At 39.4% G+C, this 66,284-nt stretch overlaps 1 protein-coding gene across 5 annotated transcripts; it reads left to right on the top strand.

The window, feature by feature from the left end:
• Window positions 1-16,111: 16,111 nt before the first annotated feature.
• LOC18423699 (methionine aminopeptidase 2B) lies at window positions 16,112-58,499 on the top strand. Of its 5 annotated transcripts, none has more exons than XM_088873493.1 (13): window positions 16,112-16,396; window positions 22,761-22,841; window positions 23,110-23,287; window positions 24,153-24,186; window positions 24,254-24,361; window positions 30,864-30,963; window positions 33,589-33,734; window positions 33,823-33,914; window positions 34,117-34,211; window positions 53,445-53,541; window positions 54,000-54,143; window positions 54,396-54,613; window positions 57,999-58,499. In XM_088873493.1, exons 3-13 carry the CDS (start codon window positions 23,116-23,118, stop codon window positions 58,107-58,109), a joined length of 1,317 nt encoding a protein of 438 aa, XP_088729619.1. In that variant the 5' UTR covers window positions 16,112-16,396; window positions 22,761-22,841; window positions 23,110-23,115; the 3' UTR covers window positions 58,110-58,499. The 5 variants fall into 5 exon arrangements, with proteins under 5 accessions (XP_088729619.1, XP_011627482.1, XP_020530611.1 ...); XM_011629180.3 differs by having other exon boundaries at window positions 24,150-24,186; XM_020674952.2 differs by lacking the exon at window positions 22,761-22,841.
• Window positions 58,500-66,284: the final 7,785 nt, after the last annotated feature.

Here is a 66,284-nt window from a genome sequence, read left to right as displayed (position 1 = left end):
AGGCTGGCCCGAATAGGCTCTCTATTTTTCTTTCTTTTTCTCTTATATTCTTTCTTCATTTGTTTCCAGCCCAGGCCAGCCCTTCCCCGACCCAGGCCCTAATAGAGTCAAGCCGGTCACCTATGGGGATAAGAGCTAAGCCTGAGTAGGGCTAAGGCTAGCTTTAGTTTATTAGCATATCTACTTATGAATCAGCTACTCAAAAACACCATGTCCCTTTTTGAAACGCTTCTCAAAAGGAAAGCATCTTTATTTACCTTTTTATCTTTTTTTTGGGTGGGGGTAGGTAGCTGAATTAGGACCCCAAATTTCAAGGTTACTATAAAAACTCCATTTCAGAAGAACAAAGGACTGAAAACAAAATCAATAAGCTAAAGAAATACATATAAAAACTCCATTTCAGAAGAACAAAGGACTGAAAACAAAATCAATAAGCTAAAGAAATACTTGAACTGCTTACTCGATGGAGGAGACAATTGCTGCATCTTTTCTACACTCTCATCCTCATCTCCACCTTTACCTTCCTTGCATCCATAATAGTTATCCTCTGCATCCACCATACCCCTAAGCCTCATGCCACTCTTTCGAATGGCCGCAACCAAAACCCTAACTAGTTCAGTGAAGCTCGATCATTCTATACTTCTTCCTTCTAGCCAAGAATACCACAACGCTGACGGCATTCAATGCTGCACAAATGCCGTAGCCCTAACACCACCCTAATGCTGGTCACGCCAATCACAAAGCCATGTAGACTCCGAAAAAGTACCAATTGATAAAGATCTCACGATCCGTAGGGGGGCCTGGCCAGGGCCTGGTTTTCTTGGTGAAAGAAAACCCTCTCTCAAACAACCACGAGGGCTGCATGCGGGGGACGCATTTTAAGTGTACACGCACACTCTTCTTTATACGGATAGGAACCAACAACAAGTGAGATTTTTCGACAAGGGTGCATTTAGACACATACCTCGTCATTAGTAGGTTCAGAGATACGCTCAGACAGTCGCCGTTTTAGAACAGTTACGAAGCCCTCCGGTTGTCTGTCATCACGGTTTAGATACAAACTCTCCTCAAACTTTAATGCGTCATCTCATTCTTTTACTCTAGAGCCTGCAATGTGGACTTGAAAGTACCCCTATGTAACGGTTCACTCAAATAGGGACTGTCTGACAAATGAAGGATGAAAGAGAAGAGATGACAAAGGTCACTCTATTCATGCAAACACTTTAAAACTTGATGATCAGAGCGACTAAGGAGTCCAAACTCTCTCGACTACCAACTTAGGATGACTCCACCTGAGTGAGTAAGGGTAAGAGCGTGTATACCTCTCGCGACTCAACTCCACTGTACAGAGAGGAAATTAGAGCGGTGATCCGAGTGTTAAAACTCTTGAGGTTTATCTGGCAGGTATCAAATCGAGTGACGGATAGCGGGATGAAGGGAGAAAGGCGATGAGAAAGAGACGGGGTCGTAGGTATTGCAGCTCTGAAACTTATCACGCAGCAAAAGAGAGAAAGGCACAAAGAGAAAGACAATACCGCAGGTCTGCTGCGGTTCCGAGTTGCTACGCTCGACAAAGGAGAGAAAGGCATAGAGAGAGAGAGACAGGATCGTAGGTGTTGCAGCTCCGACTCTTATCATGCAGTGAAAGAGAGAAAGGCATAGAGAGAAATACAGGACCGTAGGTCTGTTGTGGTTCTGAGTTACTACGCGAGGCAAACGAGAGAAAGACACTAAGAGAGAAACAGGACCGCAGGTGCTGCGGCTTCAAAACTTATCACACGGTTAAAAAGAGAAAAGTGTAGAGAGAAAAACGAGACCACAGCTCTGCTGTGGTTCCGAGTTATTATGTGAGGCAAAAGAGAGAGAGGCACAAAGAGAGAAACGGGAGTGCAGGTGCTGCAATTCCGAAACTTATCACGCGGTGAAAGAGAGAAAGACGGGGCCGCAGGCCTATTGCGGTTCCGAGCTACGATACCAGGCAAAAGAGAGAGAGGCGAAAGGAGAGAAAAGGAACCGTAGGTGCTACAGCTTCGAAAGTTATCACGCAGTGAAAGAGAGAAAGGCGTAGAGAGAAAGATGGGACCGTAGGTCAGTAGTAGTTCCGAGTTACGACACAAGGCAAAAGAGAGAGAGGCACAGAGAGAAAGAAACGGGATTGTAGGCTTGCTATGAGTCAAGGTTGGTGTACATGAACCATGGGGTAGGCTAGGGTGCCTAGGCTAAAGGTAATTTTTCTCTCTCATTGCCACTGGATCCAATAATTAGAAGCAAAGCCAAGTAAACGCAAGCTAATGCCTCAATTTCATTAACGAATAATCCAACTGTTTTACAATTGGCCTAAGCTTCTTTATATAGAACAACCCCCAAACATGGGTGGAACGTGCAAAACTAAGCTAAAGTGCTTAAAATTACACATTAAATGAATTAAAATAAAATCTCATTTTTTGACAAAATGACCAAAATATTCCTTAAAATATTTTGGGCTAATGACGAAACCATCCCTGCTGGAGGGGCCTCTCGCCATTGTTAGACTTCGAGACCTTTTTCAAATTTCTTTTTGTATTGGTTGGGACGATCCATTGTCGTAGAATTGATGCTTGATCCGTTCTCAACATTTTGATGTCCTTTGATAGCCTTGAAACAAACTTTTCCTGCGGGGTAAAAATTTGGCCAAGTTCATAGCCTTTGATTTCCAATGTACTGCGATCCGTGACATTCTGAATCATCCTTTTTATCTTGATTTGAAGATGACATTAACTTGATAATTCTGCACTAAGTTTTATTCGATTTGATCTTCATTTGAGTACATTCCAAATCTGGGAAGTCGTCAGAAAATAGGATTTCGGCAACCTAGAAACTCTTGTCACCTTCAACCTTGAAATTCACGCTATCCAGCCTTCATTTGAATGCAAACCATATACCAAATTGTACCCCTTCACGATGCAGTCATAACCGACCCATATTTGCATCGATCTGATACCCGGATATCAGGTTATGTCCTCTTGGAGTATGAGATGTCCTCTTTCAAAAATTTTGATTTTCATGCTTTTGGGCCCACCTTCTCTCTAGAAGTTATCTTGTCTCGGGTCACGCCATGACGCGTGTCATATGTCTAAATGACCATGTCTTCGAGGTCTAGCTCGTGATTGATTTTGAGCTTGTTCTGATTCCAAATGACTGAGCTAAGAGCACTTGAAAATCGTCCCGAGCGGTAAAAATACAGTTTTCAAATATGGCAACTGGTTCACTGATGTCATAGTGCAATGGTATGAAATCTACTCGTTTATGGTAATTTGGGCTTAAAATGGTCTTGGAAGGTCCGATTGAGCTCAAAATTGGTCCTTCGGGGTTTTAAGATGCTCTGGATCTGATAACAGAGGTCTAGTATTGTTTTGAAGCCTAGAAAATAGGATTGTAGTTATAAGGTATCTTTTCAACAAATAGTAGCTGGGTTTGATAATTGAGTTTCTTCATGATCATGTCAAATCTCATCGGAATATAACGAAACTTTGTGAACATCCTTCGTGCATTCCAAACTACCATTTTCATCTTTTTTTGAGGCCATTATAGTGTTCTTTTCAAGGTTGCCTACTTTTAGGTTTATTTTATAATGTTCCCTTGGTCTGGCGGTGTCTTGGGTACCAGTAGAACCAGGTTGTTACTGGCTCTCTCTTTATGTGACTCAGTAACATAAGTGTGTCAAAAATGACGTATGACAACTTGCCCCACCGAATGCTGCTCTTCAAGAGAAATGAGAAGTGCAGCATTTAGAACAAAATTTGATGTCAAAGTTCATCTTTCGAGTCCTTACTAAGACGCTTTTATTGCCTCTCAACAATCTTTTTCTTCTCAATCATCAGCATCAACATGATCCTTGAGGGGGAGACCATGCTAAGATTCTTCCCTGAGGGATGACTGAAGTGGATTCTACTGATTGGGGGCCTTGCTTAAGGGCTTCCTTCCCAATGCCATTGAAATCCTTTTTTTTTTTGGGAGAGGGTGCTGATAGGGTGCCTTATGGAAGGGCTTACCATTTCGTCTCAACAACACCTCCTAATGGACCAACAGTGGCTTCCCTTGTTGGGCGTTTTGCCCTAATCTAGTTGTTTTATTTGTAACAACTGAGGGTTCTTAGCGGACTTGATCTCATTGTTGTAGGAAATTCATTTTGGCTCTGAGGCCACCTAGTGGGTGCCCTTGGTGGGTGTTTTTCCCCAATCTAGTTACTTTATTTGTAATAGCTGAGAGTCCTCGACAGACCTGATCTTAGTGTTGTAGGAACTTCATTTTGGCTCTGGGGCTGGCTAGTGAGTGCCCTTGGTGGGCGTTTTGTCCAGATTTAGTTGGTTTATTTGTAACAGCTGAGGGTCCTTGGTGGACTTGATCTTAGTGTTATAGGAACTTCATTTTGGCTTTGGGACCGACTAGTGGGTGCCCTTGGTGGGTGTTTTGTCCCAATCTAGTTCCCTCCAATTTTCTTTCTATAAATGGCTGAAGTCATCTATGGTTAAGAAGCTGCATCAACATGTTCATTAGTCCAAGCTCCCTTTTGGGTTTTCAACTGAACTAGGTAGGAATGGTGCCACAAGAATGGTTTTTACTAACTCCTTTTATTGAGGCTCTTTTATCCGTAACCCTGAAGTCGCGTCTACCTTTGATTTCTGTCTTTACCCATGGGGCCCTTTTGAGTTTTCACCATGCCTAGTTTTCATTTTCAGGACTCTCTTACTCATGACTTCATGGTCATGCCCGCCTGTCAATTTTAGTCATGGCGCCCTTGTGCGTTTTCACCATTCTTAATTTTTTTTATATTTATTTGGCAATTTTACCCATAGTCTCATGACTATGCCCGCCTAAAAGCTCTTTCTTACTCATGATGATCCTTATCGAGTGGTCATCATGCCTAGCTCGGGGATCTATTTTCCTTGATGATGTATAGGTTAGTAAGATCTTGTTTGCATAAGGCTCCCTGGGTTAACAGGTACCCTAGGTGAGCTATAAAGGGATGGAGGTGTGATGTAGCTATGTGTTTGTGTGGGAAGACACACCAGCGCCACGACATGTGTGTGTGAGCAAAGAGCCGGATAAAAGCTCTCTTGGATGGAGTCGTGTCTGATGTGAAAGACCCATGAGTAGATGAAGCGTTGTCAGGAGGCGAAACGTTTTTGTGAAGGAACCGCAAGCAGATGAAGTGTTGTCAGGAAGGCAAAACGTTTCTGTGACGGAACCGCGAGTAGATGAAGCATTGCCAAGAAAGTGAAACGTTTTTGTGACATAACCACAAGCAGATGAAGCGTTGCGAGGAAGGCGACATGTTTCTGTGACAGACCCACATGTAGGAACGACTTATAATAGTAGTGGCAGAGGTAAAGAGAAGGGCATTCCTTTCTTTGCCCTTTGAGAAATTTCGTTCCTCTTTAGCTTTCCCCCTTTCCTTCTAGAGAGAGAAAAGAGATTTTCCCCCCTTTTCGGAGTGTTCCCCTGTGATGTCATGGCTCCTACTAATACCAGGGTTCGAGCTTCAAAAGGTACTTTTTCAACTCAACTTTGTTTGTTCTTTCGGTAAAAATCTTTCACAATTTCCCTTTTGTCTCCTTGGCTCTCTTTTGCTCATGGGCTTTAGATTTAGGTGTGATGAACACCTTATCATCTTTTTTTTAGTCATCCCTTTCCTCTATTTTCGATGTCTTGGATATCTTTGGATTTATTTCGCATTCTTTTGCATCATTTTCTGCAACGCATCCAAGTATCGCCTTTGTGGGTGAAGACGTTGATCCTTACGAAGGTGATGCTGATGATCCTACGATTAATGGTGAGCTAGTGCCTCCAGATTTTCAAGGTTGGTTTGAGATTCTGGAAACAAAGTTTAAGGCTGTGCATAAGATTTTAAAGGTCATCAGACCTGAATCCAAGGTCGTCCATCCAAAGATGATAACGAGTGATGGTGATTCTTGCTGGTCTGTATTCCTTTTCATGGTGGTTGCCTGCCTGAATGATTTGGGCAACTTCAATGTTCAGTGCTTGAGCAGATTGCCAATATGTCCAGCAGGTGGCCATCTGCTTGGATCTTTGCTCATTGTTGCTCCCTTAACTACCATCTGGTTCTTTGACTTGAACCAATGGTAAGAAGAAGAGAGTGGTCTTTTTTCCATATTCCAAGTTGTCTTTGGAAAGAAGAATACCGATCTCTTGAAGAGATCATAGTTTTAGAAGGAGGCAGCGTATTTGGGGGCCATATCCCTAGATGGGAGCCTTTTTTTAGAACAAATCCGTATCTTTGTAACTACTGATAATTGTAACCACGGTTTTGTAATGAAATGAATCTTCCTTTATCTTGAATGTTCTTTCTTGGCTTGTGGCTTGTATTTCTTCTTTTTCATGGTTTGTCTTCTCTTCTATCTCCCAACGATCAGTCCTTATCTTCTTTAAAGATGGGGGTAAGGAATGGATCAGGGATTTGCTTTGCTTGGGAGGTATACTGGATTTTTGGATTTTGTGGCTTGAATGCCCTGTCAAGTTTTCACCCCAGCCCTTGAGGTGTGTGCCATTTGTGATTTTCACAGACCCTTTTTTTTTTTTCTAAATGCATTGCGGGTCCAGTATGTGTAGATAGTATAAGGGGCATGATTCCCTTGCCTACCAAGTTTAATTGTGCATGAGTGTATTAAGCCCCTAGCCAATCCAAGGGTTTGTGTGGGTCTGCGAATGGACCCATATGTTTGCACGCCCAAGAGATGCAGTGGCAATGGACTCAAGAGGGGGGAATTGAAGGCATTTGGCAGGGGTTATATATGTGTGCGTACCAGAAATTGGTGGTTTCCTATCAAAGACGCGTGCAATGTTAAGAGAATAGAATTATGTGTGCAGAGTGGCAGAGCCACGTGAACTTTGCACTTTCTTATGCGGAATGGTAAAGCCGCGTGTCCTTTATACTTCTTTTTGTGGTGAAGTCGCAAACCATTGCATTTCTTTGGGACGAGACCGTGCGACTTTTCGTGTGCACATTGTCCATGTTTCCCTTTGACGGGGTTGCGTGAAATTCCATTTGCTTGCGCGACACGTCATTTCCTTGTCAGTATAAAAGATGAGTAGAAGTACATTTTCCTCATTTTTACCCAAGGTAAAAAGCCCTAATTGTACTACGCCCCTTTTCACCACCATTCTCGAGTGGAATTTCTCACCATCAAGTGTCATTTGCAGCAATGGCCAATACGAGCTTTGCCCCACCTCAAGGTATGGCTCTTTCTCTTCGATTTGGTTTTTATTTTTTCTACGTCTTCTCCTTAGTCGCAAATCTCCATCTTGCCCTATTCTTTCTTTGCATACCAAGTATTTGGTCGATTGTGCCATTGCTTCTTTCAAGGCCATTCTCACTGTCTGCTGAGCTTTGTGAGCATGCGTCCCTTCGCCCAAGGCTCTTCACTGCCTCCTGCTGTGGCCATTCGATTTGGTTATCGGTATCATGCGTGTTCACATTGATAGTGCTCGGGCATGGTTATGCCTGTATTTGTGTGTTGTGGGCTTTCCGGCCAAGTCTTGTCCCAATTCAGTGAGATTAGCCGTGACTGAACCTTGTTCCTGGCCGCGAATGCCTATATGAGGAATCTTGCGCGATCCCGAGTCTCGGCGTGTACGCATTGAGTCAGGCTCGGTCTTGCAGATGCGTGTTCTGACATGTGTTTGTGATCTATGTACGTGCATCTGGTTGGTCCTATTTTTACGCGTGTCTAAACATGCGCATGTTCGATTTTGTGCGTGCTCAAGACCGAGTCAAGGTACTTCTAGAGTTTGCCCTCGAAGTTTATGCAGGTATGCACTTGGGTGTGCCTGCATCTGTGTACACATTTTTACGTCTACATGCGTCTGCTCGAGTGTATGTCCTGATGAGGTGTCACTTAAGTTGGCCTCTAGAGTTACGCACGTGTGTACAACAAATGCACAGTTGTGTGTGCACGTATTGAGAGTGTTGTTTTGTGCTTTCACGTGTGCATGCCCCGATGGGTTACAAGTTGTAAGCCTCTTTTGTCGCTCACTTTTTCTTTTGTCCTTTGTTTGGCAATGAAAATCCTTGACATAAATCAACTACCCCGTGAAGGGAACTGGGAACCAATTCATACACAGATGCCTCTTTCATCAGAGGAACTTCACTTGGTGTCCTTGAGCCTACCCAAGAGCTAGAGTGGCCTTTGAGCATCACCTATGTGGGAAATGATGTTCGGCTCTGTAGATATGGGGACGCTAACCGGGAGCCTCTTATTCAAAGGAACAGTGTCCCTCTTTATCATGCTCTTCACAGGAACTTTGATTCCAACAAGGACTTGCCTATGCTGGGGAAGAGGATGCTTGCGAAGACGGACCTTCACTGGGCCGCTGGTGCACTTCGTTTTGAGGGAGTGCACCAATACATGCCTGGGTACAGTACTTGGACATTTGATGTCCTAAATTCTCACGTAGAAACTCTGAAGGCATGTGGATTAGCCGCGGCGTGCCAGTGTTCAGCTGGCTATTACGATCGATGCTCCAACACCATCAAAGCTTTACTAGAGACATGGTGCTTAAAAAACCAACAGCTGGCATTTTGAAAGAGGTGAAGCAGATATCACTCTCTTGGGTATGTACTTTGTAGGGGGCTTGCCCATATTGGGGGATATGTATGAAGAGTTTGTACCCAGGCATGTATTGGTGCACTCCTCAAACTTTGATGCGTCGTCTCGTTCTTTTACTCTAGAGCTTGCAATGTAGACTCGAAAGTACTCCTCTATAATGGTTCATTCGAATAAGGATTGACTGGCAAATGAAGGATGAAGGAGAAGGGATGATAGAGGTCCCTTTATTCGTGCAAATGCTGCGAAACATGACGATCAGAGTGACTAAAGAGTCCAAACTCTTTCGACTACCAACTCATGATGACTCCAACCGAGTGCGTGAGGGCAAGAGTGTGTATATCTCTCGCGATGCAACTCCATTGTATAGAGAGGGAGTTAGAGTGGTGATCCGAGTGTTAAGACTCTTGAGGTTACTCTGGGAGTTATCAAATCGAGCATATGACAGATAACAAGATGAAAGGAGAAAGGCGCTGCGAGAGAGATGGGGTCGCAGGCACTGCGGCTCCGAAACTTATCACGCATCAAAAGAGAGAAAGGCACTGAGAGAAAAATGAGACCACAGGTTTGTTGCGGTTTCGAATTGCTACGCGAGGCAAAGGAGAGAAAGGCGCAGAGAGAGAGAGAGAGTGACGGGGTCGTAGGTGCTACAGCTCCAAATCTTATCACGCAGTGAAAGAGAGAAAGGCATAGAGAGAAAGACAGGACCACAGGTCTGCTGTGGTTCTGAGTTACTACGTGAGGTGAAAGAGAGAAAGGTGTAGAGAGAGAAACGGGACCACAGGTGCTGCGGCTCCGAAACTTATCACATGGTGGAAGATAGAATGGCATTGAGAGAAAGACGGGGTCGCAGGTCTGCTGCGGATTCGAGTTACTACACGAGGTAAAAGAGAGAGAGGCGCAGAGAGAGAAACGAGACTGCAGGTGATGTGGTTTTGAAACTTATCATGCGGTGAAAGAGAGAGAGATCGGACCGCAGGTTTATTGCGGTTCCGAGTTACTACGCAAGGCAAAAGAGAGAGAGGCGCATAGAGAGACAAATGGGAACACAGGTTTGCTGCGAGTCAAGGTTGGTGCACGTGGACTACGGGGTAGGCTAGGGTGCCTAGGCTAAGGGTAATTTCTCTCTCCTCACCATTGGATCCAAGAATTAGAAGCAAAGCCGAGTAAACGCAAGCTAATGCCTCAATTTCATTAACAAATAATCCAACTCTTTTACAGTTGACCTAAGCTTGTTTATATAGAGCAACCCCCAAACATGGGTTGAATGCTCAAAACTAAGTTAAATTGCTAAAAATTACATATTAAATGAATTAAAATAAAATACCATTTGTGGACAAAATGACCAAAATACCCCTTAAATCTTTTAAGCTAATGACGAAACCATCCCTGCTTGAGTGGCCTCTTGCCATTGCTAGACTTCGGGAGCTTTTTCAGACTCTTGTGGCAGTGGTTGAACAATCCATTGTTGTAGAATTGATGCTTGATTCGTTCTGAACATTTTGATGTCCTTTAATCATCTTGAAACAAACTTTTCTCAAAGGGTAAAAATCCAGCCAAGTTCATAGCCTTTGATCATCAATGTAGTACAATCCGTGATGTTCCAAATCCTCTTTTTGATCTTCATTTGAAGAGGATATTTGTCGTGATTATTATGCACTAAGTTTTTTAAGATTTGATCTTTATTTGAGTACATTCCAAATCTAGGAAGTCGTCGAAAAATGGGATCCGATGACTGGGAAACTCTTGCCATCTTCAACCTTGAAATTCACGCTATCCGACCTTCGGTTGAATGCAAACCTTATATCAAATTGTACCCAATCGCAATGTAGTCTCAACAGACCCATATTTGTATCGTTCTGATACCCGAATATAAGGTATGTCCTCTCGAAGTACGAAATGTCTTCTTTCAAAAATTATGATTTTTACGCTTTTGGGCCCACCTTCTCTCTAGAAGTTCTCTTGTCTCGAGCCACGCCATGATGCGTGTCATATGTCAAAATGACCGAGCTGTCGAGGTTTAACTCGTGACCAATTTTGAGCTTGTTTCATGTCTAAATAAGCGATCTATGAGCACTTGAAAATTATCCCGAGGGTGAAAACACAGTTTTTAGAAATGGCAACTGGTTCACTGAGGCCACACTGCAATAGTATGAAACCTACCCGTTTGTGGTTAATTTGGGCCTAGAATAGTCTTGAAAGGTTCGAGTGAGCCCAAATTTGATCCTTGGGGGTTTTTCGACACTGTCGTCTGATGGCAGCGGTTTGGTATTGTTTTGAATCTCAAAAAATGGGGTTGTAGTTATAAGATCTCTTTTCAGTAAAACAAGAGGTGGGTTTGAGAATTGAGTTTCGCCCTAATCATGTAAAATATCATCGAAATGTAATGAAACTTTATGAGCGTCCTTCAGGCATCCCAAAATACCTTTTTCATGCTTTTTGAAGCCATTCCAATGTTCTTTTTAAGGTTGCACACTTTAGGCTTATTTTGCAGTGTTCCCGTGGTTTGGTGGTGTCTTGGATACTAGCAGAACTAGATTGTTACTGGCTCTCTCTTTATGTGACCCAGAATGTAAAAAATGATGTATAACAGTGTCGAATTGGCATTGCCACCATGTTTAAGAGAGTGCACGCTCCGGCCATGCCTAGTAGCTCAAATGTTGAGTAGAGGGCTGCAAATTGGCCACTTGATGGCCTTGGGCATGCATGGCTCTAATTGGTGCTGCATAGTTGTGGCCTTAGAGACGGAATGGTCGCCTTAAGAGTTATTAAGATCATTCCCTAAAGAAATAACAAATTCTTGGAACCATCTCAAACATTTGGAATCATCACAAAAATAAGGACAAACATTTGGATTCGTTGCCTAAATGGACAGGAAACGTGTCGAATAATTCCCTAAGCAATGAGCAAACAATTGGTGTCATCCTCTAACAATGAAAAAATCATTTGTAGCATCCATTAAACATGGAGATAAATCTTTTTGGACTTCACAGCTAAAATAAGAACAATCATGACATTTCATACATGTGGAACCGGTCTATAATTCACCTAAGTTTCTTAAACACTACCTGGGCTCGAGAAGGAATGAATAAAAAAAGTATGCATTTTGATCCTTAGATCTTTACGATCATGGTTTTGAAAACAATTTTGATTTGGAGCCCTTTCATCTCAAACAAATCTTTTTGGGGCATACTGTTGGGTGGGTGTGGCCTTAAAGGCCTTATGTGTGCTTGTAATAAACATTTTGATATAATGGAACATGAATTTAGTGGGATTGTGGTCCCTCGTGGACCATACTTAACATTTACTGATACTGAGCTGAGCTTTACGAACTAGGTCAGTCGGTTAAAAAAACCTACATTACCTGGGTATAGAAAACTATTTGATAAGGGTTTTAATAGGTCATCCCTTGTTGAGGTCGGAGTATGCTCAGATGAGTGAGCTAAGGGACTGTGTGGCCCTTGTGTGTGATTGTGGCCTTTAGAGAGGGGGGCCAAAGCCTCATCCGTGTGTCATTACACAACATGCATATATGATAGTCATTTTGAAAAAGCGAACCACCTTTCAGGGTGAAGCTTATGCTTGTGCGAGAGATACCCCTATGCGCCATATGAGCAGTGGTTGCATCAGGTCTGGGTGACATTGGTACGTCTCTAGAGGGAACCTGAAATCCACAAATTGGGATTACAACCCCTTGCACATTGGCTAGACTTTGGTGACCCACTAATGAGCCCCTGCGTGGACTGTGGGTCATGGGCAACACTAGGTCGGTTTGAAAAAGTAAGTGTGGGTCGTAGTCCACAGTTGAAGGTGGAGTGCTATAGTGTTTATTTATTTAATTTCTATACCATATGGACCTTTTTTCCATCTAATGAATTTAATTATATTTGTTTTAATGATATATGATTTTTAGAATTTATTTGAGTTTTTCTAGATCTATGGATATTTTATTTATCAAATTTGGATTTATAAAAATAAATATATTGATTTTAGGTTGATTTAACTATTTAAATTGAATTTTATGGATTTTTAAAAATCATATAATATTTTAATGAATTTGATTATTGCATGGGGGGCCCAATAAGCTGCACCCACTATTGCAATATGGGTAGGGCCCATTAGGGTGGCATGCCCCACTCCAAGGAGCTTTCCAATTTTGTTGGATCAAGCTTTGGCTTGAAGAAAAAACTTTTGCGATGTTTTAGAAAGCCTTTGCTTTGAGGAAGTTTTGAATGAATTTTTGAAAAGCATGAGGAGACTTGTGCATATTTTTTATAAGCACAATATTATGATTGAATTAATTTGTTTAATTTCTATTGATAGGAAAATGGTTTAGAGAATGGGGGGTAAATGTTCTAGCACCTTCCATATGAGGTTGATGGCCTATCTATAGAATAGAGGGCTCAAATCTCTTTCTCTCCCCACAAGTCACCCAAGATCAATGATGTATATTCAATCTCACAAAAAGATACATACCATGGAAAATCTTAAGAAACCGTAATCCTATTTTAGCAGTATAAATAGAGGAACCCATGGCCATAAATCTCTGCACCAAATATCTCTCTTCTCTGTCTAAATATTTATCTCTCTCTTATTGGTAAGAATAGGGGGCATGCCCCAACCCTAGGAGCTCTCTCTCTCTAGAATTTAGCAAGGGGCACGCCCCACCTCTTAGATCATCTCTCTCTCTAAGTAGATCTAAGGGGCATGCCCCACTTAGATCACCTATCTCTCTCTTTTTTATGGTATGTCATCTTGATCATAGGGGTTGGGTAGTAGTAAGTAGATGCTATCTATCTTAAGCTAGGTTTTATGGGTTATATCTAAATTTGAGATTTGTGATCAAGAGGAGTTCAAAGTTCCATTAGAGGATTTGTCCTAAATTTGCTTTCCTGGTTGAGATTGAAGGTTGATCATTGATCCTGTGCCATCGGATGGTGATGACTCGGTGTGAGGTGTAATAAACCCGGTTTAGGTAATCTCCATCATTCTCTTTTTGTTTCTTGCCATATTTAATTACAGGGTGCAATTTGTATAGAGCCTAAGCTGTAAACTATCAAATTAGAGCCTACCTTCAAATAGTGGCGAGAAATATAGTTTCAATACTGAAAATACTTGCGATAGCCTTAAAATATATTTTCATCTTTATTTATAAAGTTTAAAACTTCAAAAATAGTGTAGATGGATAGATCTATGAAAACTTGAAAATCTTGAAAATTGACGGTCCAAAAATACGTTACAAAATTTACTATATCCAAAACTTGAAATCCATTTTTTTTCTCATGTCCATACATCTTGATGTTGAGATGATCAATTTGAGGATATTTGGGCATCAAAACAACCTCTTATAGTGAAATGTTTGAGGTAGGCTCAAATTTGATTGTTTAAAGCCTCGGCTCTATATAAACTTTTCCCTTAATTATATTGTGTTTAAATTACAAGCATAAGAATTGCTGTTATTTTTTTTGTTTAAAGAAAATTGGTTTAGTGGCATCAAGGTTTTCAAGATATTAGATTTGCTAGTTTTATTTCTTTGAAGCAAGAGTTTATTGTAATAATACTACTTGTAAGTGATCTTTGTCAAAAGAAAATGAAAAAAAAAAGAGGTGAAAAAAAAGAATCCCCAACATGATCATATAAGTCTTTCTTTCACATACAGTTGAAGATATCCAAGATCCATCAGATTTTTACTGTCTTAGGTGCTCCAAATAGAGTTTTTGTGGGAGGAAATGGATTGAGAGGTATGTACATGCTGTTTTAGGTCTTCAATTCGTGGAAAACCAGATGGGCCTTACATAACCAACTCTTATCAAATCCATCAATTATGGCTATCTATTAAGTTTTTTCTTGTTCAAATCATATTTTGACCATAGATGCAGCCCTTGAGTTGACCAAGTTGCTAAAATTCATTTTTTTCCTTTTTTTTTTTTTCAATTCTACTTTTGATTCATTGTAGGTGCAATTGTAACATAGGATGATGTGGTGCCCTAATCGTCAACACCCTAGCTGTTTGAGACCATAGCCATTTCCAAGAATCGATATTCTCTGTTATACTGTGTTCCGAGACTCGGCCAAATCGGATTGGATGGCCGAGTAACTCGGCCTAGGCAAGGTGCCAAGGCAGGTACACATTTACATACTTAGAGTTATAGAAATTCAATTATTTCCATAGAATTGATGTTGTGAAATGTATTTCTATAGAATTTGTATGTTTTCCATCATATTTGTGAAATTTTCTTATTATAAGCTCTATTTTCTTAAATTTTTTTTGAATGCTTCTTAATTTTTTAAATCAAATTGGTCCATATTCATCTTTTATCTAAGTTGTTCCATCGTCTTTTGTAGACTTATGGTGCTTTTTGTAACTTATTTCAGTTTTGAGTGATTTACATATGGATTCTAAATATTTAGGTAAAATACGAAATGCTCAACTTATGTGTGAAAATTACAAAAAAGGTCGGTCAACCCATTTTTATCAAAATTGACCATCGGTCAACCTGAATTTCGATTTTCTTTTTAGTCTTTTTATTAGTAGGACTGTGCCCCAAGAATCAAGGCACTACTCTACTAACAAAAAAACTAAAAATAAAATACAAGACAAATCAAAATTTAGATTGAGCAGGGGGAATTTTTTTAAAAATAAAAACAAATGGGTTGACGGACTTTCTTTGTAATTTCTGCATATAAGTGGAGTATTTCGTATTTTATTTAAAATTTTAGGGTCCATATGAAATCACTCTTCGTTTTTTACTCTTTTTTATTAAAATCTTATACTTTATGAGAAATGTTTCTATACTTCCCCTATAGCGTAGAAGATCTATGCTTCCCCTACCATCCAATCGTTTAATTTTGATTAAGAGAGCCACTCACCATTTGATCCTAAATTCGACTTTGCAAAGTATTTTATTTTTAGTTTTTTATACAAATTATGAAATTTGGTACGTCCGATCTTCTCATTGGGGCGCACTTATAAAAAGTATTAAAAATAATTTTTCGATAAAATATAATGACCAAAATATCCCTTGAAACTTTAAAGGTATTTTGGTCATTTTATTTTATTGAAAATATTTTTTTAATATTTTTTGCTAGTGCAAGTTTAATAGAGGATTAGATATACAAAATTTGTGTCAAAATAGCTTATCTAAATAAAATTAAAAATATAATAATATAGAGACGTGGCATTATGATTGGGGCAATCTTAAGCCTCCATTCAGAATGAAAGGTTGGATAAAGGAAAGTATATAAGTTTTATGTTGTAGAGCGAGCATAAAAAGCTTGTCACAATTATGAGAGAGTAATGCTGGCACACAATCGAAGTCTGATTGGTTCTATGTAAGACCCTTTCCATTTTGGTCCGATCCGACCCACTAATACCACGCACACTTTGCTCCCGCGGGAGCATATAACATTTTAGCCAGAGTAAATTTGCAAACAGGGTTTTCTTCAAGTGCACAGCAAAGGGAGGTTCCGTATTTCCCCATCTCGTCTCCATGTGGGGACTAATTTGCATTCGAATGGTCATTTGCTTACCCTATAAACGTAGGACTGGTTTTCTCTTTATGCTTTGCTTAACCGGTCCGTTGTAAACGCCCACGCCCTAGACACAGTTCCTGTAATATTTTTGTTCCTGAGCTAGTTTGCCGTAGAAAAGTACATTGAGGGAACAATATCTGTGGACTGTTAATTGAAACTAAAGCATGGTGGGAAGTGTAAACGGGGAGGTGGAAGATGCTGCCTTAGAATTGAAGGAATTGCAACTTGATCAGAAATCCGTTTCTCCATCGAATGGGGTGGTATGAATTATTACTGAATTTTTGTCTTGAAACTTAGGCGTTTTCTTCTTTCTCTGATAAGGTCTTTGATGTCTTTGATTTCTGGTTTGTTGATGAATGGAAATAATTTTTATCACCGTCTTGCTGTTAGCTGTTGCCTTTTCATTTAATTAGGAACTTTGGAATATCTCGTTTCTTCGGAATTTACTCATAGATGGATACAATCTATGGATTTAGTGTTCATTTGGTGCTTGTTAGTCTTTTGTGGTATTGACCATATAAAGAAATTCTATTGAATATGTAAAGGAATTTTATTTACTCTGTCTAATTTTTTGCTTGTTAATCTTTTGTGGGAGTCATCATTCTGGTACCTACAAATGTCTGATTTTTCTTTCCTTGAAATACTTAACGTTTTATTGCTAGAATTGTTGAAGAAATCATCAAAGAACCTAGAGTATGCATCTAGATTTAAGGAATAGTAGAAGTCCTAGAAGTAAGCATCTATTTCTCTAGATTTAAGGAATAGTAGGAGTTTGTCGTTTTACTCGATGTTTTCTTAATGAGCTATGAGTTATTGATGTAAACTTATGTTCAATGCTTGTAATATTTAAGCAATTGGTTTTGGTTGAAGCTAAAGTTTGAAGTCCAGGCACAACAGGGCACTCTTTCTACCACTGCATTAGTAGAGATGGTTTCAAAACAAAGAGTTGGTAATTTATCCGATATAGAACACTCATATCAATAAAATAATTGTAAACCATTCACTGAAAAAAAATGGCCATTCCATCTTTTTTTATCCAATGCTGAATTGACGACGTTCAATCCTTGTAATATTTAAACAATCGGTTCTAGTTGTAGCTTTTTTTGTTGACATATAAGTACATGAGGTTGTGAATTTTTTTCTTGGATACATAACTCTTGAAGTTATACAATTCTCTTAGGAACATTGTTTCAAAAAGCGCTAGGCGGCACCTAGGCGAGTCGGGGGGTCCAGGCAGCCTAGCGCCTAGGCGGGTGCCCAGAACCTAGGCGGCCCAGTAGAAATTTTTTTTTTTGGGTTTTTCTCTCTCTAAAATAGGTTCTATAGGTTTTAGGTTTCAAATGAACGTAAAACCTACAATCTTGCACCTTTAGTATTAAAAAAATGACAAAATAATATCCTCAACGAGGGGCATTTCCGCCCCTGGGCAGCCGCCCGGCGGGCGCCTAGGTAGGTTTAGGCGGGTGCCTAGGCGGGTTCCCAGGAGCCCAGGCGGGCACCTAGGGATATCCACCTAATTTGGCCACCTAGGCCTCAGCGATGCGCCCAGACCTTTTGGATTGCCTAGGTTCTAGGCCGTCCGCTTTTTAAAACACTGCTTAGGAAATTATCCAATTGCTATGATCATCCTTGCATGCTCCAATGTTCACTAAGTTGTTGGATAGCTGTTTGAGTCCAAATGTCCAGAGAGAAGAAGAAACAATTTCTTGATCCTCTGTTGGGAGTTCAATTGTAATGTGGTATATACCATATATTCTGGTTGTTTGTAAGTTGAGGGTGGTTTGGTTATATCTTTTATGTATTAGAGGCTGTATACGTGATCACTTGGCTCATATTCAGTCATGAGCACATATTGTGATTTTAAGTTCTCACACATACACGTAATCTTCTTTGTTTGATAGGATATTGTGGATAAATAGATTGTTAAGAATATTTCAATTCTTAACAGCATGATGAACTGAACCATTGACACATCATGTGATGCACTAGGTGTATGTTTTATGCATCCAATACATGTGATAGAATTCCTAGTCTAGTATTTTGAAAACATATTTGATATTTTAAGTGGAATGTTGTATTATTGTGACCTAATAGTGTTGGATTTTAAGTATTTGGAAGCCGTTTAGTTTTAATAAATGTCATAGAATTCCTAGTCTAGTTTTTTGAAAACATATTTGACATTTTAAGTGGAATGTTGTATTATTGTGACCAAATAATATTACATTTCATGTATTTGGATTCCGTTTAGGTTTTTTTGCATCCTCATTTTGTAAGAGGTGAACTGATGCTAAGATCTGTTAATATGTGTTTTTGACTTATGGTTAACAAAAAATCGGATATGTGGTTTGATCGGAAGACGGAGATGTGTAGGTTATGATCCAGAAACTTATGAGATGCCAAATACTTAATGCTGTTTGTCTTTTTGGTTGACATGCATGTTTATGAAGTCCTATAATAAGCGATCCTTTTCTTCTATGATCTCTAGTAGCAGATGTTTCGAAATGCCAATGGGTGGTAGGCTCATTGGCTACGATCTAGTGGTACTCCTTATGTCCCACTAACAGTTGTAGTCCTTGATCTTTCATCTTCTATGGTAGGTATAACATACTTCTCATTGATCCACATGTTATGAATTCTTCTTATGTACCCATGGAGTGCTTTAATGTTACCTTGTAACTTGAAACCTACAGTAATACACCTAGTCAACCTTTTTTGGAAATATTTCAGAAGTTGCATCTGGTCAACTTTTGCGTGTCCCAAGCTCGGATGAGAAGCGAGGAGGGTTGTGTTAGGTTGGCAGCCAATGGACAAGTTTTGCCACATTCCCATCATGAATCCTGATCCAACGTTATATGCTCATGCTAGGGTGTTCCCTGTAAGTGACATGCCTTCTGGCACCCGGGTACATTGTGAAATGAGCAAGGGTTAGCTAGGTGTTCCTTGGAAGTGATGCGTTGCAATGATGCCTAGGTGCAATGATAAGTAGACAAGGGTTCCCGTGCTATTTTGGACCAGCGGGTAAAAATTTTAGTCCAAAAGAATAGGATTCGTTTGACCATATGGAAATAGGAGCTTTATATGGAGAGTTAGTAGATACAATGAAACAGAGGAGAGTTAACATAGCTTGTTTGTAGGAAACTAAGTGGAAAGAGGCAAAAGCTATGGAAATTGATGGATATAAACTTTGGTTTATAGGAAAGGTAATAATATCACTGATTCACCAAAAAGAAAGAAGAAAAGATAATAATAGAAATGACGTAGGTAAAATGGTCGACAAAGATTTAAAGGATAAAGTAATAGATATTAAGAGAGTAGTTGATAGGCTCTTATTCATTCAACTTGTGTTAAGAGAAGAGATAATTAATGTAATTAGTGCTTATGCACCACCAGTAGGATTAGAGGATAGAATTAATAGTTAATTGTGGGAGGACATGGATGGACTAGTCCAAGGGATCCCAAATAGAGATAGGACCTTTTTAGATTGGGACTTAAATAGTCATGTAGGCAAAGATAGTAGAGGATATGAAAGGATGCACAAATATAGATTTGAGAAAAGAAATTAGATGGGTGATTTTATTCTTGATTTTGTTATAGCTTACAATCTAACAATAGGAAATACCTACTTTAAAAAGCGAGATAAACTTAATATGACATTGCTGATGCTTTTACAATTTTGTCATCTAGTCAATTACAGCTAGTAGATGGATTTAGAGAGTGCTTGTCATCATTATCATAACTAGGTATTAGATAGGATGTTTGATTTGTCTTGCACCTGAATAAGGTGCTTGGCTAAGAGGTTCTAGACAAGTGCTTCAACTGGTTCATAAGAATTCTCTTGACTAGAGTTTATTCAACCTGCCTCACCACTTGTTGGTATTTGTATTCTGTATTAGCAACCATCAGTACTTTTCTGATCAATGATACTACCATTAAAGAAAGGCAAGAGGTTGATAAATAATTGTAGAGGCAAGCTAAGTGAGGCCATAAATAGTATCACCGAAGGTTGCCAAATTATTTGCCTTGGGATTAGCCTCTCAAGCTAAACCATTGTTTAAAAGATCAGTCGTTTTTTAAAATCGGCCGACTAAATTGGGATCAGTCACTGGCCGATCCCGAGTTGTCCCGATCCGATGGTTATGTATTCTGAATTTTTTTTCAGTGCACTAATCGGTCGATTTATTGAACTAATCGAAACAAATCGGCCGATTAGTGCATTAATTAGTGATTTGTTGTAAAGATCGCTCGATTTGTGCACTGTTTCTCTTTGTTATGTACTGTTTCTCCCTGTTGTGCACTGTCTCTCTCTTTTTCTCTCTCTGTTGGGTTCTCTTTCTCTCACTCTTTCACTCTCTCTCCCCCTCTCTCTCTATCTGTTGGACCTGCCCCAACCTCTCCCTCACCTTCTCTCTCTGTTTACATATCTCTCACTCTATCTTTCTCTCTCTCTAACTGTTGGGACAGGCGACTCCCTCACCCTCTCTCTCACCTTTCTCTCTAACTGTTGGGGCAGGCCTGCCTTAACATCTTTCTCACACTCTCTCTCTCTGTGGAACTGTTGGGTTAGAGGACTGCCCCAATCTCTCTTTCTCTCTATCTCTCTCATTCTCTCTCTGTTGGGTTCTCACTCTCTCTCTCTAACTGTTGGGGCAGGCCTGCCCAAACTGTCTCACTCACTGGAACTGTTGGGTCAGGGGACCCTGCCTCCAACCTCTCTCTCACCTCTCTCTCTCCCCCTCTCTCTCACCTCTCGCTCTGTCCCTCTCTCTCTAACTGTTGGGGCAGGGGACTGCCCCAACCTTTCTCTTTCACTCTCTCTCTGTTAGGTTCTCGTCCTCTCTCTCTCACTCTCTAACTGTTGCGGCAGGCCTGCCCCAATGTCTTTCTCACTCTATATCTCTCTCTGGATCTGTTGGGGCAGGGGACTGCCCCAACCTCTCTTACCTCTCTTCCTCTCTCTCTCTCACTAACTGTTGGGGCAGGCCTGATCCAGTGTTTCTCTCTCCCTCCCTCTCTCTCTCTCTCACTCACTCCGCACCAATATGCAATGCACGCGACCACCATTAAATGACCTTCTTTGTGGCCTTAAGAACTAGGTCATCAAGTCTTTCTACCTTACCTATTTCTTTCTGAATTATATTTGGATAAACTGCTAACACCACATGGAAACACGAGCCTTTTTTTAGCAACATAGCAGTTATATCTGTATTTTACAGGTCACAAACTTGATTCCATAAACAAGATAGAAGTCCACACTGAACCTTGCAAAGTAGGGACTTTCCAAGAATAAGCAATCGGGTCAATAAGGATAGTCTTGAGGAAATTGCAAAAATTTTGAGTCTTGAAAGATTGTAGAAGGCCTAGAACTCCAATCTATGTAACTTAGACGTGTGGCTGTGGTTTTGGTGTGTTGGAACACCTAACTCATCACCCGTGTGATTTTAGAAATGTCGGAACTTTTTATTTACTTATTTTGTTAAATTCTTTATAAAAGTAGTTAATGCCACTTAAATCCCTAGGAGTGTTGTATTGAAAAAACCAATTTTGGGGTTGATGTTAACACTTGTATTCATGTCGGCTGCTGTTACACGTATCCGTATGTTTGCAACGGAGATTTCCATCGTTCTCGGACTAAGAGCAAACACGACCTGTGAACCCTCCTCTATGTTTGTTGTCTTAGAAAACGAAGGTTTCATATCAGATGACTATTACTTCCGTAGGTCACGGGGATCACATCTTTCTTTCATTCTACCACAGGTCACTACAACCTAATCCTTCTTCCATTGCCACTATGATGGAAACTTAACTAGATTCTGAGATATTTTGCCATGATTATCGAATTTCGCTTTAAAAAGAACCATTGACGGTCTACTGTTTATTGCTTTTAAAAGAACCATTTACTGTCTACCTTTTATTGATTAACCATTTGCAGCCCAAAAAAATTCTTATTTTGGTGAACCATTGGCAGTCTATAAAAGCAGGACATAACAAGTAATAACCATTGGTTTCTCAGAAAAAAAGAAGTAATAACCATTGGCAGTCTAGAGGTCAAAACATATACCTATGAGGAATAAATTTAAATATATGGTTTAGCTCACTCCTCTTTAGGGGAAAACAAACTTAAAAAGTGAACTATGCCTCCAGGAACTGGTTGCAATGCCTTAACAGTGATGTTTGCTCTTGATTTTCTCCTGGTGGCCATAGCACTCTTCATTACCTTCTACCACTATTATACAAATCTGCGTGCCGAAACTGAAGAGACAAATCCCAAAACCATTTGATATTCTCTATGCATGAAGAAGCCCACGAATAAAGCAGTCTCCAATTATTACCATAACGATCATACTAAGTAAACTGTGAATTAAATAGTACATGCTGCTCTGTCGAAATGAAGTATACAGGTAATGTATAGAGGAACTTTGCAATATAATGGTTTAATGTTGGATATCGTTTGTAGGCATAGCTGTTTCCATTTACCCGTATCTTGATTCTGGTGGGAAAATTGAAATATTGGATGCCATACTATCCAATGAACATTCTTGGAGTTGGGCATTTTGCAGTCTGCATGATTAAAATTATTTTTTTATCAAATTGAAGAATGTTCTGTTTGTCTGTTAATTTATGTAGGTTTTGGTCCGATGCATCGTCAATAACTTTAAGTTGATTAACTCTGAATTGATTAAGAAAGCAGACTTCTTGTGAGTTGGGGTACGGCTGTACTTTCTTCGTGATGGAAATTGTGGGTTTTCATTCTGTTGTGTGGTTATGATTCCTCTATCCTTCCATAAATATTTTCACAAACGATCTTTTTCTCTCTTGTTCCTATTGACGTGCATACTTACCATCCTTTCACTTTTTTTGTTTTTCCTTTTTCCGTCTTTATTGATCCATATGATGTATGTTCTCATAGGCTCATCTTCAGGATTGCAACAATGAGTTAGTTTTTCTTTCTTGAATTTGAAGATTTACATTGCAGGAGCCCATGGAAGCAAAGAAGAAAAAGAAAAAGAAAAAGAAGGCAGCTGTTTCAGAAGAACAAAGTGTACCTTCAGAGCCCTCAAGTGGAAATGGTCAACAAAGTGAAGTTCCATCGACTGGGTTGGATGATGATGATGAAGAGGGTCAGGGAGATGGTCTAGTGTTAGCTGCCCCAGGTTGATCATCTATGTTTGTTCAATGTTCTTGATATTAGTGTTTGATTAATTGAGACCCTTTCTTGTGTTCTTGATTAATTAATGGTTAGTTATGAATCAAGAATATATGCTAGCATTTCATGAAAAACACAATCAAGAAGATGTCAATGTGAAAAACACATTGAGCAGATATCTTTTTTTTGCTTTTCAGTTGTGATATTGTGATTAAAACAAGAACATGAGATAACAACACAATGTATATACAGTCAATATTAGTTTTTTTATTTAATTTTATGGTGTGTATCTGGTTTGGAGTTTCTTTTATCGTTTTCAGATATTGTCGTTTTCAGATATGCATTATTCTGTGTAACTCTTGAAAGAAAGGTCATATTGATCATGTCAATCCTTTAATAAGAATATAAGCAACACAGTCCAATATATATGCATTCCTTATCTGTTTTGCTCACTTGAAATGGGAGATATGGGGACGAGCTTTATTTTGACAAAAGCAGCTTACCGTGGCCAAATGAACACCATATCTTGCGGTTCATTTTCTTTTGTCATTTTATCAGTTCCTCTGATTTAGGGCATAGTTGTCGAGGTGATGACATAAATAATTGATACATAGTTTTCTTATAGGAGCCTATCAACCCAGGACCTGTTCGTGCAATTCTATATAACTTCACGCACAAGCATGGCTTAACTTCACACACAAGCATGCCTTATTTTTGGATTCATCAGTTGATAACTGTTACACTCTTTCTCCCTTTGATGGTTTACTCGTTGTTTGCTTTTTTTAAGTTTTCTTCATCTAGGCACTGAGTTCTCTATTCTTCATTTATGCATTGATTTTTCTAATATGCGCTTTTTAATATATTGCTAGAAGCTGCAAAGAAGAAAAAGAAGAAGAACAAAAGCAAGTAAGAATTCCATTACTTCTCCGGCTTTCATTTGGGCGTGTTCTGACCATATTGATATTATGTTCAGGAAAAAGAAGGAACCTCTTGAGCAGACAGATCCTCCCTCTATTCCTGTCATTGACCTCTTTCCTTCTTGGGAATTTCCGGAGGGTGAAATTCAGCAGTACAAAGATGAGTGAGTAGATAGTTTCTCGAGATCAACATTCATATTGAAGCTAGCAGACAATATTGCCTATAAGAACATACCACTTTTATTAAATTCCCCATTAATTCTGAGTATGAAAAAAGCCAATGCTAGGTGATAAGCTGATAACAATATCGTGATAAAATGGATGCTAGTGTTTTGCATGTATATTAATTACATGACAGGAAAGTTCTCCATTAACGTCAATGTTGAACTGCTGTTGACATTACCATGTCTAGTTGTCTTTTACATTTGCACCTTCTTGCCAATGTCACACACAATCAACTTTTGAAAGTGGAAGGCTTGTTATAATTGATTTGAGTAATTACTTGTTTGGGTTGTCAGTGTTATAGGGGAGAATCATAGGAATTGAAAGAGCTTTAAGTGTTAAAAGCAGTGGCTTCATTCACCAAATACAACTGACTTCTATTTACCTTAAATAATGTGGGTCTTTGTTACTGGCAGTGCTTAGGGAATATTTATGGGAGCTGGAGTAGGAGCATGGTGGAAACGATGTTTTCCATTAGAAGCTGCTAATATAATACTGATTTCTGGAGTTGGAACCTTAACTGTGATATGGTTCCGTGAAATACATCCTAATATACTTGTGAAAGCTTTCCTTTAACAGTGATTGGCTTCACATGCATTGTAACTGCTTTTGAAATTCTACGTTTGCCCTTTGATGTGCTTTCTTTTCCTGCTTGGATAATGAGATCCTTGTTCCTACAGGGTTTAGACATGCTTCAACCTGATAATATAGATACTTATGTTTCATAGTATTATGTTTGCAATTTATGTTTGCTGTCCAATTTTAGCTGAAAGTGTGCACTGAGCAATATATCAGCGTTAGTTTATACAGTACATGCCAATAGAATCTTATTCATAACAGTCTATGTTTTATGGATGCATCCAAAGAGACAAACTAACTATTTATTCAATCTACTATGCACAATTTAATGTAGAAAGCTTTTACTAGAAGTGATGGGGTTTGGTGATCATGTTCAGCAAAGTTGTAACTGGACTGGCTTCTATGGATACTGTGCTGTCTGCTGTTGTTTTGATTTGTTGTGGAATTTTGAGATACCTTTGGCTGGCAGTGGCTTAGTCGATGAAAATTAAAAGGGCAAGAAAGTCAAGGAAAATGTTACTTTTGATGATGGGGTCCCGGTCATTAGTGAGTGAGGAGGGTTAAAGTAATAATAGAGTGGAATAATGAGAAAAGTCATGAAAGGACGTATTGGAGCAAAGCCAGGATTGCAAAAAGAAGGATTGGGGTGTGGGTAGGTTTGTGAGTTAGTGTGAGAGGAATGCAGTGGAAATATTTGACTAGGTGATCATCCATAATTTGAAGTTTATGTAGAGACTAAACCAACAAAGGAGTAATGTCAGTCCTCTTTCTTTGGGTGGGAAGTGGAAGAAAGATGGAAGTGCAAGGTGCAGGAGAAGAACTTACAAAGGGAGAAACATAAGCAAAGAGATCAGACGAATTAATTGTCCATAGTTTGAAGCTATAAATACTGTAACCAAACTAAAGATAAATTAACAAAAGTATTAGGGTATGTCGAAAGAATAATCAAGAAAGAGAATGATTTGAAAAAAACAAAATATAGGAGGAAGTCACTAGTCTTGAGGGGCAATGTTGGCTGTTAAAGGTACTTAAGGAGGATGGGAGTTGTGGATGATGAGGTAAGGCATGAAAGGAGGTATTGGGACAACACTGGAAGTACAAGTAGCAGCAGCTTAGCAATGGGGGGATCTCCCAACATAGGTATTGATCCGTACTTCGAAATCGCGACCCTGCATTCCTGGAACATTGATGCTGCCTGATTGCAGTCCCATGTTGGGGGGTGTGATCCAATTCCCTTCAGGTCACCTCACCCCATATTTAGTGCATTTTTCAAAGTGAAAAAGAAAATAAGGGCTGAAATCTGACTCTTCCAAAATTACATTTTATGGAAGCAGTGGTGCGTCCCATATGTATCTGCTTTTGTTGGCTATGGATGTGGGTACTGAATGAGACTCGAACAGGTCATCTATCTAAGAATGTCTATAGGAAGGTGAATGAAAATAGACAATACTCGCAATATAACATCGACGAATATCCCTAGTACATTGTTGCATATTTCTCTATGATATTAATCAAGTAAGTAAGTACAAATCGTGAAATTTAGGCTTGAAATTTACGGAGTACATATATTTGCAAGTGTGATAAGTACATTGAAAATGTGTTTTTAGTGAGAGAGGGGAATGAGGGCAGAATGTAAGTGAGGAACGACGGGTGGGAGAATTGACATTGAAATGGAAAGGATACTAAAAGTGTTTTCTCACACTAAAAAGGAGGGCTTGTCCAGTTTACAAGCTCCTGTGCATTATTAGGGCTTGCAAATTTTTCAAGGAGCGAGGACAGGCAGTTGTAGGGACTCCCTTGAAATGTACAACAGAGAGAGAGAGAGAGAGAGAGAGAGAGAGAGAGAGAGAGAGAGAGAGAGAGAGAGAGAGAGAGAGAGAGAGAGAGAGAGAGAGAGAGAGAGAGAGAGAGAAGTTATTGGGCTTCTGTCACAATCTTGGGTGGAAGATAGAGAGAAGTCTTTGGCTTTCGCCAGTCTTGGGTGGAAGATAGAGAGAGAAAGTCTTGGGCTTCTGCCATAGTCTTGTGTCACCCTCTACCTCTGCTGATGATGTTGAGGCAAGATAGCCTGCAAATCAATCAATTATACCACGAATAAATCTAGAGGTAGAGAGAGAGAGGGACAAAGACTATTTGTTGTATGGGTTAGAGAGAGAGAGGACAAAGACGACTTTCTTATTCTGGTTAGGAAGAGAGGGAGATATCGCTTTCTTCAACTGATTATCAAAAGGAGAGAAAGGGAGTCTTTTCTTGGGGCAAAAGGATGAGAGAGAAAGTTGGAGGGGAGCAAAAATGCTCAAAAGGGAGAGAGAGAGAGAGAGAGGCAAGGGGGTGGGGGTTTCGATGGGGTGTCTTCGTGGCTTTGTGGTCTGTATGATTAGGGCTTCTTATGGCTTCAACTTTGATGCCAATCCCCCTCTCTCTCTCTCTCTAACTCTCTCCTCATCTCATCAAAGACCGTATATTCAAAGGTTGGGTTTTTTCTTTTGTCGCAGAAGCTTTTTCCCGATGGAACCATCTACTCAAAGATTGGGTTTTTTCTTTCCCGCATAAGCTTTTTCTTGATGGAATTAATCGGATCTGGATTTGGATCTAGGTCCTATATACGGTTTTCGGATTCAGATCTGGATCCAAATATTTTGGATCCGATCAGATTCAGATCCAGATCCTGTATATATTTTTTGGATCCAGATCTGGATTTGGGTGGAACCGAACCCAATCCGAAAAATTCTCAACCCTATTCATTCTCATCCTTTTGAGAAGGTGCATAGTACTCTATCGCTATCTTGTAGTACTCTGTCCCTATCTCGTCAACAACCATTTAACTGTGCACCTTTCCCTTTCCAATCTCTTTAGATTGCTTCATCTCCTCCCTCATAAACACAGGCACATTAGGACAAGGCGATTAATACTGCCTGTCATAGGCTTACCACTATGGCCACACTAACAGCCTCATGTTACCCTTACTTGGCAGCTTCACCCCCTGCTGCCATGTTGAGTCCTCCCTCCTCTGTCTCCTACACCTACAGTCTACAAAATGCATGTTAAAGGCATCAACATGCAACTAACATTTTTATATTCACGATAATATGAATGCATTTTACAATAAAGAGTTGAAAATATTTGTAAAACAATAGAAGCACACTACACACACCCACGTACACACACAAAGAAAAAAGAAAAAAAAAGAACAGATAGCATTTTCCTACAATGATGATTAAAAAAAAAACATTTGACAATGCTAAGATAGAAAATATATAGAGCTTTTTTATTTTATGTTATTTTAAATTTTAAATGCATCAAAGCTTTTGAATAAGACTGATTTACTGATTTGATACCAGTTCTAAAATAGTCAGAGGACTCTAAATGAATAGAAGAACTATAATAAAATAGCAATTTGCTACGATTAATTTAAACGAAGAAAAATCATTAGCAGCAATAAGTCAAAAATCTATAAAAAAAACACTTTATATGAATAAAACCTCTAAAAAAAATTGACGTACTAGATTTTCTTGAGAGAAAATGCCACTTTTACGTAAATAAAATTGGAAACTATGTCATTGACATCATTATAACAAAAAAATACCAACATTATTTCTACGTATAATTTTATCTTTGAGTAAAACCTTCTCTGTATATCTCTAAAAAAATAACCTTCTTTGTATAAGAGAAATTGAAATATAAATTGAACATTATGCTTTGTTTTGATAGGTTGCAACAAAAATGCAACAATAACTAAAGTAATGCTAGATCTACTAAAATTATTAAAAAATAAGGCAAATCTATGAATTCAAAGTGAAAGACAAAAGAAATTTACCCAAAATTTTGAGCAAAGTTCTTGATTCCACTATCTTCTTGCTTAATGCAAATGAATATCTCCAGGTCTCTTGAAAGCTTCCTAAGATGACTCGAGGGAAACGCTAAACCGGTTTTGAGTTTGGTCTCCGGATCAAGGAGATCCAAGTTCTTGAAATCTCTGATGGATAGTAATCCAATTTTTGGTATCTCAAACTAATTTTATGTGTGTTTTTGTTAAACACAAGCATTTGGGTGGATGAAGATCCAAACATATCATATTTCATCAAAATTGGACCATCCATTGCGAAGAAATTGTGATTCTTTTATTTTAGATAACCGTTTTTTTTGTTGTTTCTTGTCCTTCGAATCTGTGTCTCTTTTCTCAAACCTAATGTTCCTAGTAGGCAGATCGCTAATAATATGTAAGCTCCTTTGTGTTTTGGGGGTTTCAGGCTCAGCATTCTGGCGAGTAACTTGGGTGGGTCCAATTTGGATGGTTTTTGTTGATCATTGTTTGTTGGGAGGCATTGAGGTCTGCTTGGAAGTGAAACACCCTCCATTTTATGAAAATTAAATGTGTTTTATTTGTTTTATACCACTTGGCATAACCTTGGAGTTTCTAGTTAGTTAGTTTCTCTATTTTCATCTTAATGCATAGGGCATCTAGTAGAAAGAAGCAAGCCAAACTTCCTAGTGAAGTTTGAAGTTTGGTGTGGTGTGCAAAAGCTTAAAAACCCTATGGTAAAGAAAAATGCATTTTCAATATTTTTTAGCTCTTTGGTGAATCCTTATTATGGTGAGAGTGTTCTATCTTCTTGTTGTCATGAGGCTTTCATATAATGCAGTCAGGGATTCTTCTGTTTTCTTCTGCATGCTTTGAGGGTGATTAAGTTCTATATCTGAGCTGTGTGGTTTATATTTCAAACTTTGCAACCTTCTTTCTATGAGTATTTGCTCCTTTGGAACTTTGTCATGACTTTGTAGGTAGGGGCGATTGAGTGGTGGGCAGGTGTGCATTTGTTTGTTCTGTTACGACTTCTCAGGCATTTGTTTTGTTGTTTCTGTGTCAGATTCACAGTCCAGCCACATATTTTCTGGTCCCATCTGATTGATTTTTGTGCACTGAGTGTCACCTGGTGGGTTCCTCCTTAAAACCCACCCTAACTTATCCAAGGTAAGGAATGAGGAGAAAATATTGTGGCAAGTGAATCAATGATTCCATGATTTTTTGGAATATGATGGAATTGTTCTTTTCAAGGAAGGGGTTATCATTGGCTGCTTTGCTTCCATCAAATGAAGCATCCTTTCCTGTACAGACTTGTCGTTTTGAGGGGGGATATGCCATAACACATCTCGCTGGAGACCCGTTTGAGGTCGTGTAGTAACGGTTCATTTCCCCATTTTGATTCTTAGAACTTCACGGCCTTTAAATATCTGGCTGACTTGAATCAACCAGGAATATCTAGGGAATGTCTGTGGTTCAAAGGTGAGCATGCGAAAACATGATTTTCTACTATAGTGGCTCAATATTTCCGTGGAGTGTTATTCCTGCCACTGAATCCTTCTCTTGTTGTAATTGTATATCGTGGCGTCTCTCACCTTTTTGTTTGCTATTGATGGATGTGAGAAAACCATTGTCTGATTCACGGAATGACATTAATAAAAAGGCACCAAGGAACTTTGTGACTTGATGTTAATGACTCCTTGGTTAGTCTTTTGATGTTAATGACTCCTTGGTTAGTCTTTCTTATTGGATTGATCATTGTGCTCTTTCTTCTATCAAGCACAGTTTTTTTTTTTGAGAAGTGTTAACATTTATAAATTGTTCTATCAAGCACAGTTAAATTTTAGAATTCTTTAAAATCCATAGAACTCCTTTTTCCCTTCATAAGAGAAAGATATGTGTTGATGAACATTGCTTTGTCCTGTTTAGTATTTCCCTAGTTGACAATCTTCATCAAAATGACACTTATGTCATGAGGGTATTAATAGAGTATATGCTTAAATAAGTTTTTGGTATAAGAAGTTGCACGGAGTTTTTCTCAGAACTTGTTGCTTCTACTGTAGTAATCTCTGGAGGACAACTTCTGAAGAGAAGAGGGAACTTGAGCATCTGGAGAAACCCATGTATAACTCAGTTCGGCAAGCTGCTGAAGTTCATCGGCAGGTTTGGTTCTTAGACACCCCATAAATATTTTACATGCAAATATTAGTTTGGTCATCTCTCTTGGGAACTCTGTTTCTTCAAAGATGAACATTGGCAGATTTTTGCACACAAAATCAGCAGCATGTTTCCCTCCATGACTATCGAAAACCTGGCCAAGAAATATGGTCGAGAAAATTGATGAAACGAGTGAAAACAAAAATTAATTTATAAGAGAATCATACAAGTGCATAAACATGGAACTATGAAAGAAAATGGGAAATCCATAGAAATTCTTCACTTTGTAGAAAGGAAACCCCAAACATCTGTGAGTTCAAAATCAAGTTAATGGTGGAGATTTTAGTAGTAAGCAACAAAATCTCAGTTGTAGCAAAAGGTCAGTAGCCCACAATTGTCAGTCTCACAAAGGAAAGAGGGACAAGATGATCCACAAATAATTGATATTTCATGAGATATTCTTAAGAAAGAAAAAGATCTATTTTTTTTTTATTTTCTAGAGAAGAAAATCATAAAATATGATGTAGAAGCAAACAAAAATTAACCCGACAATGCAAATTGGGACATGTTGTAAACGAGTCATTATTTTGTGGTCGTGCTGCAGAAAAATAATATGCCACTTGGAAAGCTTGACAATTTAAAATACAATAAATTTGGGTCCTTCATTTTCATTTGTTTATAGTTTTATCTTTTTTTTGTAAGTGTAGACGAAGTTCAAATGAAGAAATGATGTAAAATGAATATTACTTTTGGTAGAGCAAGCCGGAATATAAAAAATGGATGTAGAGCTCAAAGGCCAAGCCAAGATGTAAAACAAACATGATTAAAAGAAATTACATTTCAACCAAAAAAAAAAAAAGCTCAAAAGGAAATCATGTTAGATCTGAATCTCAAAACAAAATTGGTTTTTGCACTTGGAAGCATCATAGCATTTTATTTTCTCGCACATGGGGATAGTAATTAAGTAGAAAGATTACATTGCAACATATGATAAATGCAACCAAGGGACAGAGTCCAGAAAAAGAGAGGGAGACAAATTGCATCCCCTACCTCTCATCGGCTATTTAAGTGTTGGTCCCATTCAAGTATGCATTAAAGATTGCTCGAAAGATGTTTACAAGCAACCCTGAACTCTCCTTTAATTTAAGAAGCATCACTCCAATTGAGAATCCAAATGGGCAGAATTGCAATACTTGATATCAGGTGCAATGCTTCATTAGTCAAAGGATCGTCAACCGACATGAGTTACAAGGTCAGGAAGATTACTATGGACTGCTCCTATGTCTAGGCAAACTCAAGAAAAAACTTTACATTACAGTCCTCAAGAAGCCCAGGAAAGGCTTAGGCAACAGAAGAATGTGTCTCTTTGTGATGCAAACCACTTCCATAAGGCATAAGCATCCAACTTTTCAGCCGCATGTTCATTTGATGTGATCCAAAACTCACTTCTAAGATCTTTTCAGGGGCTAAAACAATTGTTTTTATTTTTTCCATAATCGATTGTCTTGGGCTTTAAATCTCAGCTAAAAGCATAGTGGAAAAATGATTACTGAATTTTAGGTTTAATAAGGGCTTGTTTGGATGTATACGTTATCACTGGTAATTCATTGTTTCAAAAAAATTGATCCTGAAAATGAATTTTCTATTGTTTGGTGGTGTCCCTCATAAAAGTCATCATGTCCCTCATGAAATACATCATCATCATTAGAGCCTTTTCCCAACTATTTGGGTCGGCTACACAAATCATGTGTCTCCATTCTGCTATATCAAAGGCCATACTCTCAGTAAGACCATAAGCGCTTATGGTGGACACCCTAGCATGAGCAGATAATATAGATTCAGGATTCATGAAAAGTTGTGGCAAAGTTTTGAGTCGGGTGCCCACCTAACACAATCCTTTTCCTTTACCTGGGCTTGGGACCTCATAAAATTATATGAGATAAAACTTACAGGCAGTTTTAGGAATACGTTTACCTTTCTGAATTTTTTTTTTTACTTTATTCAAAGTAATTTACTGAGAATCACTGTTTTTAACCAGAAATAACTAAAAAAGCAAAAAATTAAGTAATTAAATTACATTACATATAATCCACAATATGAACCAAATAGCTAACAAAAATAATATTATGCAAATAAGATAGTCCACTCCAATAAGAAAGTTTGATCCTAATAAGATTAACTGTCATCCAAAAAGGTCCCATGGGTTTTAGTTTCTTCAGAAGTCTAAATCTACCGTACAATGTGATACCCATCAGATTAGAACATACTTTCTTTATTTGTTATGAGTTTCCAATTAACTAGGTATAGATATTTACCAGATTTTATTTCTATAAGGTTTTTTCTAATTATGTCATGCTTACCTTTTTTTATTAGGACTGATGTTCAAGTAAGCAAATGACTTGAAGCCAAAATTTGGTAGGATTAGAGGACATACCCCAGACAAGTTCCTGGCATAACACAAACTTTGTTTCTCGTTAACTGGTTGTCCTCGTCCTCCTCTTCATCATCATCATCATCATAGCCTTTTCCCAACTATTTGGGGTCAACTTCATTAATACTTTGACTTTTGACTTTGAATGATCTCAATGGAATTTGATAGGCGGACTTTTTCTATTTTGTTACTATGATTAGGTTCGGAAATATATCAGAAGTATTGTAAAGCCAGGGATTTTAATGATTGACCTATGTGAAAAGTTGGAAGACATGGTTCGGAAACTAATTTCAGAGAATGGTCTCCAAGCAGGCATTGCTTTTCCAACTGGATGCTCATTGAACTGGTAAATGCTCTTACCTGAAGGAGTTGCCTTTATCATCATTTAGTTCTTGTGATTAAAATGCATGTTTTGATTGACCTTGTATTAATAGGGTTGCAGCACACTGGACCCCAAATTCTGGAGATAAAACTGTACTTCAATATGATGATGTCATGAAGCTTGATTTTGGAACACACATTGATGGTACTACCTATACAAGTTTTATTTTAGTCACTTCCAAGAGTAATGCAGGATATTTGCAATAATTACTTCATTGTATGCAGTTGATAACTTTCTTGGATGCTAAGATGAACTATATCCCCATAGGATACTTTTATTGCAACTTTATTAAGTTCACTTTTTCGTTCTTTTTCATTTATTATGTAACCCGCATGGTATTCTGCAGGACGCATAGTTGATTGTGCTTTTACTGTGGCATTTAACCCCATGTTTGCGCCACTTCTTGAGGCAGCAAAAGAGGCCACAAACACTGGCATTAAGGTATATGTTTCTTTATTTCCTTGCTTGTATAGTAAATGATCTCATTTTTCTTCTTTGGCATGTGCAGATTAATGATAAGGTTGTTAGTAAAGATGGAATTATAGCATATTTCAAAAAAAAAGAAGAAGGAATTATAGCACGTTATTGTCTTTCTGCCATTGCTGATTTTTTTTGTTAATTAACGTTTTTTTATTGTTTTTTACTTTTTATTTGTGTGAATGTTGTATCATTGTTATTTTTTCTATAGATATTAGCAAATTTTGGTGTTTCGAAACTAAATTTTATTTCAAGATATAAACCACTAATGCTGATGTGTTAGCCTGCAAGCTATCTTTGAACCCATTTGGGAGGTCCAACTCATACAAACTGATCAGATGCCTGAATCTTGGCTGTTAAAAAGTAGCTTGTGTCACAAAACTAATGTTGCAGACACTTCCTTATCATCCTCTATTGTTGATTTAGCATCAATGACTACTGTTGAAATGCATGGCAAAAAGTGAAGGGGAATTGTCACTTCCCACTAGGCTTTTGTCTAAACATGAAAGTGTAAAAGGCAATGGAGGAATTTAATGCTGGGCAAGATATTCTAGAAAACTTATTTCCCTAGACTATATATCTTAGCTACAGACTAAAACCCCTCGCTCTCTGTCTTATGGATTATTTGGGGGTCAAATTGTTTGGACACCAAGGTTCAGGAGGAATATTCGGAATTCAAAAATCTCTGAACTGGGGGCTTTATTTGATCTTCTTAAGTCTCACTTCGTTCCATGAGGGGGAAGGGATGAAATGTTTTGGCTCCCAGCTCTGTAATTATTTGCTGGGTGTCCTCCATCTACAACGCTTTGAAACCAAACGACAGTACTTCTGTCACAGCAAATGGGGCCCATCTTCTTAAATTGATTGGTCATCTCCCAGAAATCCCTCATTAGACTGGATTCAGAGGAGGGGTTCATTTAACCAATCGATGTCCTACAAATAGTTTGAGGAAACTATAGACTACTTGTTTGTTCACCACCCTATAGCAGCTCAGTTTTGGTCTTTCATCGTTCACCTTTGTGTGGGTGTGAAATACACCCAGAGCTGTGCAACATAATTTCTTATTCTTGGTCTATTTCTCCCCTTACCCATCTGTGGTCGTTACTATCCTGAGTTTCTATTTTGGCTATGACTTGGGCCATTTGGTTGGAGCACAATGGGTGCATTTTCGAGAATAGGGAATCTCAGCTAGGTGCTATGCAAGAGAATATCATATCCATTGTCACTTGTTGTACCCCAAAAGCAAAGGTCTTCTCAGTGTTTTTGACTGCAGACTTTGTTCAAAGCTGGAGTCTCATTCTCTGGATGGGGCTGATGATTATTGCAAATCCAACATCTGTTTCGCGCCTCTTGGGCCATGAAACTCAATTTTGATGGCTGCTCCTTGGAAGCCCAGGTCTAATCAGGGCATTTTTGGAAATAGTTTCGCTGATTTGTTGCTATCCTTTTCGGGTCTCATAGGCATGACAAATTCCACTTTGGCAAAGCATAATCACCATTGGAAGATCTTAAATTGGTGGAAGAGGACTTAAAGAATGTCATTGGTTGCACCACAAGATTTGCTCCCTTACCCTCAACATTTGGAGCCAATCTTCGACCAAATTTTTAAGATTAGTAGTGCATTGCCAGTCTCATTAAGTACTCTTGATGTGAGTTAAATGCAGAAGAGGATCCCTGTGTGCAGTGATAGAAAATTTGGCCCCCTACCACCTAGGGGCCAACTTCCACCAAATAGGCCCAAGGGGGGGCCCTATTTGGTTTTGCTCTTAGGCCCCCTTTGGCCGCTTAGGAATCCAGATGATATACCTTGGCCAGGGGTGGAAAAAGGCCCTTGGCCAAGGGGGCAAAAAAGGAAAGGTTAAACCACCCCACCTTGTCCTTTCCCCTCCTTCCTTTTCTTATAGAAGCAAAGAACGAGGAGCGGGAGGAAGGGAAGTGTTTTGTGTGGCATTCTAAAGCCCATTTGTGTTGTTTTGGAGCTTGAAAAAACAACCGCCTACGAACTGGAACAAAATCTACAGTCTATACCCTCGCCTCTCCCCAGGCTCCTCCTCCTCTGCCATAGCTCCCTCCGCTCCTCTTCCTATTCCCTTTCATCCCCCCCCCCCCCCTCGAGCTATACCGGTCTCTTTGGCCTCGCTTACCTGTTCCATCTCTTCCCCTCCTACCTTCACCCAGACGGTACTTTCCAAACCTTCTTCGCTCTCTCTAATTGCTGAGAACGTCCTGCACCATTGAACGCCTTCCTCTCCCCCTTTGCCCCGCCCCTCTAACCACCTTCTCGTCATTTCCAACCCAGTCGAGATATCTGAGCCGCTTATTGTCAATCTTCGTCGCTCTTTGATGGGCTCTTTCCGTCCTAGAAGGGATGACTTCAGGGCTATCGAACGATGGGGTCAGTGTTTATGGGGGGACTTAGACCTATGATGCCACCGACTGTCCGATGGATTGTTGTTGTTCACCTTTCCTTCTGAAGACAACGACTTTGGGCTCTCCATTCAGAGTCTCCGCCCATCTTCAAGGGGGCGCAACTCAAGCTTTGCAAATGGTCTCCGGAGGAAGGTTCTTTTAGAAAGCAAAGGATCTGGCTTACAACCACTCATATCCCCTTACACTCCTGGTCCCCTCGACTTTCAGATGGATAGTCGACGGCTGCAGTGACCTAGTGGAGATTCATTGGAAGTCTCTCGAGTTCCTCCCTTTGGGTTCTATCCGTCTTCTCCTGGAAACTATGGACCCCCCGCCTCATTCCTCCTTTGCTCTAGTTGGAGGTGGATGGCTCTTTTTTCTGCATCCGGGTATCCTGGTCCTCGGCTTCTTCATACCTCTCCCTAAGCCGCTCGTTATACCGCACATAAACCAAATCATTCAACTTTTTCTGCTCCAACCTATTTCTTTTATTTGTATGGAGCTGTGGTAGAACTTTGAAATTAGATAAATTAGATTTTAGATTAGAAAATTGAAATTCAAGAAATAAGGATCAAAGAATAAGGAGTAAAGGACTTACATGCTCAAATGCACTCTAATTGCGCTCACAACCAGATGAGCTACATGTGAGATTCAACACTCGAATAGCATGACGTTGTAGATTTGGTGTCTCGCTTCCATATAATGCCTACCATGCAGCTGTATAATATTTTATAATTTAGAATATAGTTAAAAATTAAGGGTATAGAATAAACAATGGAACTATACATAAAGTAAGAGACAAGTAAGATTATTTTTTGGCTTTTGGCCTTTACCTGGATCTGTAATGTCCTATTTTGAGTGTCAATATCTCTCCCAAAGTTTCCCAAGGCTAACTTGAACTTAATCAATTCATGGCTCTGGATCTCATCCTGGATGTCTTTGTCTGGCACCAACCTCTCCAACACATCTAAGAACCCACCATTTATTACGCGATCTGACTCAATGGATGAGTGCTTGTAGTGAAGAGATGGGTTTAGAAAGTAACCGGCTGAATGGAGGTGCCTGTGAAGCTGGATATCCCATCTCCTATCAATAATTTCAAGTATAGCCTTGCGCATATTTTCATCATCCTTTAAAACATCTTTTATTTCAGTTCTTACCCTAGTCATTGCCTCATGTATGTAGCCCATGGCAGGCTTCGCATCACCATCAACCAGTCGAAGCACTCTCACTAAAGGGCGAGCCACCTCGAATGCAAGAATTATTTGACTCCAAAAAGATGTATTCAGCATAATTTTTTCAGCCTTTCTCCCATCCTTATGCTTTGACCATTTGCGTTGACTCCATTGCTCTGAAGCAAACATGGTCCTCAAGGCACTTTTTTGCTTGGCTAGGCTTCGAAGAGTGAGAAATGACGTGGCAAATCTAGTGATACCCGGTCTCACTAATTCTCTCTTCTTTGTAAAAGACTTCATCATGCTTAGGACTATTGTGTTATTGTAGATAGATCCAACAACAAACATAGCTCTTGAAATCACCCTACTAAATAAAGATGTTGTACCCATTTCCTTAAGCATAAGATTAACACAGTGAGCTGCGCAAGGAGTCCAAAACATATGCTTCCTTTTCAAAGTCAAGAAATGCCCAGCTGCAGCATAGTTGGCACCATTGTCAGTGATAATTTGTACCACATTTTGCTCCCCAACAAAATCAACAATCTCATCCATCAAGCCACATAAGTATGTACCATCATGTGACTTGTCTAATGCATCAATAGACTTAACAAAAAAAGTACTTGTTGGGCAGTTAACGAAAAAACCCTTGATTTCCCATCGGACCAACTATCACACATAATAGTGGCCCCATATTTCTCCCACCCTTATCTCTGAGAAATCAAAATTCTATTCACATCAAATATATCATCGTTCAACAAGGGCTCCTTAACCTCATGTAGTGAAGGAGGAATAAGTCCTAGGCCATATTGCCAATTGCTTGGACCATACATGCAAAACTTTCTAGAGTTATAGTATTAAAAGGAATGCCGGCCATGTAAATCCACTTTGCAATCCACTTACATACCGACTTCCTTTGTTCTTTCTTATATTTATTTTCAATTGTGGTTTGTTTTGTTTTTTCTTTTTTCGGGGCTTGGGGTGAAAAAAGAATCCATTGGCCCCCTTAAAGAGAGGTGTTCTTCTCTCAGTACTACCACCAATATTTATAACCCTCTATCTTGAGGTTGGAGTATGAGTACCCCTTTGCCTCATAGCAACTTCAGACATATCATCATCATCATCATCAAATAATGGCATGTCATCAAGTAATTCCTTTTTTTTTTTCTCTTTATCTTTTTTCAATCTATCCAAATATTCTCTAATCTCCTTTTTTATATCATCTGTAGCTTGTGGGCGTGCTCTTACATTCTCAGAAATTCCGGCTAAATGCTCTTTTTGTCGAAAAATACCACCCATATAAGTATTTCCACAGAGCAAGCATACCACACAATTTCTATCTTTCGGATTTTTTAGTTTAGCATATTTCCAAGCCGGATCCTTGTTACTAGAAGATTGGGAAGAAGACATTGCCCCAAAAATAAGTATAACAATATTATTGTACAAGAAGGAATAAAAAGTTATCGACTCTGTGAAGTAGTGCTCGATTTGTTCACGGCTTCTGAAACCCCCAATTTCTTACCACAAAGTCACCTTAACATCCCCAAATCAACAATCAAAGGCATCAAATGAACATCTAAGTATCAAACAACCGTCAAATCAAAAGATTTGGATGAAAAAAAAATTTCCGCCAAATTTTTTTTTCCTTCGATTTGATGCAAAAAAAGCGACAAAAGTGGCTGGAAATCTTTGTTTAGGGGGTATAATAACCCCCCAAACAGTTTCCCTAAACTTTGGAAGTTCAAAAAGACCATTTTGCCCTCCCCGAGGGGCAAAATCGATAATTATTTCCACGGAAAACAGATGCGGCGCGATGTGGGCGATGCGGCGCATATGCGGCCGCATATGTCAAAAGCGCATATGGGCTAGTTTGCGATGCGGATGCGAGCGCATCCTGGATGATGCGGCCGCATATGCGGCGATGCGGCCGCATTTTAAAACACTGGATAACACCCTCTTTACAGTCGTTGGGCAGGGCTCCCATACCCTCCCTGACAAAGAGGTTTGGGTTGATGTTGACCCTACCGCCTCGCCTCTTCAGCTAGTATTTATTGAAGTGACCAGACCTTCCTGCAAAGCCCTCAAGATGTGACATCTGCCCTTGCTGTATGTCCATTAGGCTCCTCGGCCCGTGGGCCTGTTATTACCACTCCCTTTGCGGCCCATAGACCCTCGACCGACTCCATCATTCTACCGCCACAATCCATATCTACTTATGTAACACCTGTAACCCACCTCCCCTCTGTTTCGATCCCCAACCCTTCTCCGCACGCCTCACCCCTACCCTTGAATCCCTTTGGAGACACCTGTCCCCCTTTTCTCCCTGACCCCCTTGAGATTCCAACCTCTCCCCTCTCTTCTCCACTTACCTCTTCCCCCACCCCTCTCTTCTCTTTCTTTCAACCCTTGGTGAGCTCCTCCACCAGACATCCTCCTAGCCTTGTCTTCACCCCTTCCCTCCCACCCTTTGACGATTCCCCTCTCTCCTCTTTCTCCCCCGCCCACCGTACTGTTTTACCCTCTTCGACCCTCGTATTAGATTTCTCTTCGCCCTATTCTCTAGCCATCCCCGTTTCACTGGCCTCTTCGGTCCCCCTGAAGCCTCAGCCGCTATCAATTTGTCCTCAGCTAGGGACTCCCACTAGCAGCCCTCCCCCCACTGCTGATGCCACCCCGGAACTCCACTCAACCCTAATCCCACCCCTTTTTCAGCATTGCCAAAGACCCACACCCTTCCTTCACCTTCCACTTTAGCCTCCATGGCGTGACCCCTTTTCTCTGCTGGGATCCTGGTCATTCTGTCCCTAGACCTGCAACCCCCAAACCCTGAGTCCTTGGCATCTCTTTTGGCCCCTTACCTCCACCACTCCCCAAATCTTACCTTTTTGGGTTCAGAGAGAACCGAGGCTACGTCATTCCCTATCCACCTTTGATTCCCTTTCAACCTTGTCTCCTTCTTGGCCCGGCCTTTCCGAACCCTTGTTCAACCCCTGCTTCCCTCCTCGCCTTTCGTCCTATTCCCTCTAAACCCCTTCCTCTGGCGACAGCCTCCCTCCTCCCCTGGTGGCTTTCTCACCGGCCTTCCTGCTCACTTCCCCTACCAACCCCTTGCTCCCCCCCCCCCCCTGAAACCTCCCCCCTTCACCCTTTCACCCAACTTCTACCTATCCAACTTTTAACCTCTTCAACCCCCTCGACATCCCCCGTTATGGATCCTTACCCTGCCCTCCCTCTTGATCACTACCCCTCCAATCCCTTTTACCTCCCCTCAACTTCCCTAGCTGAGTTTTCTACTCAGCTTTCCTCTGCCTCTTCCTCTTGGCGTTTCTCTTCGTCTCCGCCTTCTTCTGTGGACTCTTAGTATGTGAATGGAGTTGACTGTGGCCAAGGAAACATCAAGGAGGTTCCATCGTTTCTTCAACGTAGACGCATAGTGCAAACTGAAGGTTATGATCAAAGGCCGGAGGGAGATTTTAAATCTCTACTCCAGCATTAATTACGACAAAAGTCCTGCTACTGTGCCACCTCCTGTGGTCCCTGCCCCGCCTCTCATATCGGACTCTCTCCTGAGGAGGTCCCCTAGGCTGGCTTCCTCATCCACCCCCCTCGGTTCCTCATGAAGCTTCTTTCATGGAATGTCCGGGGTTTGGGACAAGAGCTCAAAAAGCTCAGCCGGACAGGTTTTGTGTGCCCTGCTGTCCTTGAGTTAACAAAAACTAAACAGTCTGCTCCCACCCTTCACCTTGTCCGCCAGGTCTGGGGCAGGCGCTCGTGCCAATGGCTTTTTCTTGCAGCTGTTGAAGCTTTGGGCGGGATACGGGTCACCTGGGACCCAGCCAATCCCGCCTTAGTCTCTACACACATAAGGGCCTTTTTGGTGACTGCAATCCTCTAAAGGATCCCAGATGGCCTCCCATGGAAATTCACAGGGGTGTATGGCCCTAATTATGTGGCCCTCAGACTTTAGTTTTGGGAAGATCTGGACTTAGTAGCTACTCTCCCCCACTCTGCTTGGTGCATCAGGGGAGACTTCAACACAACGAGATGGTCTTATGAACGCCACAATGAGCCCAATATTTCGCAAAGCACGACTTCTAGACATCCCCCTTCAGGGCAATCTCTTCACTTGGTCAGACCATTCCTCTTAGCCCACCCTCTCCAAACTCGATAGATTCCTCACCTCTCTGCAATGGGATGATGTCTTCCTTGGTACCCATGCAGCGGCCCTTACTAAACCCACTTCTGATCATTGTCCCATCCTGCTTCAAACCCACTCTGCTCACAGGGGCCTTAAACCATTCAGGTTTGAGCTTGGTTGGTTGGAGGAGCCCTCTTTAGCAACTCTTATCCCCCAATGGTGGGACTCTTTCTCATCAGTAGTCTCGGGCCGGGCAGGATTCATCCTGCAATCTAAATTCCGACTTTTGAAAGCAGCCCTTAAAGTTTGAAGCAGAACCATCCCAAGAAACTTCACTCAGATCAAGAGTTCTCTCTTGACGAGCATCCAAGCTCTTGACCTTTCCGAGGAATCCAGGCCCTTATATCCTCCTCTGAGTCTCTACATAGAAGCCAACTTAAACTCGATTACTTCTCCACCCTAAAAAAAGAAGAGATTTTTTGGTTCCAGAGGTGTAGGGTGAGGTGGCTCTGTCTTGGTGACCACAACACTGGCTACTTTCATTGGATAACTAACTGCCGACGTAGGGAGAATTCCATTTCCACGATCAAAGTGAGCAATTCGACTATGAACCAATCGACAGACATCAAAGCGGCTATCATCTCTTTCTATTGCAACCTCTACCCCACTCCCTTGGACCCAAGGCCTAGGATGGGGGATTTACAATTTCTCATGGTCCCTACCCACTGAGCCCAGTGGTTGGAGAGGCCATTCTTAGAGATCTTGAATGCCATTTCGGAACTGGGCAAACATAAAGCCTCAGGCCCAGATGGGTTCCCTGTAGCTCCTCTAAAGTTATTCTGGGACACCTTTAGGCTTGACTTGGTCATCTTCTTCGATGAATTTTTCAATCGGGGTATCCTTCAGAAAGCCATGAACTTCAACTTTCATTGCCCTGGTGCCCATGGTTGAAGGGGCCATGGAACTCAAGGACTTCAGACCTATCAGTTTGGTCAATTCCACTTACAAAATTCTCTCGAAAGTGCTCGCCTCTGGGCTCAAAGAGGTGTTTCCCTTTGTGATCGCCCTCTCTCAGAGTGCCTTCATTAAAGATAGGCAGATTCTTAACGGGGTCTTGGTTGCTCACGAGTGTATACACTAAGGCATCTCGCCAGAAAATCTGGACTCATATTTAAGATCGATTGGGAAAAAACTTACGATCACGTCGATTGGTCAATTTTAGACGAGACCATGGCTAGGATGGGGTTCGGGGCTCGATGGAGGAATTGGATGAGGGGATGTTACTCCCACCCCTTCTTCTCCGTACTGATCAACGAAACTCCTAGAAGTTTATTCTCTTCCTCCAGGGGCCTCAGGCAAGGGGATCCTCTTCCCCCCTTCCCATTTGCCATTGCAGCCAAGGTTTTCTGCCAATCTATCTCTCGGATGTACCAGTCGAACCTTCTCTTAGGCTTCAAGAGTAGTCCAAGGGGCTCTTAGGCTTCAAGAGTAGTCCAAGGGGCCCTACTGTATCTCATTTACAATATGCCGATGACACCTTAGTGTTCATTGATGTGGTACCTGCTGAAATCGAGTACTTGCACCTCTTCCTTAGGTGCTTTGAATATGCCACCGGTTTCAAGGTTAACATGGAGAAATCCGCTATGATAGGGGTGGCTCTTTCTCTTGTGGAAACCAGAGCACTGATCCCTGAGTGGACTTGCAAAGTTTAAGATCTTCCTACTAGCTACCTTGGGATGCCTTTGGGCATTGGGAAGCCTAAAAAGAGACAGTGGTCGCATGTTATTGACAGGGTAGACAGTTGCTTAGTTGGATGAAAAGAAAGGTTCTTATCCTTCGCAGGAAGGACCACTCTAATTAAGGCCACCTTGTCCAACACCCCGGTGTATCTCATGTTCCTATTTCATATGCCGGCCGCAGTCGCAAACCGCCTGGAACAGCTCATGAGGAATTTCTTGTGGTCAGGAGACGCCGAATCCAAGAAATTCCCTCTCCTTTTTTGGGAGAGAGTCTGCCAACCTAAGCACTTAGGTGTTCTTGGGATTCGTATTCGTAGGAAACAAAATACAGCCCTGCAAGGTAAATGGTGGCGGCGCTTAGCTAACAACAATAACTTGCTTTGGTCCCAAGGCGTAAGGAACAAATATAGAATTCCCTTTGATGCCTAGTTGCCGGAGGGTAGACGACCAACCAGGATTTCCGGAGCGTGGAAATCCTTTCTTTCGACCCACTCTTTGTTCCAGTAATATGCTCGCTTCCATCCAAGCGGTGGCCAAAAAGAATTCGCTTCTGGTCAGACCTCTGGCTGGGTCACACCCATCAGAGGGACAGGTTCCCCGCTTTGTTCTCCTTATCCGTCAATCCTTCCTCATCCATAGTGGAAGAGATTCCCATGTCTGGGGGGCTTAGGGTATGGAACCCCTCTTTCAGAAGACCCCTTTCGGACTCTGAATTTTTGGACTTTACCTCACTAGCGTCCTTGTTGCATTCTTGCTTCTTGGCCCCTCTGGACCAGACATAATGGTTTGGACTCCGTCACCTTCGGGCGTATTCTCGGTTGCTTCTTTCTACAAAAGGCTGTTACAACCACCTAGCTACCCTTTGGCCCCGACCTCTGTTGTTGCCAAGGTGTGGAATTCGATTGCCCCCCCTAAGGTGGAGGCCTTAAACTGGATCGCAGGTCTGAAAGAGCCCTCATAGTCGATCATCTTCAACGGTGGGGCATCCCTATCCCAAGCCGTTGTGTTATGTGTACCTGTGATGAGGAGACCAATCATCATCTTTTCATCCACTGTAACCTCGCGCTCAGCTTGTGGAGCAAAATCGTCGGACTCTTCGGTCTGTCCTGGGTTACTCCAGCCAACATTCCAGCCCTTTTCCACCTTACAGCGGACCTTCTCTGGCCCAAGGCAGGGAGACTATTATGGAGGGCATCCATCACGGCCACGCTTTGGGTAATCTGGACCGAAATGAACTCTAGGATTTTTAGAGGAGTTAAAAGCAAAATACCGGTCCTATTCCACAAAATCTCATTGGTGATTTTCTGGGCCGCAAACCACAAGGCCTTCAAAGGGGTATCTCCAATGTCCTTCCTCCAAATTTGGGAGCACGTCATCGACTTCCAACCCCGACGGGTTGGGAGAGGAGAAAATTGGTCTCCTTCTCCAGCAGGCCTTACCAAACTTAATTTTGATGGGTGTTCCCTTGGGAATCCCGGTCCATCCGGAATGGGAGGGGTCTTCAGAGATCACCTAGGAAACATCCTGGCCTCCTTTTTCCATCATATTGGCCATGCTGATTCATAGCTGGCCGATTCCTTGGCACTTCTTTCGGGGCTCAAATTGCTTAACCCTGGCTGGGGTCTCCGCCTCTTAGTAGAAGGTGACAGAAACATTATTTGTTGGGCTGCTGGTATCCCACCACCTCCTTGGCACCTTTTTTCGATCTTCGACGAGATTTCTCAGATCTGTAGGGATATTCCCGTCTCTTGGATGCATACTTGGAGGGAATCTAACACCCTTGCAGACCAACTACCTAGAGAGGGAGCACTCGTACAGGCAGTGAAACACTTACTGCATGGGTCAGAGCTTCTGTTCTTTTCGGTCTCGTTTTTGTTTCACAGGGGTGCTGATAGGTCCCCTCTCAAGGACCTGTCCATTCTCTGGTTCTTTTTTGTATATCTCCCCCGATCATTTTTTGTATAGGGTTACAGGTAATTGTTTGCTTTGAGACCTGGGTTGTGGGCCTCCAGGCCTTCTCCTGTACTCCTCTTCCCCTTAATACAGTTAACAGCTTAAAAAAAAAAAAAAAAGATTTTGTGATATATGGTAGATCAAAAAAATTTCAAACTTGTCGATTTCATGCAAATAAAAAAATTATTCAATCTAAAAGGAGCAGGCAGACTCTGAAAGGACCAGTGAAGAAGATTATTATGAGGAGGAGGAGGATGATTCTGGTGGTGATGGCTTGGCATCGTCATGAGATTCAAGTGCATTTGATTTAGGCATAAGAGTGAACGTGTTGTTGCCAATGATGATGAAATTCAAACTTAGTTTTGAATTCACTATATTTGTTGTGTGCTTTTGAATTTTGTTAGTTTATGTCCTTTGAGCTGTGACTTTTTTGTGAGTTGTGATTTGTGACAGTGAGTTGTGATATGTGTTTTGTAATGGAGAAATAACATGTGCTAGTTATTGAGATTTTTTTATTGTTGGCTTGTGGCATAATGTATGGATCTTGGGTAATTTTTATTCTTTTAATGTTTTAGTCATTCAATTTCACTGTTGAAATACATGTATTCTAAGTTTGAATTGCAAAATAAAATTACTCACAAAAACCTATATAAATGGCCATATTTATTAACATTGTAGTAAAAAACACTGTGTGGTGCCCAGGCGACCATGTGGGGCTTGGGCGCGTAGGCACTAGGCTGTTGCCCTGATCTCTAGGTGCCCCAGAAACACTTAAAATGCCTCTAAATGCGCATTCTCACTCACACACACACACATCTATTATGCATGTTCATGCATTTATATGTATTCTAACCAGGATATATGCCACAGAAATATGTCTGAATACTGAAACACATTGAAATCATTGAATAATTTGAATCACATTTGAAATTTCACAATTGTGAGTAATCAGTATCCAAGCGGTGATGCATACTTTAATGCTAGGTTAACTAATAACAACGACAGTATAATTGAGTAAAACTGTAAAAGACTAAAAGATATAACATATCCCATAAAGTCGTCAAATACCAAATAATTGGAATACAAGACCACAACCACAAGTCCATAGTTCATAAACTCGAATCTCCATGAACAATCCAAAATCCAAATTGCAATATATTAGAACTCATAAACTGAAATGATATGAGAGAAATTTTAGAAAAATATTGTTCTCTATTTCAATCTTCATCTTATTTGTAATTTTGCTTTCATCCCAACGCTTCCATTCGAGTCAAGGCCATAATTAGCGGAATCATCACCCTCTAGAACACAATGGTCCTCCTCCTCAGTTTCTTTTGAATTGGCCTCGTCGTCCACCTATATCTCCCCTTCCTTTGTGAACCCATAGAAGTGGTTGTGTAGATCTAGTGGTCCTCATAGGGTCGGAGGCTTGCCCTGAAGCCTCTTCAAACCGTCGCGGTGGAAGACCTCTTTATCTCTACTCACTAGCATCATCCATGTATTTGGATGGACTGATATCCCCCCTTATTAGTTCATTGAAACACTCTTTTAGCCTCTGATTATAGTTGAACAAGACTAAATCATTGAGCCTTGTGTGCGCAAGCTTGTTCCTTTTCTTTGTATGCACTTTTGGGAATATGCATGAGCTAGAATATAGAGAAAAAATGTTCCACATTATTGGTTAATATAAATTAGAAATAAAGCATGGGCTAGTCTAATATGCAAGTTGCCAACTTACTATCTCAAATGACCTCCAATTGTGCCCACGACCAGATGAATCACATGTAAATCTCGAATGCGGGTGGCCATCCTTTATACGTTTTCAGCACTTCTCCAATGATGGCTCTACCACTGGCCTGCAAAATTGTATACATACTGCAATCACTGGATGTCTATGTCTGTAACATTATGTGCAACTATGCACTATGCAAGTTGAAACTTGAAAGAAATTATTCAAAAATAGATATTTTTATTCAAAAATAGATATTTTTATTCAAAAATAGATATTTTACCTAGACGGGATATGGTGTTGTCTCATTGCCATATCCTTCCCCAATGACTTCAATTGATATTTATATAAAGTCAACTCCTCAACAAATATCTTATCCTGGATATCCTTTCCAGGAACCAGCCTCTCAAGACACTCATTAAAGCCCTCTGTAATTGTAATTTTCCTTTCAATATCCAGGTTAACATAAAGAAACTTTTGGTTTGAATAACGCACAGCTGCATGTAATGGTTGATGTAGCTACACATCCCATATTCTATCTATAATCTCCCATGCTGTACAATAATTGTTCTCAATCACTGCCCAATGCTTCAGCTCTCTCTCTCTTAGCCTCAAGCATGCGGTCTATGCTATCTGCTGTGCTTGGTGTCCAAAAGATACGAGGCCGCTTTTGCTGCAACAAGTTAGCATCAGTTAGATTGGTTGCAGCATTTCTGTTACTACTTGAATTTCACGCTCCTCCCCAACCTCCTCAATACCCTTGTCAATCAAAGGAAAAATATACATTGAACATCATCACATGTATCAATAGACCTCAAAAATACTGTCACTAAGGATAGTTCACCATCAAGTATATCATACTGATTTTCTTATCACTCCATGTATATGTCAATTGAGGCCTCAAATTGTGCCTCTGCATCCAATGGGAGATAAGACACTCCTTAATAATTTGTACCTCTTTCTGTAGTGGTGAATCCTTAAGCTAATAGGGGGTTAGGCGATTCAACTCTGGCCCAAATTGGCCAATTTCCTCCACCATTGTATGGAAGCTGCTTGTGCCAGTAGCATTGCAAGCAGTGCATGTGTGGTACCTCCACTGAGCAATATGCTGATTTACTGGGGCTCTTTCTTCCTTCTGGAACTTATTTTCAGTGGTTGCTTTCTTTTTTCCCTTTTTCAACTGCAACCTTGAGGTTTGGGGGACATAGGAATCCATAGTCCCCTGTTTATGAGGCTTACTACACCAATTCCTCCCTTGTAATTTTGAGAGGAATCCACTTCAATTGCCCCTTCATCAGCATCCTCCTCGTTATCTGATAAAATATTCACCTCGGGCCTTAACTTTGCTATACTTGCTTCCTTTGCTGCTGCCCTCTTTTTCTTTTAGCATCCAAAAAGTCAGATGTTTCCTTCTTAATGTCTGTCTGAACTTCCTTGCATGGGGCAATATCTCTTACTAATACCGGCAATGTGTTTCCTAAACCTATTGATTCTGAATTTGTATCTTTACTACAAACTTTGCACCTAATTTTTTTTATCCGGGAAAAATCCATATTTATTACTATGCAGTGAGGTACTTCTCTTGAATAATTATCAAAATAAGACAAGGTAACTTCTTTTAAATCAAGTAATAATCTACTTGTACATGTTTCCCTTTGATATTGGAACTTGACATATTGAACCCGGGACTGTGCTGGAGGGTTTGCGCAAAATGAAAGCAGGAAAAGCATTAAAACGAGAGTCGGAGATTGAAAGAGTGGATCCAATTTGGGAAGCAATTAAGGAAAAGGCCTGTACATGTATGTCTATGTGATGTGTATGTGCAAGGTACTCATGGTTATATGTACTTTATATAACAGCAGTTACATACTTTATATAACAATACATACAATTCAGATAGACATCTCTAGATTCTCAAATTTCTTTAGGGTTTTTTCATGTTTGTTCGACCTTGAGTCCTTTTTTATCCCAAATTTTTGGGTTCCTGAATGTGAATACATAATGTCCTACCTAATCCATAGTTGCAGGCATGGATTCTTCTCTTATACTTTTCTAAGTTGTTGAGAATGGGTCCATGCAACAAAAAACTTACCAAGATGATAATAAATCTAGATTGACCAAGTGTTTTTTGCACACTGAAAGATTACAAGGTAGTGAAAGGAAACCTAAGGATTGGGGACCCTATGAATTGTCTTTTTTTCTTGAGAAACATTGACTTTTGTATTAATAATAATGAGATTTCCAAATTGCATATAACTGTATCTGTGCAAAAACAAGACAGGTAAAAAATAAAAAATTAAAAAAAATTGTACAATAGAAGAAATAAAAACTACGTCGTGGATAGGATATGCACCTATTAACTACAAAGCTATTGCTGGCAGCCCCATACTTTGCCAGGACATCAGCAACTTCCTTGCCCTCATGCCATGAGTGTTTGACTGAGACTTTTAAATTACTGGAAATCACAAAAATTTGGTCAAGCAGTTGTTCTGAGATCCAAGGAGAGTGCGTGTCCCTTGAGGCTCATCTGATTATATTCGCAGAACACTTCTCTCCTCATGTGAGGGGCCTCAACTACAATCAAACAGTTTAAGATCCTCCAAAAGTGCTGCTGCCTCTGCCCTCGTGGAATCTGTCATCTCATTGGAACCCGAATAAGAAAGGAAACGGTTGCCCAATTGTTTCTAAAAGTACCTCCAACTCTCGACGGGCCCTGATTGCCGAGAGACTATGTTGCATGGACACGGTTATGTGTGTCATTGTTTGACACTGCTACTGGGTATTGGATTCTTCATGCCATGAAGAAGAGGACTCAGCGACAGTTCTATTATGAAGAGACAACCAAAGTCAATAATGTTTAACTGGTATTCCATTTGATGATGAGTAGCAAGAAACAATCAATTATACCTTAATTGGAAAATTTCATTGATATTTTGAGAATTCCATGAACATTTTCAAGTTCGCATGCGTCTAATCAAAACAGAAAAGAAGATTTAAGTCTCTAAAATGATGTAATCAATGTTACTGAACAAGAAGAAGAACCCAAAGGAGTCCATGTTGGTTTGTGTGGTGGTATGTGTCTGGCATGGGCATGGCATCCAAGTCGAAGAATCCATGTAAAATGAGTGAGAGAGCAACCGTCAGTGTTGTGTTTGATGACCCTGGGGGGTGGGTCGACCAAATGTTAGATAGGTAAACAGCCATCGACCTAGCACTCGGATAATACCCCAAATTTTGTATAAAATAAAGAGTAGACCCAACCAGAGAACTCCTTATATTTGTTGACCAGAAGATAATAATGGCCTTAATCTTGTCCTTAGAGCACTCAACTGCCTCGGCAAATATTCAAGAGTTGCACTCTATCCATAAGGACCAAAAAGAAGCTAGAATGCTGGTTCGCCAAAGGAACAATCCAGCGACAGGGAATGAAGTAAAATAGGCTGAGAAACTTTGTTGGACATTTTCAGGCGACACCCTCCTCCATTCAGTAAGGACCAACATGTGGGCAGCCTTGAAACAGCGGATAAACAAATGGTCCACTTTCCTCCACTTCTTTGTTTCTATTCTATTGTGAGAGCCTTCTTAGAGATGACTAGCTAGTTGGAAGCCTGAATCCCTGCCTGTTCACTATGAAAGGCCCACCATTGCTGGAGGGAAAGTCATTGTACATAGTGGAAACCAAGAAAAGGCCTGAGGAGATTGGTCCCAATCATTTTATCCCCCTATAAGCTGATTGTTGACATCCTGTGGAGCCGCCACGGGAGGATCTCCGGGCTGCGAAGGTTTCCTCTAAAACCTGTGGGCCAAATTAGTTGTCCCCTAAGCACTTCATAAGATTGTGCTATCAAAACATTTTGGTCTATGGCTACAGAAAATATTCTAGGGAACAGGCTTTCACGAGTACTATTCCCAGCCCCTAGATCCCTCCATAGTTTGATACGCTCCCCCTTGTTTGCCACAAACGAGTTCTATGGAAGAGGCAGTCATTTATGGTGGCGATACCCCTCCATTTACCTGAAGTGCAATCATTTCTTTGGGAGTTAAGGAACCAACCTGATTCAACTAGGCCATATTTGTCTTGAACAACCTACTTCCAAAGGTGACCATTCTGGCTTGCAAATTGCCACCACCACTCGCAGAGCAACGCATAATTACCCTCTTTTGGTCTCCTAAATCACCTTCCTTACTTCTTGGGACTACATAAGAAACCCCAACTTATCAAGTGAAATTGTTGACTCCCCCTCGAGCCAGACCAGAGGAAGTATCTCATCAGGCCCCCTGGTCTCTTGAGAACCGACATGCATCTTGAAGAGGGATGTGGAAGACTGGGACGTTGGAAAGGTTAGTGAAGGTAAGGGTTATTCGTCCTCCTAGTGACAAGAATTTGGCTTTCCATGCTGCCAAGCCTACTCTTGAAATTTTGACCACTCCATCCAACCGTGCCTTTCTAGATTTGTAGAGGCATTGTGGGAGGCCGAAGTACTTCTTGGATAAGGGTTCAATTCAGGCCCAAGCCTCCTGACCAGCAGTTGCTTGTCATTGTGGTTAACACAGACACCCATTTAGACTTAGCCAGATTTATCTTGAGCTCTGTCGAAAGTTCAAAGCACATGAGGAACAACCATAGTTTACCCTCTTGCTGATGATCTGCGTCAAAGATAACAGTGTCATTGGCATATTTTAAATGTGATATTAGAGGATCCCTAGAGAGGAGGAGAAACATTGTAGAAGTTTAGATTGTGAAGGCTAGAGATAGACTTACTGAAAATTTCCCCTACTATGGCAAACAGAAATTGGGAAACGGGCTCCCCTTCGCTAAGGCTCCGCTATGAGGGGTAGTATCCTTGAGGACAGCCATTTATATGTACAGAGAAGTGGGGGGACCCAATGCATCCTGAATACCAGATTCTCCACCTTCTGCAAAAACCCATGAACTCTAGAAACTTCCTCTGTGCCTGCTTGACGTGGTCACAGGCCTTCTGCTCATCTATCTTCAATACTAGGCCTAGTCTTGGAGTGGATTCATCATGTGCTATCAAGGCACCCTGAATTATCATTCATGTGTTATGAATTATCTATCATTAGTGTATAACACACGTTCACATAGAGAAATGATTTTATAATCTAACATAATTATTTTACACAACACAAACATGTGCGTGCGTTTGTGCGTGTGTTTGTGTTTGTGTGTGATAAAGAGAGGGGTTGGGGGGGGGGGGGGGGGGGGGGGGGGGTTGGTTGAGATATTGGAGTTTTAGGAGGCATGAGGCGAGAGGACGATAGAGAAATGAAATATGGTTGAGATAGTGGGGTTTTAATAGGGATGAGACGAGAGAGGAGGACAATAGAGAAATGAAATATGGTTGAGATAGTGGGGTTTTAATAGGGATGAGACGAGAGAGGAGGACAATAGAGAAAAGTGAAGACAGTGCTAGGATGGAGGAATGCATTTTACTGTGGGCATGCAATGGGAGGTACATGCTGTTAGCCTTGGTTTTTTGTGAAACAGAGTAACATGAAAGGAGAAGAAGATACTTAGAAGAACAGTTAACTCTTTCAAAAAAAAAAAAAGGATATACATTGGAAATCAGGGATACTAGAGAGAGTATTAGTTTAATGTTAACTTGTCTCCTTTCTGTAATGTTTGCCTTGTTGAAGAATCTCAAGCCGTATGGCTTACCTCATTTAAGACTATGGCTTGAGGTGTGCAACTTGTCTTTTCGATTACTCATTGATTGGAAGTGAAATAACTTTTTTGACTAGTAACCTTTTGTACTAATGGGGTGATTTCTATGCAATGCTGTTTCCAAAATAAGTTCTGAAAGGGATTTTATGTCAGCTACTTTAGCTTTTGCTTTTGCTGGGCATTTGTATGGAGAATTTCTTTTGTTTTTTCTTCACTTTCGAAGTGTAGAATTCTGAAAATAATCTCAATGCAGGAATGTAATTTTGTTGATGGAAAAAGCTATTTTATCATATCTTTTTTTTTTTTTTTGGGTAGATTGACCGGTAAATGTCAATATATGTTAGTGTTATTTTGTCTTTACTTCTGTTTAGGAAGCTGGTATAGACGTTCGCATATCTGATGTCGGTGCTGCAATCCAAGAGGTCATGGAATCATATGAGGTTGAAATTAATGGGAAGACATACCAAGGTAATCTTCATTTGCTAGATGATTCTTTTATTATTCTTTATATATATATGTATGTATGTATGTATATGTTTTGGGGGGTGGGTGGCGGGGGTTGGGGGAAGTTTGGAAGATTCATGTGCCTGCCAAGTTAGTTGCCAGCTTCCATGGAAGCTTTGTTTAGCACTGTGGCTGGCGAGTGATAGTTTTTTAATTTAGTTAGTTGCAAGATCTGTGATTGGCATCACTTGTTTGACTGCTGATGTTTTTTAACTATGTTGTGTATCAGAAATCATATGTTATGTGGGATCTCTTTCAACATGATTCAATGAAAACAATCTCTAGCAATCACTAATAAGCATACATAATATACAGTTCTAACAAAGAAAAATTTTCTGGGAGTACTTAGACAATTTTTTTTCCTGGGATAACAAATATCTTATTCCATTTGTTGGTTGAATATTATTTCTTTCTTTTGGCAGTCAAAAGCATTCAGAATTTGAATGGACATAGTATAGGTCCCTATCAAATTCATGCTGGAAAATCAGTCCCTATTGTGAAGAACGGAGTCCAGACAAAGATGGAAGAGGGTGAATTTTTTGCAATAGAAACTTTTGGATCGACAGGTATGGATGAGTTTCTTTTGATTTTTGAATAGTATGTCTTCTAGTGTCCACAGTCTCTCTCTCTCTCTGTCCCCACATAGTTGGGGATGCTGCGTACTCAGAACACATGCATAATGTATGGATTCATATATGTATACTTGCCTGCTTGTGTACTGTTACAGGACCAGCATATATGCATATTATGTTGATATTTCTTGTCTTTGACATGTCATATTCCTCTTTGGTCATTCTTGTTAATGATCTCACTTTCAGGGAAAGGTATTGTAAAAGAAGGTTTGGAATGTAGCCATTACATGAAAAAGTATGATGTTGGGCATGTACCTTTAAGATTACCTCGTGCAAAACAACTTCTTGCAACCATCGACAGGCACTTTTCAACATTAGCCTTCTGTAGACGTTATTTAGATCGGATTGGGGAGACAAAGTACCTAATGGCTCTGAAGAACCTCTGTGACGCTGAAATAGTGGAGGTATATTTTCTATCAGCCAAGCTGCCTCACTGCCACACACCCAATCCCAACCACCAACTTTCCTCCATGCAGGCATGCTTTAAGCTGGTTTCATTAATCACATACTATTAGGGATAAACTTAGCGTTATTAATGTTTATTTGCCTTTTCATTTATCTAAATTCATTTTTTCAAGGACAATATTTACATTCTTTCTTAGGACTCTTTGGTTGTCTTGTGGTTGCTATCCCTCTAATGTTTTTGCATACTTGACCATTGCTTTGGGAATAGATATTTTTCTCACTTGTATAGTCTTGTCAGTATGGTTGTGTATTCTTTCTATTGGGATTTTGGGGGACTTGGAAGAAATCACATCCCTATGCTTGAAGGGGTTTTTTATCTTATTTGATACCTTTTAGACTTTGTTATTCGCCATGGTTAATTGACCTCATGATGGGCATCTCCAACTTTGCTTGGAGCAGTAACAAGGCAAAGGCACTTGTCATGCAAGGCCAGGGTCACTTCCTCATCTACAATGACTCAGCAATATGAAGAGCAATACAAAACCTTAACACAGAGTTGCCTTAGATGACTAGAAAGTACAGTGATAAGAAACACCTTTCACTCTGCCCATCTGCAGGATCTTTCTAATGGAACTCTCTTTTACCTACTAAGAAAACTCTCTCCATCTGCAGGATCTCTCTAATGGAACTCTGTTTTACCTAAGAAAACTCTCTCCCCATAGTACGACTTGCATAGTGCCCTCAAAAGTTGCATCTCCCCTTCAATCCTATTAATCTTGCTGGACAGAGGCTCCGTTAAAATACCATTCCACTTCCTCAACAACACCCCCGCCAAACCCAACCCCCCCCCGCCCTCCAAACACCCGGGGCCGCCCGTGGGTCTTGTGTTATCATGAGATTCTTATTCATATCTTGACTATCCCATGGTCACTCCTCATCACCCCCAGTGTACTGGAATCTAAGATGGATCATCACTACTAAATTAATTATCCATCAAAATCATTTAGATGTGCTATTAAGCAGTGTTTCAAAAAGCGCTTGGTGGCACCCAGGCGGTCGTGGGGGTCCAGACCGCCTAGTTGGAAAAAAAAAAAGATAGAATTTTGATACAAATGTGGGGAATTTTTGATATTCTAATCACAAATATTAGAATTTTGATATTCTATCCATAATCCATATTTAATATTTCCATGAATGAGGAATTGATGAGAAGTTGAGAAGAGAATTTTGATAATCCATAGGACCATAATCCATATTTTCATACAAATCTAAAACAGTAAAACCATACAAGAATACACTGATAGTCTGATACACACAAAAGTTAGATAGTAGAAACTAGAAAGTAGACAAAAAAAAGAAAATATACAGAAATTCAGAAAATATACAGTCTAGGACACAATAGTCAACACTCAACACTCAACAGCCAACACCAAGAGTCAAGCACTCAAGCGTCTTCAACTCTTCATTCTTCAGTCATCATCAGAAAGAGTAGGGTAAGCCTCATCATATGTATCAGATTCGAGACCATCATTTTCAGAGTCATCGCCCTTTTCAATATAACGCTCATCCTCCTCTGTTTCTTCCGAATCTGCATCTTCCTCCTCTTTTTCTACCTCTCTCTTACTATGTGTAGATGAGGCCCTAGGATTCTTGGATGCTCTACCCTTTTCTATCTTTTTGTGCTTCCTTGAACTCAAATATCGTATAATCTCCTCCTTGGTAGCCTCAAGAGCATTTTTACACGGGGCAACATCCCCCTTAATATCGGCAAGGTGTTTTTTGAACCAGTCAATACCCCTACTAGTATCCTTTCCACAATAATTACATTTAATACGATTTTTGTCATTCGGATTCGGGTTATAACCATACTTCCAACCCGGATCACCACTTCTAGAATAACCTGGAGAAAATATTTCCATAGAACAAGTTTCATTTTCATCATTTTCTGGTTCTAAATTCATAAATTGTTTAGTCTCATCCAAAAGAGCTTCAGGAACCTTGTTACAAGAAGCAACATTCCCTTTAATACTGGCAAGGTGTTTCTTGAATTGGTTAATACCCCCATTGGTATTTTTTTCACAAAAATTACTCCTTATACAATTTTTATCGTTTGGTTTCGGGTTATGACCATACTTCTAACCCGGATCGCATCTTTTAGCAGAACCAGAAATAGATCTATTCAATTGACAAGGATTTTGTTCTTGTTTTTGTTTTTACATAACTCATATATTGCTTAATCTCCCCTTTGATAGCTTCAGGAACATTTTACATGGGGCAACATCCGCTTTAATACTAGCAAGATGTTTCTTAAACCGGTTTATGCCCCATTTTGTAGTTTTTCACAATAATTGCATCTAATGCAATTTTTGTCATTTGGTTTCGGGTTATATCCATATTTCCAACCCGGATCTCCACTTCGATTAGATCATGAAAAAGACATCACAAAATAAAACAAGCAATCTAAAAAAATAAAGTTTTGCACTTATTTTGATTGCTCAAACTCCCACCTCTTAGATGTTTTCTGGTACTAAAATATTCAAAAACACCCTCTAATAGGATTAAAAAACTCCAAAACTAAATCTAATCTACCTAGGTGATGTTTGGATCCATTTTTCATAACTTTGAGAAACACTTCGATCCAATGAAACTCATAAAATCTAGTTTTTTTGAGGTTTCTCTCTTTAAAATGGGTTCTTGTGGGTTTAGGTTTCAAATGAACCTAAAACTCACCCTTAAAAGCTTTTATTTTTTTAAAAAAACACAATAGAATAAAAAAAGAAGAAGTCACTTCCGCCCCCTAGGTGCCCCGCCTGCCTAGGCACTGGGCGCTCCGCCCGCCTAGGCACTGGGCGCCCCCCCCGCCTAGGCATTGGGCGGTCTGCTTTTTGAAACACTACTATTAAGATTTGCTTAAGTTGAATCTGCATCTTATGCTTGTTCAAAACGTAGAATTTGAATAAAAAGATGGGCCATGAAGTTTGTCTGCAGGTTGTAATCTCTCTGGCTGAGAGGCAGTTCAATAAAGTTCTTTCTGGTTAGACAGATGCACATTGTGCATGTATAGTTCTGGCACTATAATATTTTATTCAATCATCAGAACACTAATTTTACACTCATCACCTTTTTCGCATTTTAATAGTTTGATCCCCATTTTTAGCGATTTTACCATTCATTGAATGTTCATCTGCCATCACCTCGATCTCTAAGAACTGACTTATTGCTAGGGAACAATCACTTTTAGTTACATTATGTGGGTAATTTGAAAAATATGTTGCATGGTGTTTCCTACAGTTATATCATGGTGTGGATGTTTTCTTTTCCTGCTATTTATTCTTTCATTGTAAGTGGACACGGATGGATTAAGTTATTATTTTTGTCTTTTAGCGGTATCCCCCTCTATGTGATGTGAAGGGAAGTTATGTGGCACAATTTGAGCATACCATCTTACTTCGGCCAACCTGTAAGGAGGTGATATCTAGAGGTGATGACTATTGATGTTTCACCGAAAGAGGACCAGTGTTTCTCTTGTGGTTATCAATATTGCCGACCCTCTCTAGAAGGCAGCCCAAAGTTTTGAGTCTATTTAGGCAGATTTTGCTGTAAGTACTATATTTTTATTTGCAGTATGTAAATGATACCTGTGTTTTTGAGGTTCAACTTATTAGAAATTTTTGTGAACTTTAATTAAATAGCATTACAAATCAATCTAAATCTCTCATGTAGCAATGAGGGAGGAGTGGTTATTGAGTTTTGTTTATCGACTAGTAAATTATGATAATTGCTTACAAAGCAGAGTGTGGATTGTCTTAGATTCTATTGTATTCCTGTATATACCTTATTGCGAATCAGTGGGATGCAATGCATGCTTGAATTCAGACTCCTTAATTATGGTTTTTTCCCCCTTTGCCTCCATTGTTGTTGGATTCTTAGGTTGTATCGTTTTCATTTTCAGGTTCAGTTTGGTGGTGGAATTTGAACTTTCTAAATCAAAATTAAGAGAGTAGGTCAGCTTGTTTAGGTTTTTGATACCAACTTTAGGGTTTTGAAACCATGTTGCATGGACATGGTGTAGTATCAAAGTTAGACATAACGTATGGAGCGTCACATTCCTCGAAAAAAAGGATTCGGCGACATGGCTACATGTTGAAGAGGGCCAAATCCAACAATATTTTACTAGTATTTCATTTCATGATGAGGAGCAAGAGAAAAAGAAAGTATACGATTATTGTTCTCTAGACTTACTCAAAATTTCATATCTACTAAATATAAAAAAGAAAATCTAGTCTACATAACGATGTAATTAATGGTTAATAAATAAAAAGAATCCAAAAGAATTTGTTGGGTAATTGGGTGATAAGATGTCTAACACTTTGTAAGGCACCCAAACAAAAGGATTTATGTAAAGTTGGAATCCTTGACTTCCCTAACCCAAACTGGGACATTTACCACTAAGTAGAAGCCTAGGGTAGGCGTATTATTGTTAATGAAAACATTCTAAAGTGATATTTTTAAAGAGGAGAGAGAAGCTTCTCGAAGTATCAGCTTACAAGCGTACATAATGAAAAATGTACCCAAATGATTTTCTAGGATGAAGTTTTTATAGGGCCGGGCTTTTATCAAAACAAAATAGTGCTTCACCTCAAGTTATTATCCGGAAAGCACTCTTGGCTTTAGAAATCTTCATGATGGCTCTAAAATTAATTTTAAACACCGACAATAAAATTTGAAACTAAAAAATGGTATGGATCTTGTGGATATGTGAACACTTATTTTTAGGGTGAAATAGATGGTCATAGATAATTTGTTGCAATACACACTATTTTAAAAATTTGAAATCCTATTTTTCACGACCATAATGTTCAAGCTGAGATGATTGTTGTAACATTTGAGTTGCGACTTTTTATGAGTTATAAGGTGAGGCTTTACTTATTTTGATAAGGCTGCAGCCATATCAAATCATTTTCCTATTTTGTTATCAAAGCGGAGAGAGAAGCTACTCGAAGTATCAAGGCTGGTTTAGGATTGCTCTTGACATGTTCGTCATGGCTGTTTCAATGGGAAATCCAAAATTATAGGGGGGAAGAGAGAGAGAGGTTACTCATTGTCTACAATATGCAACATGAGAGAGATCTCATTTTGTCCATAACTTATAGGATAAAGAGAGATATGAGTTCATCTTTCTTCCATTTTGCATCATTTCTTCTCTCTCTTAGTTTTTGCTTTTTCCCCGATTTTCTCCCTTCCCTTCCTTCCCTTAGTGTATCGTTCAAACCTCATGTCGTCTGGTTTATGCCTATGTTTTCTTTCTCCTTCTTCCTTCCTCTTTGCTTTGAAGAGAAAGTATGATGACTTCTTGAAAGTATTTGAGGTAGTCCAACGAATTCTTTGATCCAGATAGCCAATCCGAATCCAACAAGATTTTTAGAGTGGCTGATCCAAGTCGTCTATCCATTTTCTTAAACCTTGTTCTCAACCATGTAAGGTATCTTAATCTTTTACTTTATTAAGCAAGGAAATATCCCTATCTTTTGTTTTTTTTTTTGACAAATAAGTAAATCTCTGTCTTACTTCACCGTTTATCTCTCTACAAGGAGAGAGAGGGTTAGAGAGAGAGAGAGAGAGCAAAGAGAGGGCCAATAGGTCCAATAACTTCATTTGAGGGAGAAAGTGAAGAAGAAGAAGAGATGAAAATAGTGAAGTAAATGAGATTCCCCCCCCCCCCCCCAAATTAAATGAAATTGGGTTTTATGGATTAACTAGCGTCAGAAATGTAAAACCAAGGCCACCTTCATTTTTTGGCCTATATAACTTGGGAGAAGATGATACTCATATTCATCCTCGGCCCCATCAGATAAGAATCTTTTCATTAGAGAGATTCAATTATATTAATAATTAGAGATTGTATTATGTTTATTCTAATTATAAATAATTTTTTAAAAAATTTATCTTTGATATAATAATTACAGTACAAAACAAGCATAAGGAAATAATATGTAATATATGACTTAACTAAAATTAAATTTGTTGTTTTATTTAAGAAATTCGAATTGGATTTTGATAAAGTACATTTTTTCAGAAAATTAAGAAAATAATGCAATATCTTACTAAAATGATGATGATTCTATTGTCTTATTGGTCAATTTTTCAAGGCGAGTATATATACCCTCAGGAAGCATTTGCCCTCGGGAGAGTATAGAACTATGGGAAATTACCCAAAATTAGTCTGACAATTTCATAAAAAGCTTTCCTTTGAATTTCATTTCTGGTGGCATGTTTACTTCACCAATACTTACCCCCACTGTACAAATTGTCCTATTTCCCAAATTTTTCAATAAATACCACATATTAATATTCTAATGCCTTTGCAATTCTGATCCCTGAAAATTAGCTTACGTATCCTCTCTCTCTAAAACCCTAGCCGTCCCTCTTCTCTGCCTTGATGAATCCATTCATAGCTTCATCTCTGTAATATGGGCTCATATTCTTGGCTCCTTATCCTCTAGTTCTCTTCCATTTCGGATGTTGATTGTGTAAGTTTTTCGAGTGGCAAGACTTATACATCAATGTCATTAGGAATGGGTTGGCTACCGGATTAGACCAAACCGGTGAGAGTTCTGATCATTAATTGAACCGATTGGATTAGATTTTAAAAAAATAAACAAAACATTAAGAATAATTGTTTCATGCGGGCTGGACCACATTTCTACAATATAGAGGTACAAAGCATCCATCTTTAAGATGGATGCAAAGACGTGCTCCATCTACTAACAATTGTAACCAACTGTTCAAATGTATGGGCTAAAATCAATATATCATTATAAGTCAAAGTGAAGCGATCTCTTGCTCCATTTTCTCCCTCAGGTTAAACCTAAACTAGGAGTATTTCCCGGATTCTAAATTTTGGCGATTTAGCCTCTTGAACCTAGTAACCCAGCTTAAAAATAAATAAAATCTCAATCGGACCCGTGAGTGCCTTATTAAAACTGATGTCAAAATATTTAGCTAGGGCCATTCAATTTTTGGATGGTTGATATAAGCGTTTTACATCTAAAGTCCCATTTATTTATTTATTTATGTATATTTTTTGACAACATTCATATGCTAAAGCGGATCCCAAAACTATAAATTAAAAAAACTTCTCCTAAGTACCTTTGGCCCCGAGGGAGTAAGTTGATAGTGCGCAACAACAAGAGCATGTTATATGCATTGTAAATTACATGTAAAAATTAATGTTTTAAAAATCGGATTGGTAGGTCGAATCAGTCAACTTCACCAGTACCCATTTGAATTCAAAGACTGGATGGAATTCAAAGAAAATAATAAAACTATAAAATTTTAATCTTAATTGTTTACATATTTTAAGTATTCATGTGACATTAATATTCAATGCATAAAATTTTTAGGGGGAAATGGTCTGAGTCCCTATTCTTTGAGGGAATCGGACCAATCTTCTACTGTTCGGGCAAATCAGGCCATCTAGTCCAATATTCGAATTAATGGTAAAAATACAAGACTAGCCAACCCAATATCAAATCTCTACCCAACTCACAGATTGCAGATGTTGGTTAAAAATCAATCTATCGCTACTAATATTGATGGATCATATGAAAAAGCATACTACATATATTTTCTCCTCTGCTAAAACACTTTCAGAGCATATTCTTAGATTTAAAAATATTTTGGTATCCATCTTTAATGAGTATTTTCCAAAGTAAATTGGAATTTTGCTATTTGAAAACACAAAATTTAATGACCAAAAATTGCACGTTATCCATGGAATATCATAATTCATTTTTATTGACGTAAATATTGGATTTTTGTTTTGAGGTTGGTAGCTAGGTTGAGAAGGTTACATCTCCAAATATCGTTCCTACTAATAATAATCTTAAATGTAATTTTTACCAAGAAAATTTTATAGGAAAAGTTATTTGTGATTCAACAGGTGCAAGATACCATTGATTCACCAACCGTATCTAAGATAGGATGCTATAAATAACCCACGAGGTAAAATGAATTTTCATGGTGCAGAATTTTTTTTAAAAAAATCACATTTTAGATATTAAAAATTTTATTTATTTTTCATAGAAACCCTCTCCAAAAAATATCCCACTTTTATTTATTACACCGGTAAACATATACAAAAAAAACTATGGTTTAATTCAATAGTGAGTGGCATAATATTGAACTAAATTTATAGTGGATATTACTTGAAATGGATCTGAACTTGTCAGCTGACTGACAAGAATAGATCGACCTTCACTGATTAAGAAATCAAAGTCTCAATAACACAAAAAAAAACGTGATAGAGCATATGTAATGTTTTGAAATTTGCAGTTAGACCTTCAATTCCACTTGCATTACTACTTTTTACCCATTGGTTGTACAATAACATCAGCTACAGCCAATGGCTTCTGTTCTGGATCGAAATGATCTAAATTATAAGAAGTATTCTTATAGTTTCCCTATCGTTTTTCCTTTTTCTGATCGTTGGTACTATTTCTATGTGCTTATAAATACTGCCTTCACAATTAACAAACCCCACAAAAGAGTTCTGAGAGTCAATTTGATTGAGCCTATTGACTCATGAATGTTCAATCCCTATCTTATTTTGAGCTAAATTTCATCAACATCAAAAGATGATGTACAAGTGTATATCCTTTCCTTAGGAAACTGAGTCCATGTACACCAGACTCTACAAGATCTTAACCAACACTCCGAAAAGTCGAACACTAGTAGACAGGATGTAGTTACCCCTTCTCTGGCCAGCACATCCACTCCTTCATTACTCACCATGAATGTAAGGTTGTCCTTAGCTTTGCAAAATGTTCCAAGATATTTTAGACCATTGTTTAGCTGCCAAGGGAACCCAATAGCATTGTATAAGTACCCCTCTATGCATATTGCACCCGTCTGTTCTTCAGAAGTCGTAGCCCAATAGCATTGGGCACATCCTCATCTCATTTGACTTGCAAGCATACAGGCCCATACAAAGTCATGAACATCTTCCCATGGTGGTCCTTGAGCAGGCCTCCAATACAGACATGCCCTTGTCCACATATTGTGCTAGCATCAAAATTAGGTTAAGTCACTGTAACAATCCTAAAATTTCAAAAAAAAAAGAAAAAAAAAAAAAGAAGAGAAAATATGCTTTTAAATAGGTGATGTTCTGTTTGAATATGATGGTCCTTGAGGACCATCACTATTTTCAAAAGATTTGCCTTTGCCTTTACTTTTTTTTCTTTTGCCTGCTTTTACCTCCTGCTGCTTGCAGCTGGCAACGTCCTTTAGCGGACGTGGTTTTCGTACGATAGAAGTCTGCTTTTAACGCGACCCCTCAGGTATGAGGTAGAGCGTAATAAAACAGTATAGTAATACGTTATAAGAATTTAAATAGGGGATGTGAGCACTCCCACCCTAAAAACAAAACTTTGAGATCTCTCTCTGGTCGAAACACAGTGAACTTCTCTCTCGAACCGAATTCTTTTATCGGAAGCTCCCTCTCAAATAATTGTGGGTAAGTGACATCGTCTTCCTGAAAGATAGTCTGTTTTTAATAAATAGTGATATTTTCGTTCAGGATATTTATTTTATAAGTTTTGTGTGTAAGTGACATCGTCTTCCTGAAAAATAGTCTGTTTTTAATAAATAGTGATATTTTCGTTCAGGATATTTATTTTATAAGTTTTGTGTGTAAGTGACATCGTCTTTCTGAAAAATAGTCTATTTTTAATAAATAGTGATATTTCCGTCTAGGATCTTTATTTTATCAGTTTTGTGTGTAAGTGACCTCATTGTCTCGAAAAATAATCCATTCTTTTTAAAAATGGAATGAAATAATTATTTCTGCTTATTATCATGAATTTTAGGTGCGATAAATTTTATGCGCACGTGACCCCATTATCTTGAAAAATAATCTTTTTAATAAAAATTGTGATATTTTATCTATGTTAGAAATTTTGAATGCTGTAAATTAGAAAAATAAATTTATTTATTTTTCTTGTCTATTGTTAGAAATAAATGTGATATTTATGCTTTTAGTAAAATTGTGATATTTCTTTCTACTGTTTTGAATATTTAGACATTGTAAAATTCATGTGCAAATGACTGCCTTATTATTTAAAAATTGACATTTTTGCAATTGATTATAGTATTGTTGTGAAATGTTTATTTGTGAATTGATATTCCATAAATTGTGATAATTCCGTATTCTTGAATTTTTATAAGAGTTTTTCTATACATATTAAATTGGCAATTATGCTAGAATGCCTTTACAAACTGTTACCTTTCTAAATTTGAGCCCAAAATATTTGATTGGTTATTTTTGAAATATTATAGAGAGTGACTGTTATTAATGGTTTAAGTGAAATTCATATTAATGATTTCAGTGATATGTTGAGTACATGATATTGCTGCTTTCGAATGTTTAAAGAGATTTAGAAATAATTTAAGTATGCAAGTGGACTCATCCGGTTCGCCGGTGAGGTATAAGTGGACCTACTTGGGACGCCGGTAGGGATTAAGTGGACTCATCCGGTACGCCGGTGAGGTATAAGTGGACCTGCAGGGATTAAGTGGACCTATCTGGGACGCCGATAGGGATTAAGTGGACCTATCTGGGACGCCGATAGGGATTAAGTGGACCCATCAAGACGCTGATGGGGTATATAAGTGACCTACTTGGGACGCCAGTAGGGTATTTTGTGAAATCCTTTGAATTATGTACTGCCGTTAAAAGTGTTATAAGCATTTCAATTACTAGGATTATACTTAATTATGCATTTATTGAAAGTGAAACTGTTGATGCATTTCTGTTAATAGATCTCATTTTGGAAAATATTGATATCTTTCGATCATGATTATTTTTAGGATTATGATGATCACTTACTGAGTAGCCAAACTCATCAAACTATGGTAAACATTTTTTCAGGATAACTACGGATTCATTTTGAGTGCTAGTCAAGATCAACCTTGGAAGATACTGTTGTTGTGTTAGCTTTCTTTATTTACTATGTAAGACCTCGCCACTGTAAATTTGTCCTATCAATAGATGTATATATGTTTTGTCCGTCACATCTCAGGAATAATAGTATTGTAAATTCTTGGGGTGTGACATTTATGGTATCAGAGCAATAGGTTTAAGATCCTTAGGAAATTTAAAAAGAATATACTTAAAAATCACATTTATTGTGTGTACAGACCGGGATAAAGTCAAGATTCAGAATAGCTGAAGCCAATATGGAAGGAATTCACAAAGCCTTGAAAAATATGGTTGCTTTAATGCAACATCAGATGGAAAACAACAATCCACCCAAGCAGTCAGTTACAGGAAATGGTGGGAGCAATATCGAACAATTTAAGAAATTAAACTCACCTTCTTTTAAGGGTGCTGTAAACCCACTGGAAGCCGAGGGATGAATTATGCAATTGGAAAAAAATATTCGAGGTTATGGAATGTCCTGATGATAGGAAGGTGGCCTTGGCAGTTTTTATGTTAGAAGGTGAGGCACAACACTGGTGGCGAATGGCAAAAGGACTATTGGTCAAAGAAAATAAAACCTTGACTTGGGAAGTATTTCTAGAGGCATTCAATGAAAAATATTTCCCAGATTTTATTCGAGACCAAAAAGAAATGGAATTTCTAGAATTAATCCAAGGAAATAAGACAGTAGC

The sequence above is a fragment of the Amborella trichopoda genome, chromosome 8 (assembly GCF_054954075.1).
Source record: "Amborella trichopoda isolate Santa Cruz 75 chromosome 8, AtrichopodaSantaCruz75HAP2 v2.0, whole genome shotgun sequence".
Taxonomy (NCBI): Eukaryota; Viridiplantae; Streptophyta; class Magnoliopsida; order Amborellales; family Amborellaceae; genus Amborella; species Amborella trichopoda.
The sequence above is the reverse complement of the archived record's forward strand: the minus strand, read 5'-3'. Positions and strand labels throughout refer to the sequence as shown.

Bases quoted from the DNA above. Each gene is read 5' to 3' on its own strand.
- LOC18423699 (XM_006828297.4), top strand. From the start codon at position 16,301: ATGGTGGGAAGTGTAAACGGGGAGGTGGAAGATGCTGCCTTAGAATTG. The intron at 24,362-30,863 runs GTGAGTAGATAG...CTTCTACTGTAG, and splicing joins ATTCAGCAGTACAAAGATGA to TAATCTCTGGAGGACAACTT. The intron at 54,144-54,395 runs GTATGGATGAGT...TCTCACTTTCAG, and splicing joins AGAAACTTTTGGATCGACAG to GGAAAGGTATTGTAAAAGAA.